The following is a 60948-nucleotide window of genomic DNA, read 5'->3' as shown; positions in this document are numbered from 1 at the left end:
TGCTTTAGATAATGTAATTTGGTCACGGATGGCTTTGCCAAATTGGGTGCTAATGGTCAAACTGGATATTGGTCTTCTTTATTCGAGCTGCCTGCTTACATTAGAGGTAATATCCGGCTGGACAAATGAGGTTTCCCTTACCTTCAAAAAATTCAAAGATGTTGCTAGATGTTACGTGCATTGACTTTATCTCTAGGTATGTCTCTCTTTGCACTCCGTTATTTCCTTTCTTAATCTTTATTCGTGCAGGTTTGTCTTTTGCAGGATTTGTTTTGCAGTTTTTGTTTTGCTTTCCTAGGGCCAATGTATTGTGTTTGTATTTATATTATTGGTTTTTAAGGTCTAGGTTTTGGTTTTTTTGTAGCTTCTAGGACTTGAGTTGTAACCACGGTTTTCTTCCATTATAAGTGAGAGTTTTTTAATAAAATTAGGACGGGACTGCTATGTGTGTGACTTCCAGCTCTTTAAAAAAAAAACATAATAGGCGTGCAATCAAATTTATTTTAAAAAAAGAGAGTATATGTATCCAATAAAATATACGTGTTCAAGACATTAATAATTTTAAGACATTAATAATTTACATAGGACACTTACTAAAAAAAAAAAAAATTGACTTGGGATAAATAATCTCGGATTCTTAGGAAAAAATATAAAAAATACGCCATCTCTCTCTCTCTTTCTCTCTCTCTGTGCCTGTGCTTCTGTCCCTCGGTAGGCATATCTGTTTCGTTCTCAAATCTTCGTTTCCTTCGTCTGTCTCAGTTTTGCGCTTTACAATGCCATCTTGATCACCTTTTATTTCATGTCTCTCCCCAACAAACGCTCAGCCACAACCACCAACGACGCCACCACTATCCACACTCCCACCTCCTCTCCTCCGTCTTCTCACTTCCCCCCAATGAAAAAAGCCAAGTCCCAAGCCGTCGCCTTCGACCCCAGAAACGGCCTTCACCACCACCAAGACTTATCCGCCGCCACCACCGCCAATAACAGCAACAACGTCGTCGTTTTCGATCCCTCTTCTATGGTCCTTGACGACGATCTCAAGCCCGACGACTCCTCCGCCCCCGCTCGCTCCGTTGCCGCCAATTTGGCCAGGAAAAAGTCCCAGCCGCCTCAACCCGCCAAGAAGCTCGTCATCAAGCTCGTCAAAGGTTTCTAATGCTCGTTTATATTGATAACGTTTTTATAAATTGGGAATTCTAGGGTTTTTGTCTGTAAAGTTTTCGCATTTAGCGGGAATTCAAGGCTTTGGCTTTGATTTTTAGGTGAGATTGAGCGAGGATGCCTGGATTTTATGATATTTTTACAGTCTATAGAGTGGGGTTTAGAATTACTTTGATTTCTTGGGATCTGTGTACTGATCCAAGAACCTTATTATAATTTAATTCCCTTAGTATTGATGCTTGAATCCCGTGTGGAACCTATGCAGTTTCAGCTGTGTAAACTAGTTGCATATGATTATTTTTCGTAGTTATTTGAGTGCATGTTCTTTTTTTTACTGTTGAGTTAGGGCTACCGGTTATGTTACTCTTATTGGTTTCCTTAGGGTTAGCATGCTTGGGCTACTGATTTGATGATTATTACATTAATTAATGCTATCTGCTTGGCTATTAAACATCTAGAAAAGTGTCATGTTGTCATACGGTAATTTAAAGTGAGTACTTGTTTTAGGGCACATTTCTTTAGGGGTTGGCGAATAAATAACAACAGCTTGGAGTTGTTACTTTTAATCCATATCAAGGGTTCTACAAGAAACAAATAGTCTGTACTGTATGTTGTTTCCGCATAACTTTATGTTAGCTATGCCTATGTTCCTCTGGTTAGCCCTTAAACATTGTTTCGCTTTGTTATAAGCAATCTATAATTGTCAAGTATTGTTCCTCATTACCTCTATTCATGTGATACTCCATATGATAAGGATAAGAATAGGTGGTGTATGGCATCTCACATTGCTTGGGAAGGAGAAGTTCATGCTCTTTATAAGGTTTCAATGTGGCTCTAATTGTATCATTGACTGGTTGTTTTAGGTATAGGCCATGTGGATTGGGCCTTCCATTGGGGCATTACAAATGGTATCTGAGTCTATCCCAACTAGAAATGTGGGACTTGAACCATGCCACCTATAAAGGATAGGCCCGACAGAACGTTGGAATTTAAGGGGGGGGTTGTGATGCCCCATATGATAAGGATAATGATAGGTGGTGTATGAGATCTCAACTTGGGAAGGAGAAGTTCTTGCTCTTTATAAGATTCTAATGGAGCTCCAATTGTATCATTGACTAGTCCTTTTACAGTATAGGCCATGTGGATTGTGCCTTCCATTGGCATTACAACTCAGCTTTGATTTGACAATGATTTCAATTTTTGTAATGTCATCATTGTTATGTATTCATTGTATTGGCCATTCAAACTTTTATATGCATTGCCATTCTGAACTTTATCAGTGATCTTTAATTTTTTTTTTCCCCTGTAGTATGCCCTATTTATCATGTTATTATGTTTGCTTACTGCGTGCTATTTGTCAAATAAGAAATTTTATCCCATTCTTAGTTTTTTTGTGCTAAATGGGTGATGCTTAGACAAGTGGTTGATCTGTTTTAGATAATCATCACAGTGTGACCTTGTGGAAAATGATGCCAATTTGTTTGATGTGGTGCATATGGATGGAAAGAAATGACATATTTTATTTTCCCTTTTGTTTCTTTGAAGCTAAACCAACGCTCCCTGCAAATTTTGAAGAGCTTACATGGGCAAAGCTCAAGTCAGCTATATCTGCTATATTTCTAAAGCAACCAGATCCTATTGACTCAGAGATACTTTATCAGGTAGAGTCTCTGCTACATTTCTCTCTTTCTCTGAACTTCTGTGTTTTTTCTAATTTACAATTTCTCATTAATTATGACTACTCAGCCAATGTTTCATGTGTTCCTTAGGCTGTTAATGATCTTTGTCTGCACAAATTGGGGGGAAATCTTTATCAACGCATTGAAAAGGAGTGTGAATTGCACATATCTTCAGCATTGCAATCCTTGGTTGGCCAAAGCCCTGATTTGGTGGTATTTTTATCACTTGTTGAGAGATGCTGGCAGGATCTTTGTGACCAAATGTTATTAATTCGTGGTATAGCTTTGTATCTAGATAGAACATATGTGAAGCAAACACCTAATGTACGATCACTGTGGGACATGGGATTGCAACTTTTCCGCAAACATCTTTCATCGTCTCCAGAAGTTGAGCACAAAACTGTCACTGGCCTTTTAAGAATGATAGAAAAGGAAAGGTAAATATAATTCTTTTAAGTTGTAGTTAGTAATAGTATAGTTTGGAGATTCCAGGGAAATATAAATCTTTGGTTTCAGTAGTTGCTAGCCTACTGTTTTGAGGCTTTATGGCCCCTTCTTTTCGTGCTTGGTTTTTTGTGCTTCTTTGTGAATCTCTCATGTATTTTCAATCTTAGTGTGTTGTTTGTGGGTTGGAGTTGAATAAAGAAGGTATCTAGTTCCAAATGACTAAATTCGTTGGAGTTGAATAAAGAAGGTATCTAGTTCCAAATGACTAAATTGTAAATTACCGTGAGCTAGTGAGATGAGAAGTTTTGATTGAATGAAATAGTATGCTTATATATATATATTTTTTTTTTGATAATTATTAAGAGATTTTATTACCAAGAGTAGGCATAGCCCAAATACATGAAGTATACAGGAGAAAAAACGTACATATACTCTAGAAACTGAAAATGACTAAAGCAAATCAAGAAAATTATCTCCATTCAATACAAGGGCCTTACCCCAAACACACAAGGTATTAAAGAAAAACTCCCTGAGTTCTCCCATGAGTGTTCTCTATCTTCAAAGCACCTCTCATTCCACTCTAACCATAAGCACCACATCAAGCACGAAAGAATCATCTTCCAAATGGCAGCTATATGTTGACTCCCCTCAAAACCTTTCCAACATGCTAGAAAGCACGGTTGAAAATGGTGTCCTTTGGAAGTTTAAGAATACTGGGTACCCCCTCAATAATCCTCAATGGTGGCTGAGGCAGTTTCTTTCCTTTTGCTCTGTGTGGGGTTTGGGGTTCAAGAATATTTTTAGGAAACTAAAACTGCTGATTATTATCTCTAGTGGATTGGGTCACAAAATATATTGGTTGCAGGGAAATGACCACCATAGAAATGTTGTGTATATTTATGAATATTAGTTTAGAATTTGTTTTATGTTCCTTTTTTGGTGTGAGGGTATTGGAATCACAAAATGACCAGAGTAGAAAAGGCTTGATGCGAACAGTGTTGGATTATCAAGAGAAATATATCTTCTCAGTTGATATGTACTATATTTTTATATTTCATGTAAATGGTCTGAGCATGTAATGGATGGAATTATGTCCAATAAAACGTTGGCGTTCCTGCCAATAATGATCATGTAAATGATTAAGGACCTTTTGTTTTTTTTCTTTATATGCGATTGATGGTTGGATAATCCATTACCATATTTAGAAACTTTGTATTTAAACTTGTAATTTGCTTTGTTCTATTTGGTATTTCAGATTAGGTGAAGCAGTGGATAGGACTCTCCTTAATCACCTTCTGAAGATGTTTACTGCCCTAGGAATTTACTTGGAAAGCTTTGAGAAGCCATTCCTTGAATGCACATCTGAGTTTTATGCTGCTGAAGGCATGAAGTACATGCAGCAATCCGATGTTCCAGATTATTTGAAGCATGTGGAGGTTCAGATTGTTCCTTTTTTTTTTCCCACCCTTCTCTCCCATCTAACTACAAGCGCTTGTATGCTGTATCTTACTTTTTCCGTGCTATATTTTTAGTTAGTTAATTGTGTAAATTACTTGAAAAATGGTTTGCTGAGTGCAAAACTTTGATCTAGCTTCTCATCTGATTCTACATACTTTCTGTTTACCTTTTAATGCTTTGTGGTTAACATATTGTTGCAGGCAAGGTTGCATGAGGAACATGACAGATGTTTACTCTACCTGGATGCAAGTACAAGAAAGCCACTAATAGCAACTGCAGAAAAGCAACTACTTGAACGCCATATATCTGCGATTCTTGATAAGGCAGGAATTACTGCATGGCTTTCTCATTCTTCCCTTGGTTAATTCTTTCCTTCTCTTTAATTATTGCCTTCTCTATGCAAATAGAAAAGTTTCTCATTATTTTTCTTAATAGGTAAATGAAATTTTAAATGGATAATTTGAGAAGTTGCTGGTAATCAAATAAAAATTTCTCATCATTTTTAGCAAGACTTACAAAAAAACTCATTTTAAACAAGCCTGTCTATAATTCTTAGGGGTTCATGATGCTAATGAATGGGAACCGCATTGAGGACCTCCGGAGGATGTATTCGCTGTTTTCAAGGGTCAATGCACTTGAGTCTCTAAGGCAAGCCCTTAGCTCATACATCCGCAGAACTGGACAGGGTGTTGTCATGGATGAAGAGAAAGACAAGGATATGGTTGCATCCCTTTTAGAATTTAAGGCTTTGCTTGACACAATATGGGAGGAAAGCTTTTCCAAGAATGAATCGTTTTGCAATACCATTAAGGAAGCATTTGAGCATCTCATCAATCTTCGTCAGGTATTGTGTTCCATTTGTTGGCAATGTCATTTATAAATTTGATCAAATGATACTCTCTACCATAATTTCATATAAGGAGTTGGAAGGTAGAAATTAAAACCAAAGGAAGAACAAGATACAGGCTTGAAAGGATGGATTTATGGCCTGTTTGGGAGTGCGGTGGGAGTCTTAAAAAGTGCTTAAATAGTCTTAAAAGCTCTTTAATGAAAAAATTAGGTCGTTTGGGTGTTATATATTAAAACACTTTTAATCTCAAATAAGCTAAACGTACGTTTGAGGAAAAGCATCATTTTTGATGCTTTTCCTCAAACGTGCTTTTTTGAATGCAGAACGTAATTCGAATTTTAAAAAGACTGTCAATGGACGAAAATATCTATACAACTTTAAGATAATTACAACTTTCAAACTTTCAAGGTTATGATCATAATCTTTAAAAATTTAAATAATTGTTATTTCTATCTCATAAAATACTTTTTTAATTTGTTTCCAAACAAACGTAACATGTTTAAAAGTGTTTTAAATATATGGTTACCAAACAGTAAATAACTTTTTAATAGTAGAACTTGTTACTTAAGTTATAAGCTATATTTCCCACCGCAATCCCAAACATGCGCTTAGTGTTAGCAAGTGTTAAGCTCTAGTTAAAAGAGTTAACAGTAGTTTAAATAATTTTTAGTATCACAATTGGATTATTTGCAAATTGTCAAATTGCTCAATGTAAGTTATTACCTCTTTCCCTCTTAACTTTCCTGGAAAATCAGATTTTTCATGTGCTAGGATCATGTAAGAGTTTGACATATAATCTGAAATATAAATGGTATAAATCAATCCATACAGAGATGTTAGATTCATTCTTTCAAAAAATAAAGTTAGTTTGGTGCAATTATAGAATTCCTTGGCTTCTAACTTGTGGGTTCAGTTTTTTTTTGGATAAGTAAGAAAGTATATTAATAAAAGAATAGGCAAAAGCCAAGTTCAGTACAAAGAATGTCCTATCTACGTAGGAGCAATAGAAGCAAGGAAATCATGAAAATCTTGGCCTGTGGGTTCAGTTTTTGAGAACTACTTCATGAAAAATTGCTGAAGTGTAGCCAAAGGCCTGTGGCCTGATTGGCATAACCCCCTAGCCTCCAAAATGGAGGTCTTGGGTTCGAAACCCCCCCTCCCCAAATGTATCAAAACAAATTGCTGAAGTGTAGGACTGTATCCTAGGACTGTATCCAGATCGAACTTTCTCAAGGCCCTGCTTTGCTTGTTACCACAATGACTAAAGTCGTTACTTTAGATCTCATCTCATCTTTATCACATCAGATCCAAACCGGATCAACCTTTCTTGGAGTGAGGTAGCATGATTTCACTGTTTTATGCCCATGTGTGTAAGGTATTTATTTTTTGATTAATAGTCCAAGGTTTTATTAAAAAAAAAATGCACAAGACGTGGTTGAAGTTCACAAGATGTATACAAGAGGACCATGTGTGTACAGTTACCTAACCAAAAGAATAGAAGTAGAGATAAAAAAACAAAATGGCTGTATTGGTAATATTTAGGTTTTTATGTTCTTGTAAAGAAGGAAGTTCTTAGAGTCAACCACTAGAAGTGGCTTTCAATCTTCTTGGTTGGTGAAGTTTCATTTCATTGTTTTGAATTGCTCTTCTTTTTTCTTTATCTCTGGAGGAGGGATGGCAAGAGAGACTGAAGAGCCATGTAGCTTATATTATGGGGCTGTTACTGCTAGAATTTGGAATTGAAGCTTCTATCTGAAAACAGAAAAAAAGAGTGGAAGAAGCATTTATTGAGGTTTTTTTTTTTTTCATGAGAAAAAGTGAATGCTTCTATTGGGGATAATAAACACAGGAAACAGAATAGCCAAAATGTGGTTGATTAGCAATCCTAGAATGGATGATCCCAAATTTTAAGCATTTGAGACGAGTGTTAATGCATACCATTTTTATGCATATGCTTTAATAGGAATACAAAATGTGCCCAAAAAAATTTATTGTTTTTATTTTACAAATTGTTGCTAACAACATTTTCTTGTGGATCCAGCATGTGAACTGCCGGACCTCGTCTGAACAATCCAATTACTACTTTTCTATGTAAAGGATCACAACTTTTGAACATGATACCTCATATAACTTTGTTACATTATATTGAGTACCCTAAACAAAGCTGATAATACTTGAAACCACTAGGTATTTTATCTTTTACAATGCAAGTCTTTCTAAGAAAGAACATTTATTCAGGAACTCATCAAAATCCTTTTCAATCTTCACCTTTATTATCAATCACTCATCATTTCTTACATATTTCAATTTGACGTACAATGTTTGTTCTTCTTTAAATAGAACCGACCTGCTGAGCTTATTGCAAAGTTTCTGGATGAGAAGCTTCGTGCTGGGAATAAGGGTACTTCTGAAGAGGAATTGGAGGGTACTCTAGATAAAGTTTTGGTTTTATTCAGGTTCATCCAGGTTTGTTTGACTCTTGGATGGACTAACTAAAGTTCTATTATCGGTTAATGATTCATTCACTTTTTACTTGCTTTTTTTCTCTTGTGTCTTCAAAATAATTCTGAGAAACATGTCCTATATTTTTGGTTAATGAAGGGTAAGGATGTGTTTGAAGCATTCTACAAGAAAGATCTTGCGAAAAGGCTGCTTTTGGGGAAGAGTGCTTCCATCGATGCAGAGAAGTCCATGATCTCTAAGGTTAGGGATCAATATTCTAGTCTTATATACATTTGATTTTTTTATGTATTCATAATATTTACAAGTTTTTATTGCCAATGCAGCTGAAGACTGAGTGTGGGAGCCAATTTACAAACAAACTTGAAGGAATGTTCAAAGTATGTACTTAACCTAAATATGTTTAAAGAATGCATATTAGCTTATCAGTGTTTGGTTTGGAATTTTTTAATTTTTTTTAAAGTAAGAAAAAATTATTAATCCTCATAATTAGACAAAGTCCAAGTACATAGGTAGCATACAAGAGAAATATACCTAATTACAGCGTACCTACTAGCAAAGAAAGAAGCATACAAGTCATTACTTTAATACAATAGCCTTAGCCCAAAGTAATAAGATTGGTTAAAGAAAGCTCTAATAACAACCCCCCCGCCCCCCACACACACCAAAAAAAAAAAAAAAAAGAAAAAAAAAAAAAACAGAACGTTCTCTTTTTTCAAAGCATTGTCCATTCCTCTCGTTCCATATACACTACATAAGACATAGAGGCACCATCTTCCAAACCTTTGCTACTTGACGATTTCCTTGTACTCCACTCCAACAAGCCAAGAGATCGACCTGTAATGCCCCAATGGAAGACCCAAATCACGACCTATATTCTAAAAGGACTAGTCAATGATACAATTGTAGCCACATTGGAATCTTATAAAGAGCAAGAACATTTCAATCAAAGTGGGATCCCATGTACCACTCACCCTTATCCTCATCATATGGGGTATCGCAATCTACTCCCTTTAAATTCCCGACGTCCTCATCAGGCTAGTCTATCGTAGGTGGCACGGCTCAAGTCCCACATTTCTGGTTGGGATAGGCTCTGATATCATTTGTAACGCCTCAATGGAAGGCCCAAACCACATTGCCTATACTCCAAAATGACTAGTCAATGATACAATTGGAGCACCATTGGAACTTTATAAAGAGTAAGAACTTCTCATTCCCAAGTAATGTGAGATCCTATACACCACCTCTCTTTATCCTTATCATATGAGATATCACACCACCACCCTCTTAGGCATCATCCAAGCAATGTCCAGCCTTACAAAGATATCATCCCAAAGAGCCTTCGCCACGTCACAATGGATAAGAAGATGATTTGTTGATTCTCCATTCCTTTTGCACGTGAAGCACCGATTTATAATGAAAATACCGTGCTTCCTCAGCTTGTCTATGGTCAGAATTTTTCCGTGAGAGGCCAGCCAAGCAAAAACTGCAACTTTTAGAGGCGCTTTGCTTTTCCAAATACGCTTCCAAGGGAAAACAGTAGATTATTGAAAAGTCAAAGCATTATAAAAGGATCTTGCTGAGAAATTCTTGTTCCCGGGATGAATCCACAGCAGTTTGTCCTCTAAACCATGCTCCAAAGACGATGCATACAGGGTACCGTATAAATCAGAAATATCTCCTACTTCACAATCTTGAACTGCTCTTATAATAGCACATTCCCCTGCAGCAGACCATTTGAAGTGTCCATATGACCAGCAACTGAAGCTTCCTTATACAATGCTATTCTGAAAAGAGAAGGAAAAGCCTCCTTAAGAGCAACCTCACCACACCAAACATCAAACCAAAACTTGACTCTAGTACCTCGACCCACCATAATCTGAAATTACAGAAGAAATCCTCCCAGCCCTTCCTAATAAATTTCCAAACACCCACACCATACAAACCGTGCACTTCATTAGATATCCAACTTCCTCAAGTGCTCCCAAATTTAGCATCAACCCACAGTCCTCCATAAAGTATCACTTTCTTGGTGGTACCGTCAAAGCCATTTAATAAAGAAAGAAAGTACTTGGGGAGATTAGATAACATACTCTTAATAAGAGTGATTCTACCCCCTTTGGAGAGATACATCATTTTCCAACCAGTCAATCTATTCTTAATTTTTTGGATAACCATCCCATATTGACTTGGATTTATGAGGGGCCCCCAATGGAAGACCGAGGTACTTCAAAGGCAAAGAAGAGACCTTACAACCCAAAATGTCAGCCAAGTCTTCAATAGAATTAACCAAGCCAACCGGTACCAATTTAAACAACTTATATAAGTTAACCTTAAGGCCGGAAACAACTTCAAAACAAAGCAAGAGACTCAATGATCGAATAAGATTAGGATCTGGCTCACAAAAAATTGAAGTATCATCAGCAAAGAGAACATGAGATACATTGATGCTTCCAAATGATGTACTGCCCACTGAAAAGCTGGACAAGAAAGATCCATCCACCGCTGCCTTCAACATTCTACTCAAAACATTCATAATTGAAACAAAGAGAAAAGGAGATAAAGGATCTGCTTGTCTCAAACCATGGGAGCTGTTGAAGAAACCCTTGGGAGTGCCATTGACCAGCATCGAGAATCTAGCGGTAGTGATGCAATGCTTCATCCAATTGCACCACCTCTCCCCAAAACCAAATCTAACAAGGATGTAGAGTAAACAACCCTTGTTAACATGATCAAAGGCCTTCTACTATCCAAACATTCATTTGCGATAAAGACTGAGTCCAGAATCTGTCTCCCTTAACAAAAGCATTTTGTGGCTTCAAAATAATCTTTTCCATGACCGTGCTCATACGATTGGCAAGAACCTTGGATATGATCTTGTAAACTCCGCTCACAAGACTAATGGGGCCAAAAGCTTTCACCTCCACTGACTCGGCCTTCTTTGGATAAGGGCTATGAAAGTGGCATTAAGGCTTTTCTCGAATTTCATATGCGAGTAAAATTCGACAAAAACCTTCATAACATCCTCCTTGATAATGTCCCAACAGACCTGAAAAAAAGCCATTGAAAAACCATCAAGTCCCGCCGCTTTATCGCAGTCTATACCTTTCAGCACATGATACATCTCTCTCTCTTCAAACATTCTCTCTAACCAATCAGCACATGATTGATAAATCGTGTCATATCAACCCATCAACCTTAGGCCTCCAAGAGAATTGCTCCGTAAGTAGATTGTAAAATAACTGCACAGTGTGTTCCTTAATATCAGATTTGTCTGTTGGGCTTGGGCTAGGGCTTTGTTAGGTTCATTTTCCTAGATGGTTTTTTTTTGGCACCCCAACTAGGTGCTTTCTCTTGTATACATCCAGTGTACTTGGCTATTGGCATTAATAAATTTTTACTTATAAAAAAATATAAAGAAAAAAGATCTGTCCGTAAGAATATTACCTTCTGAATGCAAAACCTCGATAGCATTAAATCTTCTATGAGAGTTGGCCACTCTATGAAGAAATCTGGTGCACTTATCTCCTTCCTTTAGCCAAAGGGCCTGGGATTTTTGTCGCCAAGAAATCTCTTCCATAAGAGTTAAGTTTTTCCAGATCAGTCACTGCCATAATCTTCCTTGCCTTCTCCTCATCTGTGAGAATCTCGGCAATCTCCTTCTCATCAAAGCATGATAGTTCCTCTGGTCGTCAATCATCCCAAAATCTTCATCATTCTACCGTTTCAAATCTTTCTTCAAAGCTTTAAATTTTCCAGCCAACGCAAAGCTCTAGGCATGCCAGAAAAATCATCAGAGGACCACCACAATCTCACCTTCTCTACAAAACCATCAGCTTTTAACCACATATTTTCAAATTAAAGTATCTATGTCCCTTATGAAGATCCCCACATTCTAACAAATTAACCAAGTCGAGGTCAAAAATAAGATCAGAAAAATCTGCCATGGCCGGGGTAATACTAGAATCCCCCGACCTCTCAATCGGGAAACGGGTGGATATTAAAGTCCTCCCCCCCTCTCAAAAAAGAAAAAAAACACTATGGCCCACCCCACCAACTACATAAACTAGCAATCTCCTCCCAAAGGAACTGTCTACTGCCGTCTAGATTAGGACCATATACACTGGCAAAAGACCAATTGTAACCACCATTTACATTTTGAAATGAACAAGCCACCAAATAATCCCCAACATACTCCTCAAACCATATTGACAACTCTCATATCTCACAACAAAAGAATCCTGATGCCCCATTAGAGGCAAGATAGACCCAACCCATACAAAGACATCCCCATAGACTTCTAACAATACTTCTATAAATAAACTTTAGTTTGATCTCTTGAAGACAAATGATATCAACCTTCCAACTTCTTAACAAATTTTTTACATGGAGGCGCTTACAAGGATCATTCAGCCCCCTTACATTCCAAGATAAAATCTTAGGTTTCATTAACATAGATATTCGCCCTAGCCTTGCTTCTTCCCCTACTTGCACTACCTTCCTGAGCATCATAATTAATAGAGCAAGCAAGTCGCTTCAACTTCCTATCTTTTTTGGCATAAGACCTAGCCAAGAGGGGCTGGCCTGCCTCAATAGCCATGAGGAGGGCTTTAAAATTGGTCTTCAAAACCGTCACATGAAATCCATATACATTCCCGATTTCTTCCACTTTCTATAGAACCCAATCTGACTGAAGATTTGTCCTACATGAACCTGGCAGCACAGAACAGATAGGACTTGGGGCGTTCGCAACTCCTTCCTCACCATAAAAAAAGCAGTCAACACCATCTTCTGACTCCCTACAGACCAACTGCAACTCAGACAACTTCACGGATCCTTTTTCACACAGCCTCCAAGTCATACTCAAGAGTGCATGGAACCCAACCCTAGCATAGTCCTCAATGGACTTGTCCTGAATGTGCGATCTACACCCATGGAAGGACTCCCACGGCTATCAGCAGGCTGCAGAGAGCCTCCAGTTATCTGTGGCGACCCATTTTCGGCAACAAAAAAGGGAGACAGCAAAGTCACGTCGACCTCAATAGTCTCCTTAACCAAATCTTGACTTGTATCACACAGGAAAACATATTCGTGCTACGGCAAGCCAATTAGAGGGTTGCGGGCATCCAATGACCTTTTTTTTGCCGGTTTGGAGGTCCCTGAATAATGCGACGATAGTGCCTGGGAGGGAGCCATGCTCTGGCCGAGGAAGATCCGGATAGAGGCTTGACACGCAATTCTCGCTTGGACCGTAAGGGTTGGGTTAGCCTACCCAACTTCAAACCCGGCCCAACATCAAATTTAATCCCTTTAAGCCCAGACTTATTTTTATCAACAAACCCACAACTCAAGCCCAAGCCCGCATCTACCTTACAAGCTTTAAAATCCTCTCCTGCATCCCCGACAACTCAGCCTTAACTGCCCAGAGTGCCCCTTCAGCTTCCCCCACCGCCGTGCAAGCATTGAAAGGGGCACTTCTGCCAACTTTTGACTCCAGGCGCTGACAATTGGTAGTAGCATGTGAAACGGCCTCCCTGACTTTTGAAGTTTCCTCCCCCAATTTCTTCTTTTGCTTCCAGTCATCATCCACCGTCCTAGCTGAAAGTCCTCCTGTCGGAGTAGGAGCCTTATTCCTCAAAGCTGTGGCGTACGACACACCATTGGGAGAGGAGGGCCCAACCATAACATATGGACCTCCAATCCCCCTACGGCTAATCAAAGATGACTTTACTCTGTTTTTGTCTGTAGAAACAGAGGCTAACGAACCTATGAGCAAATGTAAGTTGTAAACAAAATCTTCCCAACCCTGACCATTACGACCTTTGGGAATGGCCAAGACACCCCTTTTATTCCCATTCCCTAACTCATTCAGTAGCAAAAAATGCCCCCTCAAGTTTTTCAGGAGTGTTTGAACTAGTCCTCCACCATCCTAGCCAACCAAGGAGCCGACAGCAGATGAAGAGAGAAGGAAGTTGACACCCTTCTACTCTTTTCAGTGATACGGATATGATCACCGCCCTCCTTTGCAAAAACAAAGGACTTCAATTCCACCCTTAATCTCCTAGTACGACATCTGCTTGAGTCTCAGAAAAAAGATGAAAGCAGGATGAAAGGGATTTTGGAAATTTTTAATTATCATTATTGCGATTAATTTATCATATAATCGAAATTGTAAATTGTGGGCTCTTTTCTTATTAAAAAATAAAATAAAATTGTGGGCTCTTTTCTTACCCCCCTTGGGGGTTTGTGACATTGTGTTAAAGGGTTTTTAGAAATTGATATTCGCTTATATGTCATTATCTAGATTTTGCTTCCAAGACTTGATCCCATGAATGGACAGCTGTTTCTGTTCTATCAGCCAGCCTACACATTCTTGTTTGGAATGACTCTTGTGATAGAATGACCTTCCAGACCATCCGTGTGGTTTGGTGTTGAAACCTGAGTGCTGGCCTCATTAGCTCATCTCTAAAGTGAAGTTGAGACTAGGGTCTCTAGTAGTTTTCTTTACCTGGTTTGACGGTTCCAGTGCGTTCTAGGTTTAAGCTGAGGTTACAATATTATATTAAGGCCGAGAATCTTTGTTTAGTCTCATTATTGGGGTTTTCATTATGGGAGCATTTGTGTTAGATTTCAACCCTCTTAGCCCATACTAGAATCATGTAAACATGAAATGTATCCTTCTTCTGGAGGCAATGTATAAATATGCATATATTGACTTATTTCAGTTCTTATGTGACAGACCATTTGCATTTTGAATACCAGATCAACTTTTTATATTTTCTAGGAATCCAGACCTAGAATTAGTCATGGTATAAATTTAGGGGTGAGTTTGGTCCGGTCCGTGGAGATTTTGTGGACCGGACCGGACCTATTCGGTCTAGGGTTTTCCCACCCTAGACCGGACTGAACTCCCTAAGGGTCGGGACGGTCCAGTCTCATTCGGTCCATTCGGTCCACGGTTGACTTTTTTATTTTTATTTTTTATCCTATGACATTTTTGTTTAATACTTATGTAATTATATTGTGATATATTTAATATATATATAGTATACTATTATACATATTAATATATATATATATTAGTAATATGCTAATACTATTAGTCTATTTGTATATAGTAAATTATTCATAAAAAAAAAAAAATTGTATATAGTAAATTAGTAATAGTTATTAACTTATTTACTATAACTAATAATACACTAGTACTAATACTATAACTAATAACTATATGTAGTAATAGTAATACTATATGTAATATACTAGTATTACTATATATCTTCAAACACCACACATTTATTAATACTCTATGTCATACTATATTAAATAATAGTAATACTCTTATTACTAATACTCTATGTAGTTATATTAAATACTATATTACTAATACTCTATGTAGTTATAGTGATTTAATACTAACATATTACATATTAAGTTAACTATGCTAATACATAATAAATTTATACATATATGATATATTATAATTTATACCATAACTCTTATAATATGTTGATATATTAATATATACTAGTACTATATATTATAGTTAATATTTATTTATTTTTTGATAAGTAAATAAATTATATTATCAAAAGAATAGGAAATTGCCCGGTACAAATTATAGTTTCCAACGCTATGTATGGGCGATGGACATCAGAAAATCATGTAGCTCTAGGCCATTAAAGTCAACCGCTATGGTCCAAATACAAAGAGTTCTAAAAAAGAAAACTTTCAATTCCTCCATCGATCTCTCTGTCTTCAAAGGTCCTTGCATTGCGTTCTTGCCATAAACACCACAGGATGCATATGGGTATCATCTTCCACACCTCTCTTATCTGTTGATTGCCTCTCATATTTGTCTAGCTAGCCACTACTCCTGCCACCTTCTCAGGCATAACCCAAGCTAAGTCGATTCTGCCCAGCACCTCATTCCATAACCCTCTTGCTATCTCGCAATGTATTAAGAGATGCTCTACCGATTCACCCCCCTTCCTACACATACAACACCAATCTACGATGATCACCCTACGCTTCCTCAAGTTATCAGTAGTAAGAATCTTGCCAAGGGATGCTGTCCACACAAAAAACGCAGCTTTGGGAGGCACCTTATGTCTCCATAACTTTCTCCAAGGGAACTGGGCAGGTGTCTCTTGAATAAGAGCCTTATAAAAAGAGCGCACCGAAAAAATGCCTTTGGCTGCAGTTATCCACCATAGACTATCCTGTGAAATACTCGCTTCACTTGAATACAGAAGGCTATAAAAAGCTTCAAAACTGCTCATCTCCAAATCTTGTGCCGCCCTACTAAAGTTGATCTTCCATTGGATTTGCTCCCCAGATCTTATCCTTACTTCTGCTACCGACGCTTCAATATCTCTTGCTACTCTAAATAGTGTAGGAAAAGATTCCTTTAGAGCAACATGGTCGCACCATGTGTCATACAAGAACTTTATGCAGTCTCCTTCTCCTAGACGAAAGTGGGTATGGCGTGAGAACACCTCCCACCCTCTTCTTATATGCTTCCACAAACCCACTCCGTTTGCTCCTCTCACTTCTTTTGTGCACCAACCCTCCCATAATTCCCCATATTTGCTCTCTATTACTGTCTTCCAAAGGGATTCGGGTTCCTTATGATACCGCCACAACCATTTACCTAACAACGCCCGATTGAAGGTTTTCATATTTCTAATACCCAAACCCCCGTTCGAGATGGGGCTGCATACCTTTTCCCACTTAACCAAATGAAATTTGTGTTCCTCTCCCAATCCACCCCACCAAAAATCCCTTTGAAGTTTCTCCAGTCGGATTGCCACCTTTGCTGGAATAGGGAACAATGACAAGAAATAGGTAGGTAAATTCGATAGAGTACTCTTGATCAGTGTAATCCTTCCGCCTTTTGACAAGTATAATCTCTTCCAACCGGCTAGACGACTTTCCACTTTCTCTATAACTGAATCCCATATTGGAGCCGCTCTCGAAACCGCCCCTAACGGAAGCCCCAAATATGTCATGGGTAACACCACTGTCGTACAGCCCAAAATACTAGCCAACTGTCTGATACTCCAGTATAATAATACATTGATACTAAATATATATAGTTATAGATTTATAATGATTTAGTTATTATGAATTTACGATTAGTATAACTATATAATAGTATTTGTATTAGACTATTAGTAATTTAGTATAGCTATATTATATTAGTAATATTAGTTATGTTGAATTAATCAGTTAGTATAACTATTTTCTACATTATTAGTATTAGTTATAGCCATATAACCTATATTAGACTTGAGAGTCTTAGATTATATAATAGACTAATAGTATTAGTACAACTGTATAAGTATACTGTATAGCTATATATTAATACTAATTATAGTGAAAAGTATAACTATATAATAATATTAATAGTATAGCTATATGTTAGTATTAGTTATACTGTTATAGTGATTTAGTATATTATAATTTCTATATTATAATTTATATTATAACTCTTATAATATGTTAATATATTAATATATAGTAGTACTATATATTATAGTTATACATTAAAGAATATAATAATACATTCATACTAAATATATATAGTTATACTTATAGTGATTTAGCTATAACTATATTAGTATTAGTATTACTTATAGTATTTAATATAACTATATAGTCTATATTAGTATAAGTATAACTATAGTATATTATAATATTAGACTATTAGTATTATTTTTTTTAATACCATATTAGACTATTAGCATTAGTTAAAAACTATATAATTAATTTATAAAATTATTTATATAAATTATATATATATTTTTTTCATTCGGTCCGGTCCGGGGTGGAAGACCCCTGGGTCCGGTCCAAAAATGGCCGGTCCAGACCGGCCGATTCTCACCCCTAGGTATAATGATAAGTTTAGACAAACTTTTTTTTGCACTGCACTAATTGTCTTGATATGTGTTGTGTATATGGGGGGCCTTATGTTTTGCTCATCTCCTGATTTCTGTATTAATGAAGTTTGGCAATTGGGAGATGAAGCATGGGTTGAATATCTACAGTTAAAGCTCACCCTGAGCTCCTGTAGGCATTTTGATAGCCTCTATATTATTCTTATCACTTTAGAAGTTACGCTATGTGCTTTTGTTTCTAAAAAATCTTTATCACTGATTTTATGTTCTGTGAAGACAAAGTTACATTAATAGATTTTATAACAAGTTTGTATGGGTTAATAATTGTTTCTGTGGTATTTGGAAAAATATTGTCAGGACATCGAATTATCAAAAGAGATAAATGAATCTTTCAAACAATCATCCCAGGCCAGGACGAAACTCCCGTCAGGGATTGAGATGAGTGTGCATGTTTTAACTACAGGGTAGGTCTTACTTTCATTAGTATCTTCAATCATAAGCAGAATATTGATTTACTTAATGTACCCAAGGAGCTTAATTTGTTTTTGGATGGCTACTTGCAGGTACTGGCCAACTTATCCTCCCATGGATGTTAGACTTCCTCATGAATTGAATGTCTACCAGGTTGGGGGAAACCACTGGCATATCTGCTTCCTACTGTCGTTAATGTCCTTGTATTTTCTGAACTCTTTTCTCAGTCTTTTCTGTATTTTTTGTGCAATAGGACATTTTTAAGGAATTCTACCTGAGCAAGTACAGCGGGAGGCGCTTAATGTGGCAAAATTCATTAGGTTACTGTGTGTTAAAAGCTGAGTTTCCTAAAGGCAAAAAGGAGTTGGCTGTTTCACTATTTCAGGTTGGTCCCTTTTAGGCCGTTGTGTTTTTTTTTGGTATTTCTTTGATTAATTTTGCTTACCCTGGTCAACAACTTAATGTATTGTGGCATGTTATCTGTCTTGTACTCCAGACTGTTGTTTTGATGCTCTTTAATGATGCCGAGAACCTAAGTTTTCAAGATATTAAGGACTCCACTGGGATTGAGGATAAGGAACTGAGGAGGACTTTGCAGTCCCTTGCATGTGGAAAAGTTCGAGTCCTACAAAAGGTAGGTTTTGCATGACTGTGAATCTCAAAGATAGTACTTGTAAAGTTGGAAGTCGTGGAATTTTTTTAATTCATTTTTTTTCATCTTTTTTTTCTCTTTTCCCATTATTATATGTTTTACAGTTTCCCAAGGGTAGAGATGTGGAAGATGACGATACATTTGTGTTCAATGAAGGATTTACAGCTCCTCTTTACCGAATAAAGGTACATCTCTTTGTATGCTGAGTAACCAGCGGCAGTTGATCCCAACCTTGAATAAGCCTGGCAAGAAAAGTGAACTTTTGAAATCAAATACTCACACTTTTGAATTTGGTTGAAAGAAATGGTGATTTTGAGTTATGATTGCCACTTACACGATGAGCTTGAATCTAACATTGCATTGATGGGAACAGGTAAATGCAATCCAGATGAAGGAGACAGTGGAGGAGAACACAAGCACGACTGAAAGAGTATTCCAGGATCGTCAGTATCAGGTTGAGTTTTTTTTTTTTTTTTCCTATATAAATATATCAACATGATGTTAACAAGATTCCGAATTGAAACCATCAACTATCCGTAAGTAATTTTTGCATTACTTGCTCGCTACATTGTAGGTTGATGCTGCTATTGTTCGAATAATGAAGACTAGGAAAGTACTGAGTCACACGCTTCTGATAACTGAACTCTTCCAACAGGTAAATGTTTTCTGTTGTCTGATAAGTGAAGCATTTATTGAGTGGTAAAGGTTTTTGGGTTTTAATCACTTGCTTAAAATATTTGAGATCTTTGGAATGCAATGCAAGGCTGGGGCAAATTCAGGTCCTAATCCAATTATCAAATACCAAGAGAAATGCTGTTGAAATATGAAGAGAAAATAGTTAATTTTATTCAATCATTGATTTTGTTGAATTGTGAAAGTGCCTTTCTGAACCGTGATTAAAAGACAATGTGATTGTTGACCTGAGGGGCATAAGATGTATTGCCTAACCGATCTATTGGAATGTATTGGTGTTATGGTGAACAGCTCAAGTTTCCAATTAAGCCTGCTGATTTGAAGAAAAGGATTGAAAGCCTCATCGACAGAGAGTATCTGGAGCGGGACAAGAACAACCCACAGATATACAACTACTTGGCGTGATTGTAAATGACACGGCAAACTTGTGTCTTCAGCAGAATCCGATGTTAGTGAAATCCCTTGCCAGATTAATGTACAGTAACTTGTAGCTTTCAATTTTTGGTTGGGGCCTACGCTGATTTTTAAAGCATATTTAGTCGCTGTTTCCAAACTTTTTCTTCAGAGGGGCTTGGTATGCTTGAAGGACACTTATTTGGCCAAATGGTTATTTCAAAAAAAAAAAAAAAAAAAAAAAAAAAAACAGAAAAAAAAAGTGATATAAAGAAAAGGGAAAAAAAGAAAGGGGAAATGCTGGAATGAATTATTTTCGGAAGAATCCCTTATTACATACTGACGGTAAAAAGAAGCAATCTTTGTATCGGAAAATCAGTTGAATTTTATCTTTCCTTGTTCAGCTGTGTCCTTCATTCTTTAGTCAAATAATTCTAACATCATTACTCATCTCTGTGACCAATCTTGTCAATGTAGACTCTCTCTCTCTCAACAATCCCTTTTTAAAGTCCAAACAGTGAGCCTTGATTCAACTTTTCAAGCATACATTTCTATCCCCAGCAACATGTCCTCTAGTTGAGTGATTGATTAATAAAAATAAAGAGAAGAAAGACGAGAATCAGAAAGAACATTTGATATCTTGCTTCGAGCCTGAAATACGTATTCCCTGAATGTTGAGAAGAAAATGTCTCTCTTTTTGTGAATTGAAGGGTATTTTATAATTAGATTTTATTATTTTAAAAGTAGAATCATCTTACCAAAATATTCTCATTTTAAAACATAATTGGGTGCCTATCGTTGGAAAATAATAGAGAGAAGGAAGGGCAGGATATAGGGTTGTTTAACCGGGTTCCAACTCAGAAATCAGGATATACCCGGACCGGAACCCGTGGTTCAAATTCGGACTGAAACCCAGACCGAGTTATCCCGGGTTAGATCAAAAACCCGGATTCCCGGTTCCGGGTCAAACCCGTTGTTTTTTTTTTTTTTTCAAGAAAACATGTTATTATTATTATTTTCATAAATACTATTGGAAAGCTTTTTTTTTTTTTTTTTCCCCTCTAAAAGCCTTTATTTTATTACAAATTTTTCATGAAATAATGTTGTTAATTTTGTTAAGAAGCCTATAATTTTTTCTTATATAAAAGCCTATATAAAAATATATCAAAATGAAAAACTAATTGCAAGTAACATTCCCGATGCAATCTACTACATATTATATTATTTGAACTAATTTACTAAGAACATTACAAAACACCTACATTGTTTTAATCAAACTCCAATACACAACAAAAAACATGAACTAATTTGCTAAGAACATTCTAATTTCTTGTGATTTCAAACTCCATCAGCAACACTTGAAAAATCTGTAGGCAACAGCAGCATCAAGAACCTCGGATAGTTTTTTTTTTCTTCCCAGAAAAAACACTTTCCATATCATCATTCTCTTCAGAATCAACTGGCACAGTTTGTGATGCATTTGATGTGCTCCCACCGTTGCCAATAGACTTGTTATCATCCTTCTCCACTAAAGAATTAGTTTGTCTACTTTCAAAACATGTTTTTGCATCATAGAATGTATGTATGTATGTCAACTGCTGGTGGCTAGAATACGGAAGTATTAGCAATTTCCAATCATTTCTCAAGAACAATAGTTTTAAGTAATGAGTCCACAAAAATCTTTGTTCAAATATGAAAAGAAAAGACAACAAAATAGTATATAATAAACTATAAATGCTTAAATTGCCATACCAAACACCTTCAAAATGATTTGAATGAACTCGGCAGAGAACTCAACAAAATTCTACTGTCTGGTTTCCTTTTACAGGACATGACCTATTTTCACTTTTTTTATTCCATGGTATTAAAGGAAAAAAGGCTATATATCAACCATAACCAGCTACAATCTAAAAATATGTTTATACATATAATTGAAAGCTGGAATGAACATACATTTAGATATATTACTACTTTACCTCACATCTTTGTGGCATTAGCACAATAAAACACCAGTTCACCTGACACCAGTCTACCTGCTTGAAAAAATTGGGAACTTTTTACTTCAAGGCAGCAGAATTTGGATTAGAATAAATCAATCAGACATTTCATCTTCAGCTCCACTAGATTGATCAATGTCTTGATGCCGGGCAACCTTCTGTGGTCTTCCAAGGCCATAAAATGAAACAAGGTATGTTGTGGGGGTCATCCACATCATCCAGACGAAACGAGGTATGTACAGACCAATAAATTAATAAGTTGCCCAGTCATAGCATGTATGATAAAACTTATAACTTTACATATTGGCAATTATCACCTCATCTGGAGAAGGAACCATGTATGCCAAAGGACTCAAAGACAAACCCAAATCAATAGAGAGAACAAAGGAAATAAAAGATCAAGAACTAGTAACAAAGGCAGAGACGAAATAAAAGATAAAGAACAAGAAACATCAAGCATCTGTTTATATCATATCTCAAAGACAATAAGATTTGTTCAAAACCCATATCATGTAAGAATTGAGAAGAACGGAAACATAGATCCAACTATAATAAGAGAAGAACCAAAACAAAAAGGTTAAAACTTTTTACTTTCTTTTAACCCTTGAGATTAAGCAATCAAAAGGCATATACTTCACCCATTTACAATAACCACAAACAACTGGATCCACGGAGTCCCCTGGTACCTTCGATCTCGGCAGCGCGCGCACAACTCAGCCGTGTTCTTGGTGGATATGCTGTCCTTGAGCAGCACAGGAATGTCGTGAGCTCTCCCAAGCACCCGACGGTTGCCTCCTCCCTCGACCAGTCAGAAACTCGAATGGGGCTTAGGAGATTCACTTCCAGCACGCTGCGAAGCAAGGATTCAACCTTGCAATCTGGTAGAGGGGCCAGAAACTCGAATGGGACTTGAGAGAGAGAGAGAGAGAGAGAGAGAGAGAGAGAGAGAGAGAGAGAGAGAGAGAGAGAGAGAGAGAGAGAGAGAGAGAGAGCGGCGGAAACAAAGGTAAAGTTAAAACTAGGTTTGTAAACATAAAACTGGGTTTTAAACCCAGTACCCGGATTTTAAACCCGTATCCAGACCGTGTAGGTCCGGATTTTATAATCCGGGTTTCGGTCCGGATTCGAAATCCAGAACCAGAATTCGGTTTTCCGGGTTTCGGACCGGGCTGGATAAAAATCCGGTTCGGATGAACAATCCTAGCAGGATACTCGAAATAATAGATGAAGGAGCTGCTGAGTTGAAAGTTGAGTGATGTATTTGGTGGTTTTCATTAGGGCTGAGTAAAAATTTGAAAATCCAACTCTGCTAAAATCTGACTCCAATATTCCGACTCTGACTCTGATATTGTACATATTTTATAAAAATATGTGTTTTTCTATATATTAATCATATAAATTTTATATAACTATATCTTATATAGTTAGCTAAACTCAATACTATACTAGCATAAGTTAATTATTACAAAATATATAATATATTTATACTATAATATATAAAAACTAAATTAACTAATAATAGTTTAGTATATGTAAACATCATTTTATTATAATATTATTACCAGGAAACGCTAAATTACTAATGTATAAATATAATAACATGTAATACTAATCAATAAACACTAAGATGCATAATAACATGTAATGGTAATGTATAATAACTAAAGCCTAATAACAATAATAGTAATGTATAATAATCAATGGTCCAATATATAATAACATGTATACTAATGTATAATCACTAGTATAATAAAATTAAACATAGAATACTAAGTCTAATATATAATTAAGTTCGAAACTAATATAATAATATGTAATACTTTAGTAGAACAACATGTAATTAAATACTATAGTACAAGTCTATAATACTAATAGCCTATTAAATACCATAGGAATAACTTATAAGTTAGAAATTAGTATAAAATATTATATTGAATTAATAACATGTAATATTATAGAATAATAACATGTAATTAGACACTAGTTAAATAATAATTGTTAATAATAAATACTAACAATTAAAATTAAGTGATAAAAGAATTATAAAAACTATAAATAAAAAACTTAGGGTTAAAACATAGATTAAAATTGATTTAGGATTTAGATTAGGCCTTTAGGATTTGAATTAGGGTTTAGAGAAAAAGGCCAAACAGTTGAACCCAAAAAAGCCACAACGTCAGCCCAGCTTGCGGTCCATGTAAAATAGCGAGAGGTGTGTACTGTGCGTGCCCACACAATACACATGACCAGTTGGAGTTTTATAATTTTATTAATTGAAACATAATCATGATCAAATTAATCATTTTCTTTTCTCTTGAAGTTGGTATTTTAGCTCATATTTCTATCATTTAATCATATTTTTTCATGTGTATTTTGAAAGTTATTGTTTTTAGCTGGTACTCTTGTTATTTTTTTTTTTCAGGTACAACTTGGAAGTTCTTGGAACAATTTATTTTAGTTTATTTGTTTGGAACATTTGTTGTTGTTGTTGTTGGGAACATTTAATTTGGTTGGCACCAAAAATTTGTTTTGTTGTTGTTGGGTTTCTTTTGTTCGAATTAGAACTTAGAAAATGTTTATTGTAGTAGTTGGAAGGAAATATTATTATGATGGATGATGGATGTGGATAACGGGCGTGGATGATTTTGGCTGTTAATGATGGATGATTTGGATGTGGATGATTTTGGGTGTGGATGATGGATATTATTTATTTTTGGATTGTAAGTTTTTGACAGTTAGCATGCATGCACTATATATTATGAATTACTAATTACTAAATTATTTAATTTTAGATTGTAATTTTTGAAAAAATTTGAAAGCCCACACAAAAATTCTTTTTTAAAAAGTTGGCCTAATACGAAATTAAAAAAGAAAAGAAAAAAAAGTCAAACAAAATTTCAAAATCCGACTCCGTTCTAACAAGTCGGAGTCGGAGTCGGAGCAGAGGATGCACATCTCGGAGTCGGGGTCAGAGGTAGGCCATATCGAGTCGGTCGGTGCTCAGCCTAGTTTTGGTGATCAGACAGCAAGCATTTTGTTGGAGGGAATGACATCATCATCGGCATTATAGTTGGGATTGAGGGGAGAAATGGATGGCGTTGCGGCCGTATTCAAGGTATTGGCTTGCAGGCGATCTTATACCTCTAGAAAGTTTATGTTCATTTTGAATTCTGATTTTGACATAAAACATCACTTAAAATATATAATGTTCATTATAATATATAGTAATTACTATTTCGATTTGCTCTAGAAATGAAAATTTGTTGCTCAGTGGGTTTATCAATTTGGTTAAAGAAGTTATTCATCCTCCATGCAAATAATGGAGTTGGGACTTAAATCTGGCCTTCCGATTCGGTTAAAGTTCTTTCGAAACGTCAAAAGTGCATCCATTCATCATCTTTCCCTAGAAGGCAAACATAACTAGGCCTTTTCTTTTCCAGGAAGTACCTTAAAAACAAAGTGATTCCCAAGGTCGTGATTTCATTAACATACTTAAGTTCCAATCAATGCAGAACTCATACCAGATTGTAAGCACAAGGAATATAAAAAGGCAAAGGCATTAAGATGCCAATTCCCAACTCTAGGGAAAGAATGAGAGCGTAGCATTAACGTTACTGTCAGTCCTTATACAAGTAGGAATATGACAAACTTCAGTTTGGGTAGGCTTATTTTTATGGCCACGTTGAAGGCATTTTAGCTCACAAGCATCCGATGCGGTAGAAACCTTGGGTCATGCTCAGAAGCCTTTGCTCTTAATGAAATTGTTATTACTTAATATATATATATAATATATATATAATAGAACACCAAATATCCGAGACACATTGTAAACAGTCTCTTTCCTCAGGAAAATAACCCAAAAAGAAACATAGGAGAGATCTAAGTCAAGCTTTTCAACCACCAGAGCTGTTGGTAGATGACACTTTCCTTTCCATGAAAAATATATCAAAGAAACAGTTTTTGCCAACGAACATTGTTCTGCAAACTGAGAGTAGTTCGAGGAAATTGTGAAAGAGAGTTATTCACAAAGTAGTATGGGCATTCAGATTGTTTCGCCATTGGGTAATCGTGGAGCGTCAACACAGTCATATGAAATCTATATAAAACAAAATCAAAAGACATTTGGACTTCAAGTAAACACTCAAGACTACACGCCTATGCTAATGATACAGATGAGCAATATTAATCGAGGACATTGAGAGCTGAAGAAAATGAGATTTGTGAACTTCAGGTAGTCAGAAAAGACTTGATTGCATATGCTCGTATTGAGAGAATTTTCAATAAAGCGGATCAAAAAGTTTTGTAAACAATAACGCCATAACCCTCCCTTTGCCCTTTTCTTGTCAATCTCAATTCCCAAAATTGGAATAGCGACTATCAGATAATTGATCTGATATACCCACAGATTTGAGATCCCTCCCCCCTCCCTCAGCAAAATCCCCAACATTATACAATTTCATACTGTTTTGAGAACTCTCAACAAAATTTCACAGAAAAAGCTCAGGGCACTCCTTCTTTTTATTTTTATTTTATTATTTATTATTTTTTAAATATATTTATTATTTTATAAATAAATTGCTCAGGGTACTTACTGAGTGACTTAACAACTCTAACAGCAATGATTATTTTTCAACTGGATCAAGAAATGGAAGTAAGGAAGAAAAAATATGAACTCCTACCACTAGCAGTTAATACACCATCCAATTTAGCTCTGGGTGCAAAGGCCTTGGTCTAGGTGGTATGCTCCCTTTGATGTCTACGGTTCGAATCCTCTTGGGTGCAAACAATCTCTAGGGGCCATTGGACTGGGAGATTTTTTCCTTGAATTACCCGAGGTGCAGTTGCGGGAAACTCCTTGCCGAGAGCCTATGCACTCTTGGGATTAGTTGGGATGTTGTTCTTGGCCACCCGGTGCCAATAATTTTTTTTTTAGTTCTGAGTTCCAGTTCCTTTGCATTATTAAGTGGACAAACTACTGGCTCAATCATCAAAGTAATATTACCATTCTCATTCAATAATATGATCCTAATAGTCACGACGACTTCAGGAAATTCGGTCACAGAAAGCATTAGTTAAATAGAAAAGAACACACCATTAGTTGATACATGCATTTCAGTAACTATGTTGGAGACTTTTGAGCACAGCCATTTCCATTCTACAGCTTTTATACTTTCATATAAATTACAACTTATATAACATACATAAAACAATACGTCGAAAATTGAAAAGCTACGCAAACAAAACCTGAGAGCTTGAAGGTGTCAAGTCAGAGAAGCTTTCTGGTGCCTCCACAACCTGCCATTGAACAAAGAACCTCCATTTTTTGCTGCAAGTGCCTTTTTGGCTGAGCCTTGAGATATTACCCACAGCAACATGAAGGTTCCTACCCACAACATAGATTCTGCAATCACATGCATTCACTGCAAAAGGTTTGCATATTTGCTCTGGTAAAGGTGGCCCTTCAAGCGTTTCCCAGGAATCAGTATCTGAATCATAAACCTTTAGCTTCATCCTTTCGAGCTCTGAAACCACAAACAAGTGATCATAAACAACCACACTTGAACCGGTCCAGCCTTCTCTCAGCCCAACAGCCATGCTCTCCCAATCATTCGTTCTAGGGTCATAAACCTGACCCCTGGGAGAGACATAGAAAGGCCACAGCCAGCCTTCGGTCACAAGAAGTTTGCCATTCAGAACTGCTGCATCATAAGAGGCCATATTTGCTCCCATGCTTGCAATGGAATGCCAACTCCCCTTAATAGGATCCATAACCTCAGCTGAGTCAAGCTCAAAGAGATCTGTACTGTTTCCTCCAGCCACATAAATCATTCCATTGATTGCCCCGCTTGCAAAAAATGATCTAGCGGTGATCATCTGATTCATCACAGTCCAACGATTCTTCTGCATCTCGTATTTCAGGACCAAGTCAAGTGGGCAATCTCCATCAGAGACCACACCCCCACAAACAAAAAGATTGCCCTCCTGGGGGATGGCAACGCACCTAAATCCATGGGGACAAACCTTGCCCCCCTTGCAAGGCATTGCTGGGATAGAGTGCCAAGAGAATTGAGTGAGATCAAGAACCAGCCACTGAATCTTTCGAGTGCACTTGTGGAAAGCAAAGACAAAGAGCCAAGGGTCTTTGAGGCCTAATTCCTTTCTACGTGTGAAAAATCGTTCTTTACTACCGAGCAGTAGATGCCATCGCTTGCACACAACTTTGCAGGCTGCATGGCTCTGGACTGGAAGCCGGAGAAGACAGTTGAGGGAAACATCATCAGGAAGGCCCGGAATGAGGGGTTCTCCCCTGAGAGTTGAGTCTAAATCTGCTGAACGATTTAACAAAGAAGATTGGATTTCTGCTAACCTAAATTTTGGGGATAATGTTAATTGTGAATCCCCCAGCTTGTGTACAGGAGCATGTTGGGAAGACAACCGAACCCATTGCATCTTTGTATCTTCTACAAAATCGGACCCCTTGAAAAGTAATGAGGCAGCCGCTTGTTCCAATATGCAGTTCCTTGTGTATGATATGTCACCAGATGATTAAAATACCCAAATCTCAATCCAGACCAATGTTCATATTTCCAAATTGTTCAGACTTATTCACTCTTCTGAAATTTTAGTAGTAGGTATCCCCAAATCCAGCTTGCCCATAGCATCCTCATAACCGTGATTACGGAGCATAAAATTCACAGAAGACCCTTTCTAAAAACCCATATGCACAAAATAACGTTCGGTCTTGCTAGCTCTATAATCATCAACTCCTTTTAGTAGAAGCAACCTAATGGTCCATTCCATAAGCACGGAACAATGAAGACGCGAAAATCAGATATAAGTGCTCCAGAAGCAGCCCTGAATCTCTGCTGTTTCTTCTTTAGAGAGATGAAATCAAAGAACCACAGCAACCCATATTATAAATCGGACGGAAATGAATTGTTACGATCTTTACAGATTGATCATTCAAGAAACAAACCAACCACAGAACATAATATATTGCTACGAAACTTGGAAACTAAAAATCGATAAAGCGGAAACAGCGACAAAGAAATAAGAAAGCTAATAGAACAACTTACAAGCAAGAAACCGCTGGAATATTGTTACAAAGATGGTGACTTGGAGGAGATTTACTTCTGGTTTTGGCATACAGAGTTGTGGCCCAAGCCATCCAATGCCATCAAGTGATAAGACTATTCTTCGCCTCAAGGTAGATTATATGCATACATCATACGTGTATATATATATACTAGTGGAGGCCAAACGTGCAGAGCACGTTTGTTTAGTTGTATCTTTTGATTGTCTTATACAAAAATTTATTCAAAGCAAATTTGAACAAAAAAATAAAAATACAAATAGAATTTTGTTTTGTTTTTTTTTCATGATCATTGTAGTTCTCAACCATATTGCACAGGGTCAATAGATAGAACATTGAAATTTTTGTGTTGTTACTGATTGAATATTTCTAAATCTGCAGCAAGTTGAATCATCCAATGTTTTTTTTGAAATTTGTACTACAACAGTTTTTATAAACAGCAGACGCTTTTATATGTTAAATATTTAATAGGATTAGAGAATGAATAAATGTGTAAATAATTAATTTACAAAAAAAGAAAAATAAAAAAATAATTAGTATTTTATTATAATTTAAAGTTGAAATATTTTATGTTTAGTATAGAAACTGTAGGAATGAAAAAATTTATTTTATGAATTTTAAGTTGTGAAATTTATTTTGATGTATTTTCTTGGTATTAATTATTGTTTTACATTTAAATTGATCTTTATTTTAAATTAGTTTAATATTAGACTTTAATTATTTTATTTTATTAATATTGAGTTGTAGTATTTTTATTTGGCTCTTATTTATTTTTTTTATTGTGCATTTTTCTTTTTACGTATAATTGTATGGAAAGATTATTTTATTTATCATGGTTTATTACTCTTTTGTTTTAGATTTAATGTATTATTCGTTGGGTTCAATTATAATTTTAAGTCGTGTAAATTATTTTAATGTGCTTTCTTGTTATTAGTTATTATTTCGCATTTAAATTACTCTATGCTTTAAATATTCTATTGTTGGGCTTTAAATATTTTAATTTATTAATATAGAGTTGTAGTGTTTTTACTTGACTTTTAATTATTTTTATTGTGTATTTTTATTTTCTTAGAACCTTATTTTCTAAGTGGGCTTTATTTCAGTGGGTTTTTATAGTGATTTGGGCCGAATTCCCTTCAAACCTGGGCCAGCCTGTGATGACCCGCTTTTAAGTGTATTTTCGCTGAAATAATTGTTTTTATTTTAATTAATATATCAGATATTTTATTTTATTTTAATTGCGTTTTTAAAGTCGGTTTTTAATTTATTTTAATTTATTTGAGGTTGTGTTTTATTTCTTTTAGTTGTTTTTGTGGTTTTAATCTTTTTGGCGGTTTGTTTCTTTTTCCCGGAGTGAGGACTGGACCTCATTTCTTTTCACATCTTTTTTTCTTTTTCTCTTTTTCCTTTTTTCTTTTTCCCTTCTTTTCTTTTTTCTTCTTTTTCTTTTTTCTCTTTCTTTTCTCTCTCCTCTCTCCCGCTCGACTCGGTCACCCCCCCCCCGTGCTCTCTCTCTCTTCTCTCTCTCTCCCTACGCCGGCGTCACCTTCCCTAAGCCCTACCGCCGCCGTCCGGCCACCGTTCGGCCTCCCACCGGTCCCATTCTCTTCCTCTCCTTCCGGTCTACCTTCCCTCCAAAACCCACCCCCAACCGGCCGGCCATTTGGCCGGAAAAAGCTTCCAAAGGGCGCACGGATTTTGCTCCGATCCGCCGCCGTCGCTCCACCTCCGGCCACCATTTCTTCACCACTTCATCATCGACTCCTTGCCGTCCTAACCCACCTATTTCCGGCCTCCATCGACCACCGGAGCAGCTCCCACGAGCTTGTTTTCCGATTTGCCATTTTCGGCCATTTCCGGCCATTCCGCCGCCACCCACGGCCGTCCGTCACTTCCTATAGCTTCACAACCACCTCTAGACCATTCCCTATCAATCCCGTGTCCTAGTTTGTCCCCGTTCAAAAGTGGGTTTTTCGGACCCACGGTCACAGTGAATTTTCACTGTGACGTTGCTGTTTTTCCGCCGCTTGCAACGCCGCTTGTTTTCTAAAATTGCCGTATAGCGCTGTAAGTATTTTCCAAACCCTATTTTCAGATTTAAATATATATTGCTCATTCAATTTATTTATTATCTGTTGTTGGTTGTTGATTCCGGACTGAGTCCGAGGAGTTTCGGGGGTCGGATGGATGGAGGATGGAGTTGCTTGATTATTTGATTTATGTGATTGGATCATTTTAATGTGCTTTGTTATGGCATTACATGATGCATGCACGTGTGTTGTGGGTTTATGAGAAAAGCCTGTGTTGTGGCGTGAGTGTGTTGCGGGTGCGTGTGTATCACGAGCCCAAGCCGGGATGGGTTATTATCTCGGTGGAGCTCCTCTGGTCACTCGGGAGCGGAATAAACTGAGTGATGTCCCCTGAGTTATCGAAAGCGATAATGGGAGCGGGACTAGGGGGTGCTTGGCTACGAACGCGCCGGGCGCGGAACCGGGCATCGGCCTACTCACCGACTCCGTGGCCCTTCGCTGGCGAGGGCTAGAGGATGCTTGGCTACGCACGCGCGGGGCGCGGAACTGGGCATCGCTCGTTGGGTGTCACATGCGTGGCGGTACTCTGCGGTGTGACACTGGAGCCAGGGTGTGCGGATGACCCCTAGGGGAGGTCATGGTGCATACGGTTAAAATTGGATAATGGTTTGAGATGTCAAATGTGTCTTTTGGCGTGCGTGGAAAACTTGTGTTTTACGGGTTTGTGCATTGGGCATGTTTCATGCATCTTGTTTGAGTTATATGTGTTTTTATCTGGTAGTGTTTGGGTTTTACTTACCTGCGGTACCATTCGTGGTTCCGTAGCTTTTGGTGCAGGAGATGAGGTTGAGGAGGAAGAGGCTGAGCCCGAGGATGCGGCTCCGCCGGGTTGCTGATGTTATCTTTTTATTTGTTTAAAACTGTATTTGTGGTATATGTAATATTTTATCTATGTACGTTTTAAACAGCTTGTATTATGTTAAGAAAAATTCTGGTACTTAGTTATGACTATCTTATCCGCTGCGTGTTTCTCTGTACACTTTTGCTGCCTTGCACACACTCGGCACCCGTCGTTGGGGTGGTGACCCGGGTTGTCACCATCCGGACGTCTCAATTTCCCCCTGTTCGGGCGTGCGGATTTTGGGGGCGTCACAGGTGGTATCAGAGCGGTTTGGCTCTGGGTAAAACCACAAGTCCCGTAGGTAGTACCAGAATGTTTTTAAAGTTGTGTTTTAAAATTATGTTAAGTATAGTTGTTTTATTTGTTTTATTTGTTTATGTTTGTTTGCTTGTTTTATTTAGTTATGTTTTGGCATGCTGGTTCCTTTTATTTCTCGCTGCGTGGTGCTGTTTTTGTTTTGTTGGTTTTATGATGGTTTTTGTTTGTTTTCTTAAAGGAGGGTCAAGAGTGGTGTTGTGACAGAATTATGGGGAGACCAGGTAGACCAAGGAAAAATACTCAGGAACCGCAAGACAATACATCCAGGGATGACTCCATAGCCGAAGCAATTCGGCAGATGACGGAGTTCATGCAACAGAATATTAGGCCACAACAGGCAGGGCCTTGGCCACCACAAGGACCTTGGCCACCACAAGGGGGTCCTTGGCCACCATCAGGAGGGCCTTATCCACCATCAGGAGGGCCCTATCCACCGTCAGGAGAGCCTTGTCCGCCACAGGGAATGTATTGGCCACAACCAGGAGGTCCCTGGCCATATCAGGGAGGGCCTTGGATGTATCAAGGAGGGTCCAGTAGCATGGTGCAAGCCGGATGCACCTATGAGCGCTTCTTGGCGCATAGGACTCCACACTTCAATGGGAATGAGGATCCACTTCAGGCTGGAAATGGATCAAGGATCTGGAGAAAACCTTTGAGGTGTGTGGATGCACTGAAGCACAACAAGTACTCTATGCCAGCTACCTCTTACAAGGTATCGCTTCTGATTGGTGGGATACCAGGAGGGTGATGTTGGAAGCTGAACTGGGATCTTTCGCTGCGGTGACCTGGCAGCGTTTCAAGAAGGAATTCAATGACCGCTTCTTTCCCGCATCGGTAAGGAAGCAAAAGGCAAGAGAGTTCTCCAATCTGGTCCAAGGGGGCGCAACAGTGGAACAATACGCCCGGAGGTTCATAGAACTTGAGCGGTTTGCTCCTCATCTTGTTGCCACAGAGGAGCTGCGAGCTGAGCGTTTTCAGGAGGGACTACGCCCTGATATACGCCGTTTGGTGGTCAGCCATCGGATATCCACTTTTCAGGAGTTAGTGGATGTGGCCACCCTTATAGAGCGGGAAAATAATCTGTGTATGGGATCCCCTTCAGGGCAAAAGAGGCGGAGTTTTTCTGGTGAAGGAAGCAGCTCGGGTTCGCCTCAGAAGTTTGTTCAGCGGACTGGAACCCGATCTCAAGCATCCTCCAGTGTTCGCATGGGAGGACGTATGCCTGTTTGTGGGGTTTGTAATAGAGCTCATGAGGGCGACTGTCGCACGAGTAGCGGACCCCAGTGTTATCGGTGCGGTCAAGTGGGACATATAGTTCGGGATTGCCCCGTCAGAGCTCAAGGAAGCCGTGGAGGTAGACACGGTGGAAGAACCAACTCGAGACAAGCAGTACAAGCCCGGGTTTATGCAGTCACACCCGGAGAGGTGGATGTTGAGGCACCAGCGACCCATGATGCTGGAGTAATCACAGGTATGGATTAATTTAATTTTTTTAAGTTGGATTTAATTTTTGGTGCATTTGGTTTCTTCGCTGTTTTTTTTGGATTTTATGGGTTGTGTGTTTGGTTCAGGAAGAGTTCGTTTGTATGAGTTTTATGCTTGTACCTTGTTTGATTCTGGTGCTTCACGATCGTTTGTGTCTTCCACGTTTGCTCGGGTGTGTAACTTGGTCACGGAACCGTTGCCGAAGGCTATGGTAGTGGCGCTACCCGATGGCGAGATGGTGTGGTGTTCCAAGGTTGCTTTGGGATGCCCGTTAAATTTTGAGGGAAGATTTTTGGATGCTGATCTGGTGGTATTCAAGCTGTTGGGTTTTGATATCATCCTCGGGATGGATTGGCTATACCGATATTCTGCGACTATTAATTGCAGAAGTCGGACAATTAGCTTTCAGCTTCCGGATGGTGATTGTCTGGAATTTGCGGGGAGTAGATTAAAAGAAAAGCCGATGATTATATCGGCGATACAGGCAAGAAGAGAGATTGCATGGGGAGCGGATGCATTCTTGGTTCAGATGGTGTCCACGCCGTCTGAGAAGAAGTCCTTGGCAGACATTCCAGTTGTGGAAGAGTTCCCCGATGTGTTTGTGGATGACTTGCCCGGACTACCCCCCGTGCGAGAGATGGAGTTTGTTATAGACTTGGAACCTGGAGCGGCTCCTGTGCATCCCCCCGTGCGAGAGATGGAGTTTGTTATAGACTTGGAACCTGGAGCGGCTCCTGTGCATAAGGCTCCTTACCGCATGGCACCGGCTGAATTGAAAGAGTTGAAGACTCAGTTGCAAGAATTAGTAGAGAAGGGGTTTATTCAGCCTAGTACGTCGCCGTGGGGTGCTCCAGTTTTATTTGTTAAAAAGAAAGATGGAACCCTTCGTATGTGCATTGACTATAGGGAGTTGAACAAGGTGACCATCAAAAATAAATACCCTCTCCCGCGGATTGATGACTTGTTTGACCAACTTCAAGGAGCAGCGGTGTTCTCTAAAATTGATCTGAGGTCAGGATACTACCAGCTGAGAATCAGAGAGCAGGATGTGCCGAAAACTGCTTTCAGGTCGAGGTATGGACACTATGAATTTAAGGTGATGCCGTTTGGGCTAGCTAATGCTCCTGCCGCTTTCATGGATTTAATGAATCGGGTGTTCCAACCTTATCTGGATTCCTTCGTGGTAGTATTTATTGATGATATACTGATTTATTCCCGAGATATTGAAGAGCATGTGTATCATCTTAGTCTGGTACTTGAGAAATTGAGAGAGCACCAGTTGTACGCCAAGCTCAGCAAGTGTGAGTTCTGGTTGGAAGAAGTTAAATTTCTTGGGCATGTAATTTCCCAGGGTGGAGTGGCAGTTGATCCCGGTAAGGTAGAAGCCATTTTGTCATGGCCACGCCCAACTACAGTACGCGAGATCAGGAGTTTCTTGGAGCTCGCCGGTTACTACCGAAGGTTTGTAGAGGGTTTTGCTCGCTTATCCGGACCTCTCACAGCTTTGACTCGGAAGAATACAGAATTTGTTTGGTCAGAGAAATGTGAGAGAAGCTTCCAGGAATTGAAGAACAGGCTGACGACGGCACCAGTGTTAGCACTCCCAGAACCGCATAAGCCGTTTGTAGTCTTCAGTGATGCGTCTAAGTTCGGTTTGGGTTGTGTCCTTATGCAGGAAGGACGGGTTGTAGCCTATGCATCTCGTCAGCTTAAGGACCATGAGAAGAATTATCCGACGCATGATCTAGAGTTGGCTGCGATCGTTTTTGCACTCAAGATCTGGCGGCATTTCTTGTATGGGGAAGCTTGTGAGGTATTTACTGATCATAAGAGCTTGAAGCATTTGTTTTCCCAGAAAAATTTGAATATGAGGCAGAGGCGTTGGCTAGAGCTAATCAGTGACTATCAGTGTGAGATCAAGTACCACCCGGGGAAGGCTAACATAGTTGCTGATGCTTTGAGCCGGAAGTCTCATTTGGAGGATGAAGCCGAACCGTCAGAAATGGATTCGTTACTTTATGGGATGAGAAGGCTCCTTATAGAGAGTTCGCAGCAAGTAGAGATTTTGTCTTCGGTTCTGGACATTCGGGTAATAGATTTTGAAGAATTGAAAGCTCTCCAAAGAAAGGATCAGAAGCTGCTGAACATCAGGAAAAGAGTCCGAAAATCTCGAGGGCCGTTGCACTATAGCATGGATAGTGATGGAATACTTCGGTTCCGAGATCGCAGAGTGATCCCAAAGGACTCAGATTTCAAGGAACGGATCATGGCGGAAGCTCATGCGGCCCCGTATTCAGTTCATCCCGGCAGTACAAAGATGTATCGAGACTTGAAGAAAATTTACTGGTGGGATGGAATGAAGAAGGACGTTGCCTTATATGTGGAGAAATGCCACACGTGTCGTCAGGTAAAGGCCGAGCATCAGAGACCTGCAGGTATGCTCCAACCCCTCCCTATTCCTGAGTGGAAGTGGGATGACATCACGATGGATTTCGTAGTGGGTTTGCCGAGAACACCTAGTGGGAAGAACTCTGTTTGGGTGATCGTGGACCGGTTAACGAAGAGTGCTCATTTTCTGCCTGTTAACAACACTGACTCTTTAGGTAAGTTGACTCGTTTGTATGTCAAGGAGATAGTGCGACTACACGGTGTACCGAAGAGTATAGTGTCGGATCGAGACCCGAGGTTTACGTCGCAGTTCTGGAAGAGTTTGCAGGCAGCTTTGGGTACTAAGTTGAAGTTCAGTACTGCTTATCACCCGCAGACAGATGGCCAGTCAGAGCGCACCATCCAGACTCTGGAAGACATGTTGGGAGCTTGTGCCCTGGAATTCCAAGGGAGTTGGGAAAATCATTTGCCGCTCATTGAGTTTGCCTACAATAACAGCTACCATGCGACCATTCAGATGGCTCCCTATGAAGCTCTTTATGGGAGAAAGTGTAGGTCGCCCTTGTGTTGGGATGAAGTTGGGGAGAGTAGGGTAATTGGACCCGAAATAATTCAGGAAATGCAAAGCCAAGTCCGGATCATCAGAGAAAAAATGGCGGCAGCTCAGAGTCGCCAGAAAAGCTACGCTGATACCAGGAGGAGAGAATTGTCATTTGAAATTGGTGATTGGGTTTATCTTAAAGTCTCTCCCATGAGAGGTGTTAAGCGTTTTGGTAAGAAAAGGAAACTAGATCCGAGGTACGTCGGCCCTTTTCAGATTCTGGAGAGAGTAGGGTCCGTCGCCTATAGAGTTGCTTTGCCGGATTATTTTGGGGATGTTCATGATGTCTTCCACGTATCATCCCTGAAGAAGAGCTTTGGGCAGCAAGAGCCACGTTTCGTTGACCCAGCAGGTATTCAGTTGCAACCGGATCTCACTTACGAGGTTGTTCCGTCGCAGATTTTGGATTGGAAGGAGCAACAATTGAGGTCCAAGACGATACCGTTGGTTAAAGTGGCTTGGGGAGATCCGTTAGCTCAAGACTTCTCTTGGGAGCGAGCAGCGGACATGAGGGAGCTATATCCATATTTGTTTGAATGATGAAGGTATGTAATTTTAATCTTGGTCTCAGTTGGTTCATGTGCGTTTGTGTGGCTTGGTTTAAGTTGGTGGTGATCTTGCAATTTCGAGGACGAAATTGTTTTTAAGGAGGGGAGGATGTGATGACCCGCTTTTAAGTGTATTTTCGCTGAAATAATTGTTTTTATTTTAATTAATATATCAGATATTTTATTTTATTTTAATTGCGTTTTTAAAGTCGGTTTTTAATTTATTTTAATTTATTTGAGGTTGTGTTTTATTTCTTTTAGTTGTTTTTGTGGTTTTAATCTTTTTGGCGGTTTGTTTCTTTTTCCCGGAGTGAGGACTGGACCTCATTTCTTTTCACATCTTTTTTTCTTTTTCTCTTTTTCCTTTTTTCTTTTTCCCTTCTTTTCTTTTTTCTTCTTTTTCTTTTTTCTCTTTCTTTTCTCTCTCCTCTCTCCCGCTCGACTTGGTCACCCCCCCCCCCCGTGCTCTCTCTCTCTTCTCTCTCTCTCCCTACGCCGGCGTCACCTTCCCTAAGCCCTACCGCCGCCGTCCGGCCACCGTTCGGCCTCCCACCGGTCCCATTCTCTTCCTCTCCTTCCGGTCTACCTTCCCTCCAAAACCCACCCCCAACCGGCCGGCCATTTGGCCGGAAAAAGCTTCCAAAGGGCGCACGGATTTTGCTCCGATCCGCCGCCGTCGCTCCACCTCCGGCCACCATTTCTTCACCACTTCATCATCGACTCCTTGCCGTCCTAACCCACCTATTTCCGGCCTCCATCGACCACCGGAGCAGCTCCCACGAGCTTGTTTTCCGATTTGCCATTTTCGGCCATTTCCGGCCATTCCGCCGCCACCCACGGCCGTCCGTCACTTCCTATAGCTTCACAACCACCTCTAGACCATTCCCTATCAATCCCGTGTCCTAGTTTGTCCCCGTTCAAAAGTGGGTTTTTCGGACCCACGGTCACAGTGAATTTTCACTGTGACGTTGCTGTTTTTCCGCCGCTTGCAACGCCGCTTGTTTTCTAAAATTGCCGTATAGCGCTGTAAGTATTTTCCAAACCCTATTTTCAGATTTAAATATATATTGCTCATTCAATTTATTTATTATCTGTTGTTGGTTGTTGATTCCGGACTGAGTCCGAGGAGTTTCGGGGGTCGGATGGATGGAGGATGGAGTTGCTTGATTATTTGATTTATGTGATTGGATCATTTTAATGTGCTTTGTTATGGCATTACATGATGCATGCACGTGTGTTGTGGGTTTATGAGAAAAGCCTGTGTTGTGGCGTGAGTGTGTTGCGGGTGCGTGTGTATCACGAGCCCAAGCCGGGATGGGTTATTATCTCGGTGGAGCTCCTCTGGTCACTCGGGAGCGGAATAAACTGAGTGATGTCCCCTGAGTTATCGAAAGCGATAATGGGAGCGGGACTAGGGGGTGCTTGGCTACGAACGCGCCGGGCGCGGAACCGGGCATCGGCCTACTCACCGACTCCGTGGCCCTTCGCTGGCGAGGGCTAGAGGATGCTTGGCTACGCACGCGCGGGGCGCGGAACTGGGCATCGCTCGTTGGGTGTCACATGCGTGGCGGTACTCTGCGGTGTGACACTGGAGCCAGGGTGTGCGGATGACCCCTAGGGGAGGTCATGGTGCATACGGTTAAAATTGGATAATGGTTTGAGATGTCAAATGTGTCTTTTGGCGTGCGTGGAAAACTTGTGTTTTACGGGTTTGTGCATTGGGCATGTTTCATGCATCTTGTTTGAGTTATATGTGTTTTTATCTGGTAGTGTTTGGGTTTTACTTACCTGCGGTACCATTCGTGGTTCCGTAGCTTTTGGTGCAGGAGATGAGGTTGAGGAGGAAGAGGCTGAGCCCGAGGATGCGGCTCCGCCGGGTTGCTGATGTTATCTTTTTATTTGTTTAAAACTGTATTTGTGGTATATGTAATATTTTATCTATGTACGTTTTAAACAGCTTGTATTATGTTAAGAAAAATTCTGGTACTTAGTTATGACTATCTTATCCGCTGCGTGTTTCTCTGTACACTTTTGCTGCCTTGCACACACTCGGCACCCGTCGTTGGGGTGGTGACCCGGGTTGTCACCATCCGGACGTCTCAATTTCCCCCTGTTCGGGCGTGGGGATTTTGGGGGCGTCACACAGCCCGTAGCACTTAAACCCGGCCCAGTGGATCCCTCCAAAACGGCGCCGTTTAGAAGAAATTAGGGCTCCTTTTTCTTCCTTTTTCTTCTTCTCTCCTGCGCCGTTTCCCTTCTTCCCGTTGCTTTCTTCTACTGCTGGCCGGTTCATCTCCATTTCGTATACTGCAAATCGATCTCTCTCTCTCTCTTTTTCAGCTGTTTTTATTTCATGGTTTCTTGCAAACCGGTTCATCTCTTGCATTTTGTTTCTTTTTTTTCCACTGCAAACCGATCTCTCTCTCTCTCTCTTTCTGCTATTTTTATTTCATGATTTCTTCTTCATTGTTGCAGGTTTGGCCGAGTTCCTCGCGCGACAGAACGGCGGCGGCAGAACGGCGGCGGCAGCGGCTCCGTGGCACGTACTCGTGGGTTCCGACGATTTTAGAGAGATGGAAGACCCAATCCAACCCAGCTATGAACCTCCGCGCACAAAACCTCTCCATCTCGTCACCACGCATGATAATAGTGACCATCGCCTCAGATCTGTCTCTCTGGTGTGCACGGTGCCGTTGCACGACGGTATTCGTGTGGTCGACGGCTGCGATATCTTTGTACGGAATGTAAAAGTGTAAATCTTACACGGAATGCTTTAGTGTAAATTTTTCACGGGCACTGTAAATTTTTGTACACGGAAACGGAATTAGAAAGTACTGTTCATTACTGTAGCTGTGTTATAGCCACTTATTATTATAGATAGATATATATGGAACTTATTATTATTTCACTAATGAATTTTAATTTCATACGCCACCACGCGCCTACAGAGCGTGAGAGAAGAAGCCCATCGTGAATTTGAGTTAAATCAAATTAAATCATATATTTAAACTGATTTTCGGAAAAATAATCTCAAATTTAGGGAGTAATCGGTTTGATTTAATTCGATTTTAAATATTTTTTAAAACCAAATTAGTATACACTAGTTTTAAAATTGTAAGAATTGATGCTGAACTGATTCAATATCAAAATCCAAAGTTTTAATTTTTCTGATTGGGGTTTGGTCTGGTTTTATATATTATTTATATTAATAATAATATAATATTTACATATATTAAACTAATAGTCTATTTATATTATAGTATAAGTAGATTATTTTATAATAATTAATACATTAATCTGGTATTCAAATTAACTATACTCTATATAAGTTATATATACTCTTTATATGTGTATATATGATAAATTTTGTAAAAATGTATTTACAAAAATAATACATATTATAATTTATTATGTAAAAAATGTATTTATCATTGATATATATATATATATATATCCAAAGTAAGTTTATATTAATAACTTAATATTAATGTTTATGTTTAAGATTAAAATTTTATGTTATATTAATAATGTCTATGTTTGAGATTAAAATTTATATGTTATATCATGTTATATTAAAAAGTATAAGATTAGTTTTATGTTATATTAATCTCATGTTATAAGATTGATAGACTTGAATAATAAAATTAGAATTTTTTATAAATTTCATTGGCAATTTAGCATATAATAAATATAATATAATAGAAAAAATTATAAATATATATAGCTATATGGTTAAATCGATTTTCAAAATAAGAAAATGGGGCTTGAGGATAAAGTGCTTGTTGAGAGAGGGAGGGGAAGGGTCTGATAGGGGAAAAATAAGAATTTTATTAGTAGTTTTCGAATCTACGGTAAGAATAAGAGAATAATGATATCTCTATTATTAGAGGTTTATTTTCCACCTCGTCTAATTTTAAGATTTTTTCTTTTCTTATATACAACTTGCACGAAAGCTTTTAGAATTCAGAGATCTACAGCCAGCTTAGAAACCCAATATTTACTCAAATCAAAATTTGTAACAACGGATTGTCAAGATTATAACAACAACCCTATGCACATATCTAGATTATATGAACACCTATGCACATATCTCACCCCTTAGGTCTAGACACCCTAAACCATTTATTACCTAAGTGAAACCTTGACCCTAGCAGCCTTTAAGCCTATTAGCAAACCAGAGATAGCCCCATTAACACATTGTGCCACCTTTCTTCCTTAAGAGTAAATAAACTCTACATGCTACTTGTTTACTTTTAAAAAATTCTCATATCATCTCATTTCAAATATTATATTTTTTTTCAAATTTTTATATAAAATAAAATAAACAATTTAATTTTTTTAAATTTTAATGCAAAAATAATATTAAAATAATATATTTTAATAATATTTTATTCAACTTTCAACTTTTAACTTATCTCATCTTATATCTGAAAACAAACAATGATGACATCAAAGTATTAAAGGATTCTCAAAGCTGCTATTGCTGTTGTGCCACCACTATCTGCTACCCTGGGCTCCTAGAACCAGGAATATACCATTAAGCCTATCAAATATGCACGGTGATGGCAATTTCAACCAAGTTCTCTCCTTCAAAACTCTTACAGAGTGAATCTCTTCAGCTGTATTGCAAAATAGGGACATAGTTGCTCTTGAGGCAGCCAAGGACTTCCTCCAACTTCTAAAAGCATTAGGAATCTAGGTTGTTGGCAACAACCTAGAAAGAACCTAGATCCCTAGTATTACCTAGTATTGCATGTAGAGGGGCTTATAAACATACATAACGAATTCCTATGCATGCAATGTTATACCATGGGCAAGACACAAAATAAAGCACATGCTGTTAGGACCTGATATCATCACTGCGACATCACACAGCAAGTAAAGCCATGGCTTTTCATATTCAACTTGTCTAGAGATTAAGGCACGCACTTAGCACATGCATTACGCCCACTCACAACATGTAAAGCGTATCTAAGTATGTTTTGTAATTCAGGAATCAAACATTTTAAAAAGTTAGAGATTTTAGTATGTAAAGAATAACCATGAATGGACATTCATCAAGCTATGATTCCAAGCATATTTGACACATTATATTTAATTTAGTTACTACTTTATGATGCCCATAGCATAAAGAGACCAGAGAAGAGAAGTTTTTGAAAATCACATGGAATACTGAAATGTGGCATGCATGATTTTTTAAAAATTTGTCAAAATCTTTCTGAACCTTTAAAATGGGTTGTTGTTAGCCTACATTTTTACGATCGAAATGCTCATGACTCTCTTATAATACATCAAAAACATGTTGATGTCAACAACACTAGTGGACCAATCAACCACTGTTTTGAGACTTAGATCATGTATTCTAACTTATGAAGAATCAGGAGTTTGAGTTGAGAGTCATATGTGATATGTATGTAACTTAGTATGCGTTTGATTCACATGCTTAGTTAATTCTCAAAGCAAAGGAAATTATAAGGTAAGTGGCATGATCATTACCTCAATTCATGTATACTGTATTTATTCTGTTTTGCATGAAAATTGTTGTTTGCCTGCGTTATGTATAGTCATATTCAATGTTAGCCCATTTTTATGAACCCTCAATGAATTATGACAACGTGCTTTTGGAGGCAATTAGGTATACTATTATGATTTGGTTGTTTGTACAAAATAGATGCTATATCATGAAAACTAGTCTTATCTTATGTTATGCTTGGCCTTATGTTATACGTAGATGTCCAAGCCATAGACCAAGGTGTGATAAACCGTACGTATGTTATGATATGATTTAAGGGGTCAACGATAATTGGACGATGCATATATGATGAGCATTATGCAAGTGAAAGACAAGATTAACAAGTCATGCACAAAATATATTGGTTATATAAATTCAATCATTCGGATATCCACGCTATATGAATTGTCATGATTACTTCTTAATTCTACATATAGTAGGATTATGCATGAAAATATTCAAAGCAAAGCCTAATGTGATGACCCGCTTTTAAGTGTATTTTCGCTTAAATGGTTGTTTTTATTTTAATTAATATATCAGTTATTTATTTTAATTTATTTGCGTTTTAAAATTGGTTTTTAATTTAATTGATGTTGTGTTTTATTTCTTTTAGTTGTTTTTGTGGTTTTTAATCTTTTTCGGTGGTTTGCTTCGTTTTCCCGGAGTGAGGATTGGACCTCATTTCTTTTCACATCTTTTTTCTTTTTCTCTTTTTTTTCTTTTTTTCTTTTTCCTTCTTTTCTTTTTCCTTTCCTTTTTCTTTTTTCTTCTTTTTCTTTTTTTTCTTTCTCTCCCCCGCGTCCGAACCCCCCCCCCCCGAGCTCTCTCTCTCTCTCTCTTCCCTCTCCCTCACGCCGGACGTCCCTTCAACAGCCCAGACCGCCGCCGTCCGGCCACCGTTCGGCCCCCCACCGGTCCCATTCTCTTCCCCTCCCTCTGGTGCACCACCCCTCCAAAGCCCACCCCCAACCGGCCGGCCGTTTGGCCGGAAAAGCTCCAAGAAGGGCGCACGGATTTTGCTCCGATCCGCCGCCGTCGCTCCACCTCCGGCCACCACTTCTTCACCACTTCATCACCGACTCCTTGCCGTCCTAACCCACCCATTTCCGGCCTCCAACGACCACCGGAACAGCTCCCACGAGCTTAGTTTCCGATTTGGGTTTTTGGCCATTTTCCGGCGAATTCCGCCGCCACCCACGACCGTTCATCACTTCCAATAGCTTCACAACCATCCCTAGACCATTCCCTATCAATTTCGTGTCCTAGTTTGTCCCCGTTCAAAAGTGAGTTTTTCACAACCCACGGCTACAGTGAATTTTCACTGTGACGTTGCTTTTCCGGCGCCGTTTGCAACACCGCGTGTTTTCTAAAATTGCCATATAGCGCTGTAAGTATTTTCCAAACCCTATTTTCAGATTTAAATATATATTGCTCTTTCAATTAATTAATTTGCTGGTTGGTTGATTCCGGACTGAGTCCGAGGAGTTCGGGGGTCAGATGGATGGAGGACGGAGTTGCTTGTTTTATTGTTTTATGATGGTTGGTTATTTTATTATGCATTGATATGGCATTTCATGGTGCATGCACGTGTGTTTTTGTTTATGTGTGAAAAGCCTGTGTATTGGCGTAAGTGGTCTTACGGGTGCGTGTGTATCACGACCCCAAGCCGGGATGGGGAATTATCTCGGTGGAGCTCCTCTGGTCACTCGGGAGCGGAATAAACTGAGTGATGTCCCCTGAGTTGTCGCTAGATGACGGGAGCGGGGGCTAGGGGTTGCTTGGCTACGAACGCGCCGGGCGCGGAACCGAGCATCGCTCTACGCACCGACTCCGTGGCCCTTCGCTAGTGAGGGCTAGAGGATGCTTGGCTACGAACGTGCGGGGCACGGAACTGGGCATCGCTCGTTAGGTGTCACATGCGTGGTGGTACTCTGCGGTGTGGCACTGGAGCCAGGGTGTGCGGATGACCCCTAGGGGAGGTCATGGTGCATACGGATAAAATATGTGATTTTGGCGTGTGTGGAAAACTGTGTCTTTGGGTTTTGTGCATTGGGCATGGTACATGCATATTGTTGGAGTTCTATATGTGTTGTTATCTGGTAGTGTTTGGGTTTTACTTACCTGCGGTACCGTTTTTGGTTCCGTAGCTTTTGGTGCAGGAGATGAGGATGAGGAGGAGGAGGTTGAGCCTGAGGATGCGGCTCCGCCGGGTTGCTGATGTTATGCTTTTCTTTATGGTTTTAAAACTGTATTTGTGTTTTGTAATATTTTATCTATGTGCGTTTTAAACAGCTTGTATTAGTTAAGAAAAATTCTGGTACTTAGTTATGACTTTCGTTATCCGCTGCGTGTTCTTTCGTGCACATTTGTTGCCTTTGCACACACTCGACACCCGTCGATAGGATGGTGACCCGGGTTGTCACCATCCGGACGTCTCGATTTCACCGTGTTCGGGCGTGGGGATTTGGGGGCGTCACACCTAACGTCAAGTTAAATTATGTTTACAATATGATTGCTGTTTGCTAAGTCTTCAATTCACTTTTCATTTGTTTTTATGTTTTAATGTCCCAAATGATAACGATGTGGACACCGACCAGGAGGGTTAGGAGTAGATTTATTTTTCGGAGTCTGAGACCTTACGAATAAGTGTTTTTGCCACATATGATTAGTTTATGTTTACATTATTATGTTCTTGTTTCTCATTTATGAAACTTTGCAATGTCAAAGTAGTTACGAATGCACGAAATTTTCCTGACCTATGGGAAGTGGCCGGTGTACTTACACTTGAATTGCATGAATCAACAATTACAAAATGTTAATCTTTTTGTGAGTATAATCAAAGGAAGAAACAACACAACAAAATCAAAATAATATAAGAAAACATGTAATAGAGAATTTATTCAAAAGTAGTAATTAAAACTAAAAGATAGGCCATTTTCTATCTTATCTGTCCTACCTAGAACTCCTGGTCTCTCTAAAAAAACATCTCACAAATCACACAGTACCACCATCGATTGCCAACCAGAGGGAGCAAAGAGCCTCATCTTTTCCCTTTCTTTAGGCATCTTCTTCGTCTTTTCCCCATGTCCATACCACATACCTTGTTTATTTTTCACTTTATTTATTTATTTATTTATTTTTTCTAAAGAAAATGGTCCCCATCTATTGCTTTCCAGTGTCCAAAGTCCTACACACACCGCTTTGCTGAACCCATAGGGCATTGGGTTCTATAGACACAAGCAGCTCCAAAAGACTCAAGAGGTGTTGGATCTTCATGTTCCACCACTACAAGAGAATTGGTTTTTAGAGACAAAAAAATTTGTCTCAAAAAATAAGAATTTCGTCCTTAGAAGTTTTTGGAGATGAAAATTTTTTGTCTCTATTTTGTCTTAAAAAGACCGTCTCATAAGGTTTTCAGAGATGAAAATCGAATTTTGTCTCCAAAAAGTACTTTGAGGGATGAAATTGGGTGGAACCAGTCGAAACCGTTCGAACGAAAAATTTTTTTTGAGACAAAAAAATTTCATCTCAGAATGAAGTTCGAATGAAAAAATTACTGTTTGAATAACAGGAAATGATAATTTGAACCAACAACCATCTCTGATCGAATCCGTTCGAACAACACAGTTTGAAGTGACTTTTGTTCGAAGAAAAATTTTAACTGTTCGAGCAGACAATATATTTACGAAAATATTTTGTTCGAATGAAGTTTTGAAAACATCGTTATTTGAATGAATATTTAATTGTTCGAACAAAGGCACTGATGGTATTTCCCGATACGTTCGAATGAGTTTTTTGTGTTCGAATGGATATGATTTTGTTCGAATGTATGCATAAATAGTAATTTACCATTCGAACGCATTATTTAAAGTTCGAACGGTATTGATCAAACATAATAAAATTTAATTAAAATGATAATAGTAATACAAATTGTAATCTATATACATCAATTGTTCAAATGTTTACAAACATCATAAATAAAGGTAATTAAAAAAATTAAATGAACTATGATTGTGGTGGTACTAGTGGCATAGGGTTTTGAGACATCATTGACTGAAATTGTTCAAACATTTTTTGATTATTTAATTGTAGCCTCTCTTCTAATCTTGCCTCTAAATCTGCTACTTTATCTAATCGGGTCAGCAACTCTTTGTCCTTCGACCTCAATCGTTCTATCTCAAGTGTAGCTTCCTCTAACCTCTTAGTCTGGTCGTCATTTGATCTGGCTTTAGAAGAGGATGACGATGTTGAGGATGGCTTCACGCAACGTCCTAAGTCCCTTAAATATCCAGAACGTGATCCAAGAACTTGAGAAAATATTTGAGCATCGTTGACAGATGATTCATTAGATGGATCCGCAGCAGTGTCTTTAAGAGATTGCATCTTGTCCTGCAAAAAGAAAAACATTAAAATTAGTATAGGTAACAAAAATATATCTAGACAATGAAATTAAATAAACTTAAACTTACATAATTTGTCTTTGCTTCAAGATTGCTCCAAACACCATCACGATTTTTCTGTACTTTAGCATACAATTGGGTCAGATCATAATCAGCAGGATTTTCTTCTTACTGTAAAATGGAAATTCATATTAGAATTTAAACCAGAAAAGTGTATGTATTAATATTTAATAGAAAATAAAATAACTAACCATTTTTTTTGACAAGCGATGAAAAGATCGAGAACCCGCATATTGGTGTATCGTTAAATTTGATCTATTTGCTTTGTTCACCGTACTCCGTTGCTAAAAAAAGTATTATAATTTTATATTTAATACATCTATCATATTAAAAAAAGACAGCAGCGAAATTACCTGATAAGTAGAATCTTCAAACAGATTACAAACTTTCTCCCAATCGTTTGGTGGCATTGCTTGGAATGGATTTTGACGCGCTTCTGTTGTAGTACTGAACTTTTGATAGTGTGCATGATATCGACCTTTGTACCTCCGGAATGCATTCGATATCAGTTCCTCAATCATTAGTCGATCCTCTCGTCGGCCAAAATTTAGTTCAAACTCATCATTCAAAAAATTAGAAGCAATTAGTATAATTTCAAAAGTTATTTAAATAAAAATGTTCTCTTGAGTAACTTATTACCAGACAACGATTTTTTATGTGATCTTTCACATCTTGGGGAACTTTAGCCCAAGAGGGTGTAGCTATTGGTGCATACGTGCGAGTAAGTGTACCAACATAAGAAGCAAGCCAAGCTGCTGAATCCCCAGAGCCACCGGTGTGATCATCAGGTATATCAACTTTAATTTTACCTACTTTCCTTACTTTCTCTATGCCGACACCCCTCGTAATGCCTCTAACTCGACGCTGATTTACAATAGCTATATATACAAAAATTAAATCATATATTTTAATTAAAATAATCATATAATTTAAAAGATATGCAATGATAAAATACATTTTTCTGGTTCTGGTGATATTGGCCCACTATTGTTGACAGGTGAATCACACAAGGAGTTAGTAGGTGGTGGGAATGGCTCACGTGTTCTTTTGCATTTAGGAGACATATCTGTTTGAAATTATAATAAGTTATTATTCAAACAAATGGAAGAATCTTTTTATAAGAATTATACCTACACAAATATCTGTTTGAAAATCATTCGGTATCAGTTTTGTTGGACCAGTCGCTCTCATCATCAGTAGACACTTCAGTTGATTCATGTTCTTCCGACATGTCACCTTCAATTACTTCGGGTTGAACATCTTCTCTGCGCAATGGGATCATGTTATATTGGCTTAGATCAACAAATAGATTGATGCCTGATTCATTTTCTTGATATGCTTCTTCATGGTCTGGACTATCAACTTCTTCATGTGGTTTGTCTGCCTCTGGAATATAATCATATACATTTCTTGGTGCAAACTTCTCGACTACCCGCCATGGATTTTCGAACTCTGGATCATCTAAATAAAAAACTTGATTTGCTTGGTTTGCGAGAACGAAAGGATCGTCCTCATACCATTTGCGAGAGGTATTGACACTTACAAAATATTTATCTTTAGGCACTCCCAACCTAGGATTTGAGACATCCCACCAATTACATTTAAATAACCAGATCATATATCCCCCCACATATTTTAACGCTATGATATCTTCCACAATTCCGTAAAAGTCGATATTATCATCCCCATGACTTACTTCGACTATGACCCCACAATTTTGAGCTTTCCTATATCGTTCTCTGTTTGCTGTGTGAAATCTATATCCACACACCAAACATCTTGAATATTGGATAGTCCGCTTAGACGGACCACATGCCAAAGCATATACTTCTGGTGAGATTTCACCTGAATGTTCACTATATTTCGATGCAACCTACATAAATAAATTTTATTCTACTCATATCAATATCATATATAAATATCAATACCATATACAAAATGTATAAAATTTAAAATAATTGTGCATATTTATTTTTAGTAATACCGTATGTTCAAACCATGAGGCAAATTCTTCTTCGTGCGTCTTTTCTACGTCAGTCACACCATTCGTCCGAAGTAGTTGTATATGTTCACTGCGTATGTTAATGTAAGCTATTAATTGGTATCAATATATATTATATTATTATAAATACACTTAAAAAATACTATTAAATTAGATGATCATCACTAACCTCAAATAATGTTTAATCTCTTCACAGTTATTCAAGACATAACAGTGAGCTCTTTCAAACTCTCGCCCACATAGGTCATAGCCCCCTTGTGCACCAATGGGATGTACTTTCTGGGAAAACATAGTAAATGTTGATGAAACTCCCATTTGTCCACCTTCATAATTTCGATCCGGTCTTGTAAATCTAGTATCAACCCCACGAAAATACATTGAACAAAATGTATGCCACTCATTATGAATATATGACTCTGCGATCAATCCTTTCGGACGAGCCTTATTCCCTACAGATCGTTTAAGTTTTTCCAAAAACCGTTCAATAGGATACATCCATTTATACTGAACATGGCCAACAACTAAAGCCTCATGAGGTAGATGCACAGCCAAATGAACCATTACATCAAAGAATGAAGGCGGGTACAAACTCTCCAACTTGCACAATATCAATGCAATGTCAGCTTCCATTTTTAATAAGGCATCAACCTTCAACGTTCTACTGCAAATACTCCTGAAAAATCGTTCTAATTTTGTCAGAGCTGCACGAACATCTCGAGTAAGCTTTCCGCGCACACCAACTAGCAATAATTGCTGTAGAAATATATGACAGTCGTGACTTTTGAGACCAGTTATCTTCCAATCATGAGCTCGGACACATCTTGACATGTTTGAAGCATAACCATCGGGTAATTTGATTGTCATGAACCAATCACAGAATTTCTTTCTCTCATCACTCGAAAGTGTATACCATCTAAGGGGCATATAAGCTGACGACCCAGTATCTTGCAAATGCAACTCCGATCTTATTCCCAACTCTTTCAAATCTTTATGAGAGTTGACTGTATCTTTTGTCTTTCCTTGTATTGACATTAGGGTACCCAAAATATTCTCGCATATATTGTTTTCAATGTGCATAATGTTTAGATTGTGACGGAGTGTCAAGATAGACCAATATGACAACTCAAAAAAAAAAATACTTTTTTTTGTCCAATTTAATTCCACTGCTTGTCTTTTCCTCTTTCAACATCTTGCATTTTTTCCAAATCTATTGTCTGAAACATCTTCCAATTGAATGAGAATATCAATACCAGAATACTCTGGTGGTGATGACCTACGCTCAACCCTTCCATTAAACAATGCTCTATTTGAACGCCATCTATGATCATGAGGTAGATATCGACGGTGTCCCATGAAACATAACTTCCGACCATTCGTTAACCACTGAGACTGTGTATCTTTGTTACAAACAGGATAAGCCATCTTTCCTTTCATACTCCACCCAGACAAATTACCGTATGTTAGGAAATCATTTATTGTCCAAAGTACTACAACATGCATCTTGAATTCTTCCGACATGGCCATATCATATGTATTGACACCCTGCTCCCACAACTCTTTCAACTCTGCTATCATTGACTGCAAATATACGTCTATTTCATTTCCTGGTGACCTTGGCCTTGGGATTAATAAAGTCATCATAAAATAGGGATCTTTCATACACTTCCATGGTGGCAAATTATAAGGCATTACTATGACAGGTCAGGTGCTATGAGAAGTGCTCATGTTGCCAAATGGATTAGAGTCATTAGTTGCTAACCCAAGACGTACATTGCGAGGTTCTCTGGCAAACCATGGATACTCGTCATCAAATTTCTTCCATTGTAAGGAATCTGCAGGATGCGTGAGGAATTGATCATTTTGAACTCTCCCTGTATGATGCCAAGTCATATCTGTCGCAGTCATCCGGAAAGTAAACACTCTCTGAAGTCGAGGAATAAGCGGAAAATGTCTTAGCACTTTATGGGTTACATTACATTTATCTGATGTCCATCTTGACTCATGACACACCAGACATAAATCAAATCCTGCATATTGCTTCCATAAGAGAATACAATCATTTTTACATGCATGGATGATATTATAATCAAATCCTAAACCTCGCTTCAATTTCTTCGCTTCATAAAAATTTTGAGGTACTACATTATCCTGTGGGAGAGCCTCTTTAAATAATTCAAACAACATATCGATGGCCTTTGCATAAATACGACAAATAGACTTAATATGGAGCAGACGGACAATGAATGACAACTTGCTATGATGGGTGCACCCTGGGTACAATTCTCATTGTGCATCCTCCCATAGTAATCTAAATTCTTCATTTCCCTCAAATGATTGTGCAGATGTTCCTTCTCCATCCCTGGCACCAAATATGCCTGCGATCCCCTAACATTTCAGTCATATCTTCTCCATTATCATTGCTATCATCAGAAACATCATCATTTATGTTGTCTGTGCCAATCTCATTACATTCATCCATCTAATTGAGATTACTGCCAAATCGAACTCCCTTAGTAAATGGTTCGCCATGTAAAACCCAATGTGAATATTTTGGATCAAACCCATTTACGAATAAATGATCCTCCACAACCATCATATTATATGAACTAAGGTTTTTGCACTTCTTGCATGGACATCTTATAAATCCTCGACTATCAACACTCCCAGAAGCAAATTCTAAGAAAGACTTTACCCATTGTGCATATTGCTTATAGTCTCGATCAAGTCTATCTCCCAACAACATCCAACTCTTATCCATATATAAAAAACCTAATTCATGGGATAAGCACTATCAATAAACTATTATAATAAACGTGTCTGGGTACCATCTATTTTTAAGGTAGTTGGTCCTATCTCATTCGAGAGACTATCATCTATATAGCATATATACTCAGTCCAAAACTCGTATGTAAGTAAAAATTTCGGCAGCATTTCCCTACAATTCTTCAAGTATGCCAGTCACGGTAAGTCATCGACCCTATTCATGGGCCTAGAAACTTACGAACTACATACTCAAAAAATATAAGAAAATGTTAAACCAAAATTTTAATTGACTAATACATGAGTTTTAACTGAATATATATGCCATATGGATGATAGAATTCCAAACTGTCTACTTTGGACAATTCAAGAGTTGTACCCAAACATTTTTTACGAGAATATATGGCCACAACTCTCGAACAGGTCTAAGGTTTAACTGCATGTAAAATAATTAGAAAATCCAAAAACACAATAATAAATATAACAAGTATACATCATAAATACATTACAAGATTACATTACAAGTATACATGATGGGCCCTGCCATATATTTAAGTACTTATAATTCTTTACTTAAAGATTCCATCACGTTAATCATCTTAATTAGAATACTTAAATAATTCTGAAAATATAAGTTATAATTTTTTATAACTTATATTTTATAATTATAATTTAAGTATTAATCTATTAATTAGAGTACTTAAATAGAATTAATTATGCATTATAATTCTTTAATTAATTACAATAAGAATATTTAGAGTATTAATCATCTTAATTAGAGAGCTTAAATAATTCTGCATATTTAATTATAATTTTTTGTAATTATATTTTATAATTATAATTGAAGTATTAATCTATTAATTAGAGTACTTAAATAAAATTAATTATGCATTATAATTTTTTAATTAATTATAATAATAATATTTAGAGTATTAATCATCTTTATTAGAGAGCTTAAATAATTCTGGATATTTAATTATAATTTTTTATAACTTATATTTTATAATTATAATTGAAGTATTAATCTATTAATTAGAGTACTTAAATAGAATTAATTATGCATTATAATTCTTTAATTAATTACAATAATAATATTTAGAGTATTAATCATCTTAATTAGAGAGCTTAAATAATTCTGCATATTTAATTATAATTTTTTATAACTTATATTTTATAATTATAATTGAGGTACTAATCTATTAATTAGAGTACTTAAATAGAATTAATTATACATCAATATTCTTTAATTAAGTACAATAAGAATATTTAGAGTATTAATTATCTTATTTAGATTATTTAAATATTTTCAATTAGAGTACTTATAATTTTTTATAACTTATATTTTATGGTTTTTTTTTAGTATTAATCTATTAAATATTTTCACTAATACATTAAACTTCTTTTATTAAATATCTTAATTATATTTTAAGTTTTCGAATATTACAATACAGTACTTAAATATTTACAATTATAGATTATAATTACATTTTATAATTACTTTATAACTATCATCTAATTGATACTGTTCAAACAAACACTCAATATGTTCGAATAGAATAAAGTCATCATTTGATTCCGTTCGAACTGATTACATTCAATTCGAACGGTATTCAGAGTGTTCGAATGGGACAAAACCAGAAACCAGTCATAAAAAAAGCAAAAAACTGAATCGCAAAACACAATTTTCACATACATGATGGCATATTTCAATAAGATACATTGGAAACTATATGATTATCCCTAAATATGATTATTAAATAACTTAGAAAACTATAAAAACTTACCTCCAATTTTTGCAATCCAATAAAAATATCAATCCACAATACCTATATATGCATAAAACACATTAAACAGCTGTTCTATCCCAACAAATAAATGCAAGAAATGAAATTGTACTTGTAAACGAAAATTGGAATGAAAAATAACAAAAATACCATTTACCTCTTCTCCTTCTTTCTTCTCTCTCAAGAATCTCTTCTCTCTCACTTCTTTGAAACTCTCTCTCTCCACAACACTCTCTATCAGCCTCTGCCACGCTCTCTCTCTCCCTTTCTTAAACTTCAATCCGAGTGAAAATGAAGTTAAAGGATCGGGTTAATAATATGTGAGTTTACGTTCGAACATATTTTTTAGAAGTTCGAACATGGAAATAAAAAAAACCGCGAATTTTTCCCACAATATTTTCCTGTTCGAATTAATAATATTTTAGTTTGAACGAAAAAAAGGAATATTTTCCAGCATATACCGATAATTTGGCGCGAATTTTTCCTCCAAACAAAAAACTTCGTTCGAACAAAATTTATATCTATTCGAACAACTTAATATGCATTCGAACAGATGATAATAGAAATATATAAATATACTTATTATATTATTATTAGTATATAATAAAATACAATACACGTTATAATACTAAGTGTTAGTAATAGCATAATACTAAGTTTCTTATCAATCTATAATATTATGTATTACTAATAGACTAATATTTTATTTAGTATCACTAATAGTGTTATACTTATAATTAGTATCACTATAAGTATAACACTAAGTATCACTAATAGTATAATACTATCTATTATAGTATAGATAGCATAAATATTTGAAAACTAATAGTACTATAATACTTTCTAATATATTCTAAGTACTTAGTTTATTAATTACTAATACACAACTAAATATATTAGATATATGTATTTTATACTTATATTTAATGCAATGTTTTACTATAGACTTATTATATTACAATATAATACAATGCTTTACCTGAGACTATTTTATACTCAGCTAATGCATAATTTAAATATTAGTACTAACACTAGTATATATTGTTTTACCTCTTGTACTTATATATATCAAATTATTTTTGAATTATTACAATATCCATTCGAACATATACCCTTTCCGTTCGAACTTATACCCTTTCCGTTCGAACGAATTTACGTTATTTAAGCCGCGATACAGTTTCTTCTTTGGCCATTCGTGCATCCTCTCATTCGAACCGTCCGATCGAATCCTCCGCCGTTCACCGCCCCAACGCCGCCGCAAACTTTGACCAAGTGCTCAAATCCCCTACAACAAGAGGTATGGGTTAAATATTTAGAATTTTAACCGATTATATTTTAAGTTTTGGGGGGGTTCGGATTTTGAATCAATCCGACCCCATTTTGTTGTTTTGGGGTTAAATGACCCAAAAGTAATTGGTAGAAATGATGGGGCTTTACTCCTCAATCATTTTTACTGATTAAAATATTGGTACATTGAGCTGTTTGAATTTGTAGATTCGGGACTGAGTCAACTCAGCCATGTTTGTTTGGCTCAATCCCGTTCGAATGAGCTTATATTCTGTTCGAATTAAAGTTATTTCAATTCGAATGGAATTTATGCTCATTCGAATGGAAAAGATTTTCATTCGAATGGACTTCTTGCTCATTCGAATTAATGTTTTATGAGCTCATTCGAATTACTTTTATGGTCATTCGAATGACGTTAAATTCCATTCGAATGGACTTTTACTTTATTCGAATGAAAATTGAGGCCATTTGAATTGAATTTTAATCATTCGAACTAAACATGATATTTGGCGGCCCTTATTTGAACGGATTTTAATCCTTCGAATAAAGACTTGCCAAACATTGCAAGACAAAATCATCAGTAGACAATATTCACTTTAGTTAAATTACATAATTATTTTGTATATCAACAGTATAGTAATGGCAAGCAGCAGCGGAAGAAAACGTTCCTGACCCCAAACAGGCCAAAGTAGCGAAGCAGCTCCTTCTCAGCTTGTCGTGCGGCCTATACTTGTTGAGCGGGAGATCATTCTGGATGACTTCTGTGATCTCACTTGGGAGGGACGGAGCATACATGACATCATTATCGATCGTGGATGGACCCCGATCTGTCGGCAGAGGGGTGCAGCATATCCTGAGATGGTCGGTGAGTTTTACCGTGCCATGGGAGAGCAGTCTGGTGATACTCTGTGCTACAACTTAGTAGTCCGGGGAGTGAGTATTATCTTCTCTCCTCGCGTTATTGCTGAGTTTCTTGATTTGCGGCGGGAGCCCGGTGCATATCCTATAGCACTAGCACCAGAGACAGCAGCGACTGCACCATCTAGAGAGGACACACCAATCGCATCCTCATCGCCAGCACCGGATGTACAGACTGCAGAGCTGGATATCGACTCAGATGATAGTGAGAGCCGCGTTGAGGTACCTGATGATGGTCTGACAGACGATTAGGTTCGTGGCATTGTGCGAGAGCCTTCAGCTCCTCCATATGATGGCAGTAAAGTGATCCGACAGGCTGACTGTATAGCATTTTTCAGATTGCTTAATCTGATTGTCAGATATAATATTGATCCGAAAAAACACAATACTGATTTCGGGATCGAGCGGGCCAGATTTTTGTTACGGTTAGCACGGGGGGAGCCGATTGATCTGGCATTATATTTCTTCCTCCGCATTCGATCAGAGTCACGCTATTCGGGTGGAGGTAGTCTACCATTTGCACTGCTGATATCTAACCTCCTACTCCAATTGGGGGTTCAAGTGACTTCGACTGAGCGAAGGACACCACAGATAGGGCCCGTTAATAAGATCACATTCAGGAAGAGCAGGGGTCACTTGCCAAGGACTCATGCAGTACAAGATCAAGATCAGCCTCCGCCTACTGATCCAGCTTCTACTGCTGCTGCCCTTATTGAGAGACAGCCTGCTGGGACTACTCCGGAGGTACGAGCTATATTGGCGGAGCACCGCCAAATTATATTCAGGGACTTTATTTAGCCCATTATGGATAGGCTTCAGGACGTGGAAGGACGCTTACAAACCTTATAGGAGGATTTTGATTTACTTAATAAATAGATATTGTTAGTTATTATTTTACTTTTTTTATGTTATATAGAATGTTTAACTCTTTTTGGGATGTGATTAATGTATGATTTTTATTTTTAGTGTTTGTTAGCCTCTTTATTGTTAATTATATTTTCTTCTCATTATACTTAATGTTCACAATAATTGAAAAAATGACACTATCTTTAAAGTAATATTTATTTAACTAAAATATTTTTAAAATAATTACATAAAATTAATTTATGAATTCGTAAATATTTTAATTCATTGTAAATCATAATATATAATATATAGAAATTTTTATTAATTTGAAAATGATAAAAAATTAATAGAAAAAATATGTATTATTACAATTTTAACAATATATCTTTTCAATTAAATAATACCGTTCGAACGAATTATTACTAATTCGAATAGATTATATTGCATTCCAATAGATTAATTTTCTGTTCGAATTAAATTTTATTAGTTCGAAAGGTTTCGATTTTTTGAAACGATCTAGTTCGTCCCAAAATCTCCGGTTCGAACGAATTTATTAGTTCGAACGGATTTATAAGGTTCTCCCTATTTTGAGACGAAATTTAAATTTCATCTCTGAAAAGTATCTTTAGGAAACAAATTTTGTCCCTAAAAAGAAAATTTCTTATAGTGCACACACCATGCGTTGGCACAACCTTTAACGATTGACCTTCGACTTCGGCGACTCATACTTTCCGTAGCTTTCTATTTGTCTTTATTTCCACTTTTATTAAGGATCATCATGCTAAGAAATTAGGGTTCTATCCAATTCAATACGGTACGATGCAGCGCACCTCCAATCATCATGCATGACTCCTGCAGGTCATGGCAATGCAATTCACAAGTTGGACTGCACAAAAGCTACAAATGAAAATTCCCTTTTAGTGGGGATGGGTGTGTATCAATTCATTAAATTAATCTCATAATCCAAATTTATATTTTTATCTCTTTGCGATGCATTTGTTGTAACGAGGTGTTTGTTATAAGTTTCCTTAATTACTATAGCTCCTTGCTTATGTATCTTGTAATCTTTATATAGTACCATATACACACACAATTAAAACCAGCACTCTACAGATAAGTTTAACTATTTAAGTCTCAAATAAATATATGCACTGTATGTGCAAGCAAAATTCAAAGCCCATATATAAGTTTATTCATAAATTTCTATTTGGTCCTGAACCGATTGACTTCATGATCATGATTAGGTTGAAGAGAGCTGGCTAGGAAAGGTAATTAATTTTTTAAAATTCAATCTTACTTTTAAACCCCATAATTAATTAATTAGCTAGCTAGGAATTACATCTTTTGAATTAAATAAAGATAATCAAACATAACTTCTTTTTTTCACCAGCAGTTGTACGACTAGTCGATCATATTGGGGTTGAAAAATATGATAGAATTTTATAAAATTGAATTTTAAATTAAAATCATAGCTTAGTTATTCGCAATCTAGCTCAATCCTAATTGTGGAAGATACAAGTTCTACTCCAAAGTAGCTTTAGCTTTTATAAGCATGCCTGCAGCATGAGAGTACAGATAGAACAATTTATGAGAACTGAAGATAGAGGAAGATGTCCATTTTTGTTTGTTAATTCATTTATATGCTTCCAAAAAGAGAGCTCTCTCATTAACGCAATAGAACGTGGGGTTGGGTTTAGGTCCCTCGGCATCCATTAATGGAAGAATGAATGAAGGTGGGAAGCATGCATGCTTGATGATGATCATAAAGTTTCAGTTTGAAGATGATAAAGAAATTAAGGCGTGTAGGGCCGTACGTAGGCGAATGGGCATCAAATCAAAATCAAATCCATGCAGAAATTGAAATCTTTCAATTAGTTTAGCTGATCATTAATATTTTTTATTATGTAATTATATTATATTAATTAGAAAAAATCAAGAAGCTAGGGTAAGATAATATTCATCTAGAGTTCTTGGGATAAATTTATGAGGGAGTTCTTGATCTTTTTCAATTGATCCTAATTGTTTTTTTTTTTTTTCAAATTAAAGAATAAATGTCTTACTGCACGCGCATATATATATATATATATATATATATTATGTACGATTTGTAGACGTACAGCTAATTCAGTTTTTGTTCATTACATTTACTAAAATTACATGGTGAAACAATAAGATCACCTGAACCGTGTTTTCTTTTCTTTTTTATAAAATGGTATTTATAATTCAAAAAACTTTTGATGTTCTTCTGTTGCCTCTTTTGACAGTTCAGGACTTTTAAGTTTTCACATTTCATCTTTCACTTTTGGTACTATATAATATACTCTCTCTCTCTCTCTCTCTCTCTCTCTGTAGTTTCTGTCGTTTAGTGGTGGAAAACACCAGTTGTTAGGTCCCAAAACAATAACTGGCATACTTGAATTGAATGCACTTGTTAATTATGCGCATGCAGTCTTAATCTTCCATGGTTTCTAAGAAAATATATAAGATCAGTTGGCCGGGATACGGATCAAGGCAAGTCAAAGTTCATAACTCCTAATATTAATGCATTCGAAACTCTCTATCCATTGCCATATAGTACGAATTAAGTGACAGCCTAAGAGATGCATGCTAGATGCATGCACCAAGCTGTTAGATGTACTTCCATCTTTCTCCAGTACCCATTTCTTATGGCTACTAAACCATCATTAATGAGACTCATACCAACCAAGATCGAAGAGGAAGGATTATTAATATTAGTCCACAATTCACCCATCTTCTACATCGATGAATGCTCCAATCTTAAAACAGCAAGACATAGAATGTGCCGTGTATTCATAGTCAAACAATGCCTAGCTTGGAGAATGGTCCAAATCCATTATCACCTTGCCCAACTCTACGCGTACGTACTTGTTAGTTAATTTTTGTGGCCACCATCGTACATGGAGACTTTTTAACAGCCAAACTAGGTCTAGCATGCATTCTTGTGAACTTGTTGAAACTATTAGACAGTGTACACAAGGCCCAACTCCCAGCTCCAAAAGCCCATGATCAAGACACCAAAGCCCATGATCAAGCTGCAAACTGCCTCCACGTTACAACAAAAATAAATCACCCAGACACATTGCATAAAAGAGAAAAGGGATGATTACATTTGTATCCCTTACTTTTTATTTCATTCTTTGTAAATACTTTTAGATAAATGAGCTGTATTCCATTTTAGGAAAAGGACATTCTGTTAGGTTGTTAGGGAAAATCGTGTATATGAGAACCTGCTGTACATTCTTTTTATTCATTCAAAAAATGACAGAGCACTAAGCTTTTTCAGCCTCTGCTGTGCACTTGTTCTCTGCACGTCAGTGCCTTCTTCTTCTATTTTCCTTCACTGCTCTCTGCACGTCAGTGCCTTCTTCCTCTACTTTTCATTTACTTACATGGTATCAGTCGCCTGAGAGCACATTTACATGGACAACTCCCCTGAGCACTCTGCCGATACTACCTCCCACCACTCTGATACTCACTCAGTTCACTCAAACGAAAACACAAACACCTTTCATGCCAACAATATGGCTCATTTCTTGAATCTCAGTGACCATGTCAACCCTTTCCGCCTTGACAATGGCGATAACCCTACCGTCATTCTTGTGACTGACCTGCTCACCGCTGACAACTGCACCACCTGGTCGCGTGCCATGCGTCGCGCTCTTTGTGCCAAAAATAAGGTGGGTTTCATCACCGGTGATATCCCACGACCCCATGACCCAGCTGACCCCTTGCTTTCCCTTTGGGAACGTTGTAACGACATGGTCGTTTCCTGGATACAAAATTCTATCAGTTCTTCAATTAAATCAAGTGTTGTGTTCGTTGATGATGCAC

The 60948-nt window shown here is 37.5% G+C and overlaps 2 protein-coding genes and 1 long non-coding RNA gene across 4 annotated transcripts; 1 reads left to right on the top strand and 2 right to left on the bottom strand.

The window, feature by feature from the left end:
• The first annotated feature begins 650 nt into the window (after positions 1 to 650).
• LOC122275945 (cullin-4-like) lies at positions 651 to 20569 on the top strand. The gene is made up of 17 exons (XM_043085294.1): positions 651 to 1154; positions 2713 to 2828; positions 2937 to 3283; positions 4549 to 4729; positions 4952 to 5074; positions 5308 to 5595; positions 7942 to 8067; positions 8203 to 8304; positions 8388 to 8441; positions 18315 to 18421; positions 18521 to 18581; positions 18682 to 18813; positions 18925 to 19062; positions 19185 to 19265; positions 19454 to 19534; positions 19655 to 19735; positions 20065 to 20569. The coding sequence occupies exons 1-17, from the start codon at positions 803 to 805 to the stop codon at positions 20176 to 20178; spliced, it is 2484 nt and encodes an 827-aa protein (XP_042941228.1). The 5' UTR covers positions 651 to 802; the 3' UTR covers positions 20179 to 20569.
• Positions 20570 to 21359: 790 nt separating this feature from the next.
• On the bottom strand, positions 21360 to 23499 carry LOC122275534. The gene is made up of 2 exons (XR_006228584.1): positions 22850 to 23499; positions 21360 to 22328 (listed from the first exon to the last, which is right to left on the bottom strand). It is a non-coding gene; the product is annotated as an uncharacterized LOC122275534 (long non-coding RNA).
• A 3651-nt stretch (positions 23500 to 27150) lies between these two features.
• On the bottom strand, positions 27151 to 29387 carry LOC122276696 (F-box/kelch-repeat protein At1g30090). 2 transcript variants are annotated; one of them, XM_043086590.1, is made up of 2 exons: positions 29240 to 29387; positions 27151 to 29038 (listed from the first exon to the last, which is right to left on the bottom strand). In XM_043086590.1, the coding sequence occupies exon 2, from the start codon at positions 28611 to 28613 to the stop codon at positions 27393 to 27395; it is 1221 nt and encodes a 406-aa protein (XP_042942524.1). In that variant the 5' UTR covers positions 28614 to 29038; positions 29240 to 29387; the 3' UTR covers positions 27151 to 27392. The 2 variants fall into 2 exon arrangements, with proteins under 2 accessions (XP_042942524.1, XP_042942525.1); XM_043086591.1 differs by having other exon boundaries at positions 27151 to 29035.
• Positions 29388 to 60948: the final 31561 nt, after the last annotated feature.

This window comes from Carya illinoinensis, chromosome 9 (assembly GCF_018687715.1).
Source record: "Carya illinoinensis cultivar Pawnee chromosome 9, C.illinoinensisPawnee_v1, whole genome shotgun sequence".
Classification (NCBI taxonomy): domain Eukaryota; kingdom Viridiplantae; phylum Streptophyta; class Magnoliopsida; order Fagales; family Juglandaceae; genus Carya; species Carya illinoinensis.
Note: the sequence above shows the minus strand (reverse complement) of the source record. Positions and strands in the feature narration are given on the sequence as shown.

Coding starts and splice junctions, on each gene's coding strand:
- LOC122275945 (XM_043085294.1), top strand. CDS start 803: ATGTCTCTCCCCAACAAACGCTCAGCCACAACCACCAACGACGCCACC. Junction 8,305..8,387: donor AGAAGTCCATGATCTCTAAG/GTTAGGGATCAA, acceptor TTGCCAATGCAG/CTGAAGACTGAGTGTGGGAG. Junction 19,736..20,064: donor TAACTGAACTCTTCCAACAG/GTAAATGTTTTC, acceptor TATGGTGAACAG/CTCAAGTTTCCAATTAAGCC.
- LOC122276696 (XM_043086590.1), bottom strand. CDS start 28,613: ATGCAATGGGTTCGGTTGTCTTCCCAACATGCTCCTGTACACAAGCTG.